General features: G+C 39.6%; 1 protein-coding gene across 1 annotated transcript; it reads right to left on the reverse strand.

Moving 5' to 3' along the window:
• Positions 1-12,640: 12,640 nt before the first annotated feature.
• nat16 (N-acetyltransferase 16) lies at positions 12,641-41,566 on the reverse strand. The gene is made up of 7 exons (XM_026298454.1): positions 41,504-41,566; positions 41,292-41,396; positions 38,879-39,067; positions 17,929-18,154; positions 17,218-17,442; positions 14,985-15,328; positions 12,641-13,242 (listed from the first exon to the last, which is right to left on the reverse strand). Exons 3-7 carry the CDS (start codon positions 38,935-38,937, stop codon positions 13,014-13,016), a joined length of 1,083 nt encoding a protein of 360 aa, XP_026154239.1. The 5' UTR covers positions 38,938-39,067; positions 41,292-41,396; positions 41,504-41,566; the 3' UTR covers positions 12,641-13,013.
• Between the last annotated feature and the right edge of the window lie 30,523 nt (positions 41,567-72,089).

Here is a 72,089-nt window from a genome sequence, read left to right on the forward strand (position 1 = left end):
ACTTGGCAACCTTGCTGACACCCCTTCATGAGTTGTTGAGACATAATGTTTCCTGGGAATGGGGGAAATGTCAGGAGGAAGCATTTCAGAAATCGAAGGCTCTGTTGCAGTCAGCAGAGTTATTGGTCCACTACTCTGCTGACAAAGAGTTACTTTTGTCGTGTGATGCATCCCAATATGGAGTGGGTGCTGTATTGGCGCACAAAATGGAAGATGGTAGTGAGAGACCACTGTGGTTCGTTTCACGGACAATGTCACCTGCGGAGCGGAGGTACTCTCAGCTAGACAAAGAAGGTTTGGCTGTTATGTTTGGAATCGAGCGATTTCATAAATATTTGTATGGGCGTTCATTCACCATACTGACGGATCATAAGCCTCTCATATCACTATTCCGCCCTCAGAAGCCCATTCCCCAGATGGGATCCCCCCGAGTTCAGAGGTGGGCTCTGCGTTTGAGTGCCTATGCATACAAAATAATCTATAAGCCGGGAAAGCAGCATGCAAATGCTGATGCTTTAAGCAGGTTACCGGTGCCAGAGACAGTTTTGGACCATGACAAAGAACTAGTATTGATGATGGAGGTCTTGGATGATTTGCCTGTGGATACCAAACAGATAAAACGCTGGACAGCAAGAGATGTCATTTTGTCACAAGTTCACGAATACAATCTCAGAGGATGGCCTCCTAAAACGGAACCCCAGTTTGCACCTTATTGGCAACGAAAGTGGGAACTGAGTGTGAAAGATGGATGTGTAGTGTGGGGATCACGAGTCGTGGTGCCTGAAAGAGGGAGGAACCATGTATTAAGGTTGCTGCATCAGGCCCACTCAGGCATGTCCAGGATGAAAGGTCTGGCTAGGTCTTATGTGTGGTGGCCTGGTATGGATCAAGATGTGGAGAGAGAGGTCAAATTATGTGAGGAGTGTAACAAATACAGCAAAGCTCCACCAGCAGCTCCACTGCACCCCTGGGAATGGCCTGAAATTCCTTGGTCTAGGATTCATGTGGACTATGCAGGTCCTTTCTTAGGTTAAATGTTTTTGGTCATAGTGGATGCTCATTCGAAGTGGCTGGACATTTATCCTACAAAGTCTGCTACTACACATGCTACCATAGAGAGATTACGGCAGAGTTTCAGTGTATTTGGAATTCCAAAAATCCTGGTCTCTGATAATGGAACATGCTTCACCAGTTCGGAGTTCGAGGCATTCATGGCAAGGAATGGCATTAAACATGTAAAAACTGCGCTGTTCCACCCCTCTTCAAATGGACTGGCAGAGAGGGCAGTTCAAACATTTAAAGAAGGGATGAAGAAAATGAAAGGTGACAGTATTCAGACGAGGCTGTCACGTTTCCTGTTCAGTTATCGCATAACCCCCCATGCCACGACCGGAATCAGTCCGGCGGAAATGATGTTGTCAAGGAGACTGAGATCCACTTTGGACTTGCTGTTACCAGACATTAATGCTAAAGTTCAGCAGAAACAGCTGAAACAGAAAGAGGGTCATGATACCTCTATAACAGTGAGGAGTTTTGGTCTGGGTGATCTGGTATACGTTAGGAATTATTCCTATGGTCCGAAGTGGGTCCCAGCTGTGGTTAAGAATGTTTCAGGTCCACTGTCATATTCTGTCATTCTGGGAAATGGCCAAACCTGGAAACGGCATGTGGACCAAATAAAAGCTCAAGGGTTGGTTACCGCTCCTTAAGAAGGAGCCAGAGGAAAACTGCAGTCGATAGGAGGAGGTGGTGAGGTCGCCTGGGATACCACCTTTGGTATCTGTACAACCCAGTGACAAGGACAACAAGGTGATCACATCACAGGACTGTTCTAGCTCAGAGAGCTTTCCTGAGATCACACCTCCACCAGAGCCACCCGACATACCAGTGGTACGACGTTCAACTCGAGCGAGACATCCTCCCTTACATTTAAAGGACTATGTGAGATAGATTGGACTTGTTACAGTTGAGAAATTGTGATGGTTTAATCTACTTTTGTTGTTTTTGTAAGTGTTAAGTGAGACTTTAAGTTTTTTTATGAAGGCAAGTACTGGGGACAAATGCTGTTCAGGTTTTGTGATGTGTTTGTACTGCCTGTTTAAGTAGTACTGAATAAGGTGGTTATTCAGGCTTAGGGGGGAGGAGAAGATGTAGTATAGTTGTTAAACGTAGGTTGTGTGTTGTTTAACTGTAATGCCTGTTGTTACAGTGGTCAACCACTAGAGGGAGTTGATAGTCTTGACTTGAGTTATCCTTAACAAGAAGAAGAAGAGACGCAGATTCAAGATGGAGGTTGTTCCCTGCCAGTCTTAGATACTGTTAAGAGACATGGTATTAACTGGAGTTGACAAGTAAAATTATACAAGTGAATTGGGCTGTCAGAGTCTTTGTGGAGTTAAGATACTACAACGTGTAGGTTTGTTTAACAGTTGTGTCATTTGAAACGAGTCAGTTATTTCCTTCAGTTTCTTTCTTCTTGCATTGTCCAACCAATTTAAATTGTAGTCACCCATAAGTATTATTTCCTTTCCATCGAACTGTTTGAGGATTTTACACAGTGAAACATAAAAGTCATTTGGGGCATTAGGCGGTAAATTGCCAAAACAACAAAAGGCATTTGAGGGGACAGAGTAACAGTAATCCCCACACATTCAAGGCTGTCGTCTTCAAAGTCTATTTGTTTGCTTTGCAAGCTCTCCTTGATGTAAACCAAAACCCCACCCCCTTTCCCTTTTTGTCTGTCCCGTCTATAAACCTTATATCCAGGCACATTAACCATAGATACAGGTGTTGTAGGAGTCAGCCAGCTTTCCGTAAGGCACAGGTAGTCTAGATTTGAGTCTGTTAAAAGATGTTCAAGCTGCTCAGTCTTTGAAACAACGCTATGGGTGTTTAAATGTCCTCCGAAAATGCCTTTTGGCTTAGTTTTCGGTTTCCACAGGACAGCCGCGTGGTTCACAGTTTGAAGCAGTTTTGACTCATGTTGTTTGACAGACGCGGTCGTAGTACGAATCCCAGCTGCCAACATTTGTGTAAAGTTTAGCGGGTTACCCCGTAGTCCCACGCGGGAAGCCTCACAAAAGTAGGTCCGCGGCGTCTCCACTTGTCCAGAGGAAACAACCCCGTGATCCACAGGCCCGGGGTTAACGTGGATGTCCCCACACAACAATAACACAGTGCAGAGGAGGACCGTATATCCCCGGTAAGCTGATCCCGGTGTCATCTTTGAACCACGCCGCTCACGCAGCGTGTGTCCGACCAGTGCTCGCCCGTCATTCAAGACGTTTGAGTATATGATGTATTGGCACCATGAATCCAGTGGTAGGGCAACATTAGATGTAACTGCGAGCGGTGAAGAGCGTTCACAAGCGGCAGACCAATTTCCCCACAGTTGAGGTAGTGTGACAGCCAACACGTACAGAGATAAAATACCATCAAATGGAATAAAGTCTCTGTTTTGGTGTTTTTAAGATGTAGATGCCAGAATGTCGTTCCATGGGCTGTGTATATGTCAGGCGGTCTCCCAGTTTGTTTGAGGAGAGGTAAAGCAGCAGCACCTGCCGAGCTGCGACAACCCGCCGCCATTTTCCTCTGGAAATAGTCCTTGAACCACTTTGATAGGTAATGTCCACTGAATATTAGAAAAACCCCACAAGAACTCCTATTTCAGAGAGACTCTGGCCCAGTTGTTGAGCCATCCCACTTTAATTCAATTCAGTTTTATTTTTAGAGCACCAAATCACAATACAATCATCTCAAGGCACTTTACAAAAAAATGTAAAAGACCCAACAAATCCCTTATGAGGAAGCACTTCATAAGTGGAGAGGAAAAACTCCCTTTAATGAAAGAAACCTATATATATGTATATAAGAATATACATGTGAGGGCCAAGGAGAGGAGGGTAGGGGAGCTCAGTGCACCGACGGAGAGTCCTCGGGCAGTCTAGGCCTGTAGTGGCATAAGTAAGGGATGGTTCAGGGTTACCTGAACCAACCCTAACTATAAGCTTTGTCAAAAAGGAAGGTTTAAAGTCTAGCCTTAAAAGTACAGCGAGTGTCTGCCTCCTGAACCGAGACTGGGAGCTGGCTCCACAGGAGAGGAGCTTGATAGCTAAAGGCTCTGCCTCCCATTGTACTTTTGGAAACCTGTACTCTGAGAGCGAAGTGGTCTATTGGGATAATATGGTACTATGAAGTCTTTAAGGTATGAAGGAGCTTGATCATGAAGGGATTTGTATGTGAGAAGAAGGATTTTAAAGTCTATTCTGTATTTTACAGGGAGCCAATGAAGAGAAGCTAATATAGGAGAAATATGATCTCTTTTGCTAGTTCCTGTCAGGACTCTGGCTGCGGCATTCTGGATTAACTGGAGGCTTTTTATGGAGATATTGGGACATCCAGATAGTAATGAGTTACAGTAATCTAGCCTTGAGGTAACAAATGCATGAACTAGTTTTTCTGCATCATTTTGAGACAGGATGTTCCTAATTTTGGCAATGTTGCGCAGGTGAAAAAATGCAGTTCTAGAGATTTGTTTTATGTGTGAGTTAAAGGACATGTCCTGGTCAAAAATAACTCCAAGGTTTTTCACAGTAGTGCTGGAGGCTAGGGCTATGCCATCTAAAGTAGCTATAATTTTAGAAAATTATTTCTGAGATTTTTTGGCCCAAATACAATGACATCTGTTTTCTGAGTTTAAAAGTAAAAAGTTACTGGTCACCCAGGCCTTTGTGTCAGTTAGACAGGCTTGAAGTTTGGTTAACTAGTTTGTGTTAACAGGTTTAATAGATAGATACCACTAAGTGTCATCTGCATAGCAGTGGTAATTAATAGAGTGCTTCCTAATGACATAGCCTAAAGGAAGCATGTACAGGGTGAACAGAATCGGTCCTAGCACAGAACCTTGTGGAACTCCATAAATAACTTTTGTTCGTGTGGAAGGTTCATCATGGACATGAACAAACTGGAATCTGATCGATTAATAGAATTGGAACCAATGCTGTTCCTCTGATCGGGTCACATGCTTCAGTCTCTGTAATAAGATGTTGTGGTCAATAGTGTCAAATGCAGCACTAAGGTCTAGGAGGACAAGTATAGAAATGTGTCCATTATCTGAGGCTAAGAGAAGATCGTTGGTGAATTTTAACAGTGCTGTTTCTGTACTATGATGTGCTCTAAATCCTGATTGAAAATCTTCATATAGTTCATTTCTGTGTAAAGTGGTCTGATAGCTGCTTAACAACAGCTTTTTCAAGGATTTTAGAAATAAATGGCAGGTTGGATATTGGCCTATAATTAGCCAAGACTCCTGGATCAAGACTAGGATTTTTGAGTAAAGGTTTGATTATTGCAGTCTTAAAAACCTGTGGTACGTAGCCTGATACTAGAGATAAATTTACCAAGTCTAATAAAGATGAGTTCATTAATGGCAGGGTGTCTTTAAGCAGTCTAGTCGTGATGTGGTCTAATTGACACTTTGATAATTTAGATGCAGCAACTGCTGACGTGAATTCAGGGAGACCTATGGGAGAGAAGTAGTCTAAACATAACAATACTTGAATAAATTAAATTATGAAATGTGTAAATAACCAAACAAACCTCAACTCCAAAGTTTGTACTTCACTAATGTTATGTTATATTTACTATTAACTAACTCTCATGAACAATAGCAGTTCCCCTGCTACAAATAAAAAATACCATCTTATATACAGAACAATACAAGTACATGCAAAAAGCTTTGAGACATCTTCAGTCTTCAATTAGAAAAAAAGTTTGCGCTCTCAGACTAGCAAGCGAATAACGGTATGGTGTAGTTAACATTTGCCCTATACATGTAACTGCTGTGCTGAGTTTTCACACATTCAGAAGTCAACTTAACTACACATAAGGTCCATATAATCAATTCAACATGTGTGACTGAAATCTCTCGACTGCTGTAGCATGGCATGTGGTATCAAATTACCCTCAACTTCCTCACAGAGAAAAAAAATCTTTGCACCGCTCCACAGTTCTAATTGGTCAAAATTATGTTCAGGGAGAAGTTCTCATGGACACAGTTTAGTGTGACTGCAGTAGCTGGAAATGGCAAACTGATGCTGAATCAGTAGATCAGCATATGCCAGTATGGGTTGATGGACTTGACAAACTACAAATCAGAGCAGGGTCTACTCTAGTGGTGACAATAGGGTGGCCAATTAGATTTTGGGGGTGGCCATGGCCACCCTTGGCATGTAGACACGCCCCCTGTGCCTCACTCCTGTTCCCACGCCAGTCGACTCACCTCAAGCTCCATGTGTTCCTCTTGTGGAAAACATTTCATGCCATTCAGAAAGCCCAGCCTTCACGGAGTCCATGCAGAAAATCATTAAAGCATGAACTAACTTTCATGCGCATCTTGAGACTGCATTTTTGGGTCCTGCGCCTTTTCTTTATTCAGATGTGACCCATACACTAGTCAGAATACCAGAGGTAACAGAGATGTTTATGGTGTGTAAAAATAAAAAACACATTTTAGTGCAGACACTCTTTAATATGAATTTGCATCCAACATTTTAGAGAATCACAGGCTCATAGTATATACCACTCAAATTTAACTGTCTCCAACTCAACATTTCACATTAAATATGTTTCTCAGAAGTTTCTGGGCTCAGCAAGTGGCATAACCTGGCTCACGGGCCATGAGAAAATTGAATAGAGACACTAATGACCAACAAATTTTTATTAAACAAAACACTTGTATGACGTGTTAGACATCAATGGTGTTAGTGTGGGGGCTTGTAAATAATATGCATCGATGTTAAAATGTGCAAACAGAGGCTAAAAATGGAAAAAAAAAAAAGGAATGGAGGAGTAGAAAGAACAGTCTTCGAAGGCAAAGTGGCTAGGATATGCCAGAGTTTAGAACTTTTATCCATAGGACATTGGACCCATAGGCCCCATATCTTCCTCAACATCGGAATCAGGTTACTCTACTACCTGAAAAGACAGCACAGACAGACAGACACACCCACACCCACGGATGCAATCCCAGATGAGGATTTACAAGGTTTGATTTCAGGACACATACTAGTGTAGATACAATATGCCCACTACATTGAATGAAAAAGCTTCCAGAATTTACAGAAATAAATTTTTAAAAATGGAATCGTAACAACGTTTCACCTAGAACTATGAAAACTCAGCTTTACATTCTGCAGTACCCCAGTTTTCAGAACCAGGTTTCTCTAGAATTCAAATGTTTTCCTACTCTCATGGGAATATTTTGCTGTACAACAATCAAAGTCTTGTGCTACAGAATACTTTCATATCACAAATATTGTGATAAAACTAGTACAGTAAACAATAATGGGCAAAGGACTTAAAACCTTTATTTACGTAAAGCTATTAGTACCACAAGGGGATAATACTGCATACAGAAGTTTATGATAATAAAAGCATTCCCAATGTCCAGTGTAGTAAAATCTTAGATGTATATGTGAGTTCATATTTTTATCTCATTGTTACATTAGTATAGATGTTTTATACAGTAAATATATAATTTCTCTACATACTGCTGGTGTTAAACCATGGAATACTTTATGCTAAAATAGGCTAGCCTTGTCATGACTGCTCGTGTTTTGCGTAAAAGAATTCCATCCATCCATCCATTATCTATACCCGCTTATTCCTTAAACACGGTCATGGGGATCTGCTGGAGCCTATCCCAGCTCTCTTTTGGGTGGAAGGCAGAGGCACACCCTGGAAAGGTTGTAAAAGAATTATTATTGATCAAATACAGTAAACATAAATCTTGTTAAGTGTAAGTGTTAGTGCACATTTTAAGTGTAGAGCTGTCATTAAAACGCTAGCCTACCTTAACATAAAACAATGGGAAACAAGCTTGGCTCTATTCCAAGTTCAAAACTGCTTATTTTATAGATCATTTGTTTAATTTGTACATAAATAAAAATGTAAAAAAGACAATGTTTTTTAGGGAGAATAACCTCTTTTGTGCCAAGAAATAGTTCCAGCACTTAATGCTAAACAAAGTTATGGCAATGACTCGCGGGAGTGAGAATCCCGCACTCAAAAAACAAGCAATGTTTTTTAAAAATGCTGAACTATTTCTTTAGGCACAGAAAATGACATCAATTCTTAGTTAACTGCCAGAAAGAAAGCAAATAAGAGTGTTCACAAAAATTTTGACAAATTCTTTTTAGAGTAGTAAAAATACAACACAGACTCATTACTTGTCTTTAGCTAAACTACAGGAAATGCACCCAACACACACACCTCCCAATTGAGCCATGAAAAGTGTTCACTACAAATCAAGCATACATAAGATATAATGGTACAGATTAGAACATTTTAAAATAAAATTATTCTGAAGCCTACACATTGACATCATTACAGTGGTTATTTTAAATTCTATGAGTGCATCTTATTTATATTTTGCATATAACAATGTTAAGTCTTTAAAGTTACTACTGTTTCACAAAATGGACTACTTACTTACAAAGTACATAAAATCTCTTGGCTTAACTAACCAATACCCATATTAGTTTTTCACTGACATTTCAACCTTTTATTGTGTAACTGTTACTGTTGCTAGTCGACCCTAAAATAAAATATAATCTTACTTTCAGGGCCACTATAAACTAATGCAGATATATTTCTGCATGTGAAATGGTTCAGCTTTGAAGAAACACTGTCAAACTGACAGAAAGGCTTGTTTTATTTGATTGCGTCTGGTCATCAAGATATGCTACAAGAATATTTCTTTTTCACTAAAGTTGGTGCTAAACAGGAGGCAATTATATACTGTATTATTGCCAAAACAACTGAAGTGAATACATTTTACTGCAAGCTCAATGAATGTGTATAGTAAATCATAAAACATACATCAATATAAAGCTGAACCCTATAATACCCTCTGTGTTTGTATACAAAATCATCACATTTTTCAATCAAAGTGCTATATATAACCAAAACATTTTATTATTCAATTCAGTGTCACATGCAACCATGGGTGATATCAGCTGTAAACTGTGGGGGTTACTGTAAGGAAAAACAACTCATAGATAATTATTCAACTAAAGCTTGACTGACAATTTTTGTAAACTAATTGACAAACATGGAGTACAATCTATTTTATTTAAAGCAGACAAAAGACACAGTATTACTTTTTATTTTGTTGATTTCAGATGGGAAAAAGCCTAGATAAAAAGCCTGATGAATCATAAAGACTTTGCTGGAAATCATAAGACCTGAACCATTTACCAAAGTAGTGGATAAACAACAAGATTTCATTTTGTGAAACTGCTAATATTAGGACTCAAGCAAGCAGACAAGGTTGAAATGGTGCTAAAAGAGAAGTGGCACCACAGTGCATTGAGGGACCACTGAAAATAGAAAGCTATTTTTAAAAAACAAGGTCGTCTGTGAATTGGCACATTTTCTGATACATATTCGAAACTAGCCTCAGTTTCTTTCCTCACAATGAGTCTATCATAAGGTTTTTGGCCCCTTAAGTGTTAATATCAATTTTTCATTCTAGTATAACACAAGCCCCAGTAGCTTTCCAGCACAATACACAGGGAAAAACATACCCAGCTTATTGTACAGAACATGTTTCAAAGTACTGACATAACTTAGCAAATAGTCTTCTCATGATCAAATAACAGAATTCATATGTGGTGCTTCAGCTATAGTCAAAGTCAAAATAAAAACTGGTTGAAGCAAAAACATTTCTATATAAACTGAGATGTTTTTCCAATAAGATATTCATACCTAGCGCTGGCTGATGGACCTGAGTTACACAGTCTTTTGAGGCATTTAAATGCAGATTTAGTGAATGGTAAGAGTGTGTGTGGTGCTATGACATTTTAATGGCATAGCCCCATTTTAATGCCCCAGGGACAATTAATCACTGTAGTTTTAGGAAATGAAAGTGATGTCTCTAGTAGAAGCTAAATATGCAGGTGATAAAATATAGGTATCCACATAACAATGGACTACAGCTGGATTAAGTGATGGACTACAGTTCAGGCCATATAAAGTCTTGCTTTTATCTGGTTCATTGTGTTATATGGTGACACATCAGAGGTCAGTGACTCATAATGGTGTTGTGCTTGTACTATGGCCACTTACCAAAGGAAATGTCAGCATGCAAATATGCTCACAATGAGAGTTGATGTTTAGCAAGTGTATTGTTTACTGTATTTGTCATCTTAGTTTAGCATGCTGGCATTTGCTAATTAGCACTAAACAAACATCAATGCAGAGGATGATAGGAATGTCATTAATTTTACAGGTATTTGTCATAAGTTGACAAGGTGATGTATTGACGTTATTGAAATTATTATAACGTTATTATTTCTGATATTATAACGAGGGAAACATGAATGCACATACAAAGGTTTGTTATTTCACTAGAGCGTGTGTTACCTAAAACTTCAACCTTCTGGTGGCACTATAAAAAATAAGGGTATTGCCAGACTTTAATCCACTAAATTTCAATTAAAAATGCTATTAGTCTACTGATAACACCACCACCAACAACAACAACAACAACAACAACAATAACAATATAATATAATTCTTTAAAAAATAATACTTTTTAAATTTATAAACTAAATTCAATTCAACCCATCCAATTTAAATCAAGCTATTTCAGTTTAAACAAAACCATGTCTCTAAAACCATGCAGTCAGTGCATGTTAGGAGGTACTATTGTGTAAAGAACTATTACCACTATATTTATTTCCAGTTTCCTATGGAGAAATGTGAAAAATTAAGGAAATAATGTGAATGAATAAGTGTAAAAACTTTTCTATTCATGTCTAGACAATAGACGAGATTAGTTTGCTGAACCTAGTCTTCACACTGATATTGTACAGTCACAAATGGAATAACATTATTCAAAAGGATTTTCAAAATTATATTTTTGTTAATTCTAATGGAGTTATTTTGATCCTACTCCTCCCTTCATTAGCTAAAACCAGTAGTAAACTGCACAGTAGTTGATTGAATGTTTTCAAACCTTAGCCTATCTTAGCTTATCTTATCTGAGATCTATCCTTACTTTTGGAAGGATAGATCATTTTTTTAACATTAACAGCGATTAGGTAAAAATATTAAACTATTACCATATATACATCTGCAAGTATTCAAACCCATTCACCTTTTGCACACTTTATGTTGTAGATGTAATTGATAAAACTTCCAATTTTACAAGTCAGTCCACACTCAACTCATAGTGACAAAGTGAAAACATGCTTTTAAAATTTAAGGCACCTGTTTGCTTGACCTATCCTGGAGATGTGTCTAGAGGTGAACTGAACCGAGTGGACATGGTTGAGTAAAGCATACATCTGCGTATCGTCCCAAACAATCTGAAAGATGTTCAGAGGATATTCCAGACAGCATGGGGTAAACTGCCCAAATTCACTGGTAGAGACTTATACAGTTGACTTAAACATCTGAATGCTTTTATAAATTAGAGATATCAGATTGAGATTTTTAGCAAATTTGCAAGAAATTCTAGAAGAATGGATTCACTGTGTCAATTTGAATTATGGACTCTTGATTGGTGGCCCAAATGGCAATTACAGCACATTAAAGTGTATAAAAAATGGGCTCACACTCTGTGCATGCACACACGTGTAGTCAAAGATTTGAAAAAAAGCAAAAAAGGTAAAACATAAGCTTGACCATAAAAAAGAAAAACGTGTAAGCCATTTTATGACAGTGCTTGTTCATTTCACTAGCATGGCATATTTGTTGTTTCTGCAGAGACTTGTTGTCATTGTTCATGAAATAATACTAGTTATCAGATCCACCTATCAACATCAGGATCTGTAAATTACTCCTATTCGAGCCTAAACCATTTTCATTGTATCATAAACAAAACCTGTCTGTGTAGTTTCATTAAAGTGCCTTCAGAGTTGTGTAGATTTAGGAACCAAACTCAACTGGGTACATACTTAGAAGTTTCATACTTACAAAAGAGCAGAAATGAAAGGTTTGAGATGCCTTAAAGGTACATAATTGTTTTCTTCAATGAATATTACTTGCATATTTCCTGTTTTAGGGTTTTAGGTATCATCATTGCTACCAGTGTGAGTAAGCTTCCCCAAGCTCACGACCCTTATTTCTTGGTTCCATATCCTAAGATATACAGTGTGTGAACATAATATCAAAACACATGTGATCATTGCAATAAGGCCTTAATTTAGCATAAGCATACTTAGATGTTCAGTGGACATCTAAGTAGTCCGTTGTTCAAATACGCTGATTCAAATCTGTGGTCATTTTTTAGGCTGTAGTTTGTTCCAGGGCTTTGAATTGAATAATAACCCAGTCACATCTGCATTCACGACAATGATGGAATTATGTTTCTTTTAATGAGACACTAGAACCTTCACATTTAACTATGGTTAACTCCAAATTTACACAAGTGACCAATTGCAAACAATCTTTATAGATTGAACCAGGTTATTTTGAGTAATTTCAAATCGGTTTTGACTGCCCTTGGGTCCAGAATGGGTTGCTTCTTTTAAAAAACATTAAATTAAAAACACTGTATGTTTACTACAGGTCTGTTTGGATCAAAAATTTTGAACCATGAAGACCTATGCTATTAGGTGTTTAGGTTATTTAGCTCCCTCACCTTATATAGATTAATCGCATGAAATATCACATGGACTTTAACACTATAGCCTTACGAATGGTACTTACAATGATTTTATAGTTATTTTGACATGACTCTGACCAGCAGGATGGTAGAATCTGTACAAATGTAGTATTTGTCACACACATATTGTAGCTGATTATATGATTTCATGTTCATTATTATATGTCCACACCCTGTATTTGTGTACTGGTAAATCAAACTTACTGCAATGTTATAAGTTTTATTTTCTAGAAACTACAGTTTTACATTTGTCTTGTGTATAGTGGGTTCTTATGTAAATGAATTGAGTTCATTCATTGTGATCTAGAACATACACCCATCTTCCATCTACCTTATGTAACTACACAACATCTGACTCCACCACGCATTGCTCAGTGTACTCCTTCACCAGCTCCACATTCAAGGTGCTGTGGCAGAATTCAGCCATGGGCTTCCAGAGAGGTGGGTCCAGGAACATCTGGCACATCACATGACCCTTCAGGGTGGCTGTGTGGCGTTGCAGGTGGCACAAGAACTGTTGCCGAGCCAGATCCAGGTCTTTACCGAACATGTCAATGTTCAGGTAATACCTAGTTCAAAAAAAGTGCATCAGGTGATTGAGGAAAATTTATAATCTTAAAAAGCTATAAGTATTGCAACGTCACTATCCATCCATCCATCTATACCCGCTTATTCCTAATTATGGTTATAGGGATCTGCTGGAGCCTATCCCAGCTCTCTTAGGGTGAAAGGCTTGGATGACCAGTAACTTTTTACTTTTAAACTCGGAGAAAACAGAAGTCATTATATTTGGGCCTAAAAATCTCAGAAATAACTTTTCTAAAATTATAGCTACTCTAGATGGCATAGCCCTGGCCTCCAGCACTACTGTAAAAAACCTTGGAGTTATTTTTGACCAGGACATGTCCTTTAACTCACACATAAAACAAATTTCTAGGACTGCATTCTTTCACCTGCGCAACATTTCCAAAATTAGGAACATCCTGTCTCAAAATGATGCAGAAAAACTAGTCCATGCGTTTGTTTCCTCAAGGCTAGATTACTGTAACTCATTACTATCTGGATGTCCCAATATCTCCATAAAAAGCCTCCAATTAATCCAGAATGCCGCAGCCAGAGTCCTGACAGGAACTAGCAAGAGAGATCATATTTCTCCTATATTGGCTTCTCTTCATTGGCTCCCTGTAAAATATAGAATAGAATTTAAAATCCTTCTTCTCACATACAAATCCCTTCATAATCAAGCTCCTTCATACCTTAAAGACCTCATAGTACCATATTATCCCAATAGACCACTTCGCTCTCAGAGTGCAGGCCTACTTGTGGTTCCCAGAGTTCTCAAAAGCAGAATGGGAGGCAGAGCCTTTAGCTATCAAGCTCCTCTCCTGTGGAACCAGCTCTCAGCCTGGGTTCAGGAGGCAGACACTCTCTGTACTTTTAAGGCTAGACTTAAAACCTTCCTCTTTGACAAAGCATATAGTTAGGGCTGGCTTCAGGCAACTCTGAACCATCCCTTAGTTAGTTATGCTGCTATAGGCCTAGACTGCCCGAGGACCATCGGTGCACTGAGCTCCCCTACCCTACCCCCCCCCCCCCCCCCCCCCCCTTCTCTCCCACCTCATGTATATTCCACCATTGAATGTTACTAACCTTGTGCTCTCTCTCCCCTAGTTTGTGCTCTCTCCCTCCCTCTCTCTCTCTCTCTCTCTCTCTCTCTGTACCTTCTGCAGGTGTCCCCGGTCCTGGAGCTGTTTATCGCTGATGTGCAGTTACTGGCCCCACCAACTTGCAGTGTCTATTTGTTGTTTATTGTTGCTGTTCTTTTCTCTCTGCTCTATCCACTCACCCCAACCGGTCGAGGCAGATGGCCGCCCAAACTGAGCCCGGTTCTGCTGGAGGTTTTTTTTTCTTCCGTTAAAGGGAGTTTTTTCCTCTCCACTGTCGCCAAGTGCTTGCTCATAAGGGAATTGTTGGGTTTTTAGTTTTAGTTTTTGTAAAGTGCCTTGAGATGATTTGTATTGTGATTTGGCGCTATACAAATAAAATTGAATTGAATTGAATTGAATTGAAAGGCAGGGGTACACTCCGGAGAGGTCACCAGGGCCACATCACTAATAAATCTATCTAGCAAATTTACAATGCTGGCATTGCCCAGTGGTACTATGAAAAGAAGGTCGACTCCAGTGCATAAACTATATGGCAGGCACTATAAATTTTACACTGACCTATGGACAGTAGTTGCCCCTGACTTAACTATGAACATCTGTTTGGCTTCATCATTACTTAAAGAAAATACAGAAAGGATGGTTACCAGTTGTCTCCAATGGGCACCCTGAAAGGGAAGGTACAGAGGCTGGCCACAGTTGGATTGGACACATCATCCACCATCCAGTCAATGTCCTTCTTCAATAGGATGGCCATGTTACTGGGCAAAGGCTTGAATGGCTGCCAGTCTTGAATGATGGTGGCATTAGGAAGGACACCCTGCATCAGGTCAGTGGTTAGATACAGTCGGTGGATGGCTATTTGGTCAAGACGCACTGGAGGAGACTTGGAGGAAGAAGTGGACAAAGAGGATTGAATATCTTCACCCAGCCCAAGCTCTGACAGACGGAGTTTGACGACTTCTGCCCTGAAGCGCACCAGCAGAATACCCTGTAGAGAAGAAAGCTTATGTTTGAACTGACAAAGAACTACAATGGTATAAAAAGCCTAAGAGCATTTTGCCTGAAGCATGTTGGCCATTATCAACAGGCAATGTATTTCAAAGTGGTTTATGGAGGCAAGGAAAGACATTAGATGTCAGGTTGATACCTGTTCAAAAGTCCATTTACATTTAAAACAGGTTACTCAATACTTTTTACAATAAAAGTAAGATTAGACCTGGAATTATTTTATACTGAAGATTTCAGGCTGCCTGATGGTATTGCAGTTTTCTGTGATTTTGGAAAAATGCCTGACAGGAGCAATTTTTAGCACAACCATTTTTAAGCAACTGAAAACTTTTTTGCAGAGTCTAGTTGGCAGGGTTACCAAACACCTGGTGGATGAATTAAGAACTACGTCCTCCAGTGTTTTAGCACTGATAGCATTTAACCCTTATAGCCAAGTTCCTGTGGCTTTTGTAGAGGCTATCCATGTTTTGGGTATTAGGCAGCTTCTCTGTGAAGCTGTGAATTTCTGACATTCCTGTTGATGTTAGAGAAAAAACAGATTATGTAGCCTAATTTCAGTTTTATATGTAAAGCAAAGAAATGATAAAGATATAAAGATAAAGATGTCATACTGTGATGAATCTGACGATTGCTCTATATGTGCTTGGGTTTCCTGTTTCTCCATTATGCCGAAGGCCTGCGTTTGGGTCAGAGTGAAGGGGACAGAGTTTGTGATTCAGTAATTTGTTATAGAACTCAGATATATAATGTTTGCGAGAAGCATTTTTAGGGAAACAAAAGTTGGAGAATTGGACCATATCTGTCTGTAAATAAAGCTAGTGGAATAATAAAGTTTCATTTGAAATATGTTAGTATAAGGTTAGCTACCCTACTTACAAATTGATTTACTGCTTCTGAGTGAGTGCCAATTATTAAAGACAAGGCAGATGAGGTAGGCGGCCTAAAATTAGAGATCTGTTGCCTAAGCTCAAAAGTATTGGAAAATATTTTACTAGATGGGTTCATTTATACCACAGACAATTAGTTTGGCTTTAAGGCTAAACATGGCACTGATTTGTGTTGTTATGCTCTGAAAGTAACAGTTAGCAAATATTTGGGTAATAATTCTTCATTTTTTATGAAATTTATTGATGCTTCTATTTGACTAGGAAGGTAAATTAAATCAACTGGGTGGACCTAGATATTTGGGTTCTCCACTGAATGTCAGCTATTTGTGACTGCAGGATTTACTACTCTGCAAGCACTTGTCAGCTGAATGCCTCAGAAAATTAAATCATTTCGAGTTTATCCAAAATTGACTTTTGCTTATTTGCTTGGTTGCTTTCATCGTTCTTTCATCTTGCCAGAGGTGGGATTTTTACCTTGTCAGATGCAATGGTGTCAATAAAGTCCAGAGTTTTAGGATAAAACTATCAACAGTGAACTCACTACATCTTATGTTATGGGTAGTGAGACAGACATAGCTTCCATAAAAAAGAAATAATATGTTCTTTTGAATACCTTTTTTGGCTAAAGCTGATCTGGCAAAAGGTGAAACTGACAGAAATTACCAAAAAGGCCTATGTCCTTGGCAACAATACTTGAGATATTAGTGCCTTTTCTAATTAAATCCAGTGTGTTTCAAATTAAATCCAGTGTGTGTCCTTGGTTGTTTGCCATTTGGACTTTGGGATAATCAATATGGATGTTAAACTCACCATGTTATAATACAGTAAAAATCTGTTGATAGAAAGCAGCTCAGTGAATTAGCAAATGATCTTAATGGTCTATCAATTGTTAGTAGCAGTTTTTCAAGTGTTTTAAGCAGGTATGCTTGAACAGCCATTAACCATATGCACAGATCAAGACAAATTCTTTTATGGCTGGTACCTGCTTGGTTATGATGCGATACTTCTGGAAGTCCTTGGGTCCAAGTTGATCATCACGGGTCAGGCGACTTACTTTGACTTCTGGGTACTTTGATTTGACAAGCTCAGAGCAAAAGCGCAGCAGAACTCCCGCCACACCTTTACCCCTTTCCTGAGGGGCAACACGAAGACCTTCCACCAGCATAGTCTCCCCATCATCAATCACACACACTGACTCCAGGGCAATCTGTCAAGAACCAGGAGAAGAAAGAGCAAAAATAAAATCTATTCTATGCTTCACCCATCCAAATTCCATCTCTCTAGAGAGGAACCATGTTCACCAAAGATCTGCAAATCTCACATCTATTCCATGTAAACCTTTCAATTTCACTGAATATCTAAAGTACACACTTTGCATCATACTCCTATGGGCAATTTAGAGTCACAGATCAACCTGACATACATGTTTTTAGACTGCGGGAGGAAACCGTAGTACCTGGAGGAAACCCATGCAAGCACAGGGAGAACATGCAAACTCCATGCAGAGAAGACCCTGCTGTGTTTCAAACCAGAAACTTGTTGTAAGGCAACAGTGCTAACCACTCATCCACTGTGCTGCCCTAGCCTTTCAAACTAAAAATCAATAAAGTCTATTACAAGGGCTATCTTACTCATACATTAGACTTATCTAAACCCCTAACTTTACAAATAGTAAACTCTTCACTGAACTTACCACCTTTCCCTGTTTGCGGGCCAGTATGACTGTGCGGTTAGTCTCCTGAAGCCAGCTGGTGTACCTGGTTGGCAGGTAGTCAAGGCCTCCATAGATATCCTGGCTCATAGCCATGATCTCATCAAAGTCCTCCTCAGTGGCCACAGTGAACTGAAGGCCAGCTTGGGACAAGGCCTCTGTCAGCTGGGGCATAGTCAGGCTGGTATCAATCTTCATCTTGAAACAACTGATAAGATATGAAATGGAGATTAATATTGACACAAAATATTTTACCATTTTCTTTAACCAGGATATAGGAGCGCTCAAGAGTTGTCCTCACCTGAGGGTGTCTGACAGGTGGTGTAGAAATAAATAATCATTGACTAAGGTGACTAATTCAAAACAACCTTCAAAGACATGTCCTCCAGGATAACAGCTATTTGTGTCCAATTTGTATGTATTCAGTCAAGCAACAGTGAATAACTGCATCCAGTTCACACAAAATGGACATCTAACCCAAATATAATATAATCATATCTTTAACACTTAAAGTGATCGAAATAGTAATCAAATTAGTGGCTAGAGGCACAAGATTGGATTGTTGTCAAGTGCATGCTGTGGCTCTCTCCATAAATTTTAAAGGCAAACACAAAACACTCCCAACAGACTCTCCCAACTGTGATGCTGGGAGGAGATGGTAGAGCGAAAACCCACACAGAAATGGGATTAAAACCTGGAACCTTTTTGGTGAGAGGTGGCCCATAATTTCTTACAGTAAATCCGTGCAGCATATGATGCATGCTACAGGGAATAAAACATCATCACCCATTTAAATATTACAACTAGTAACTATCACCCCCCGAATTAACAGAAACACAATCATGATTGTATGTGCCATGTAGCAGGTAGAAATAAATGTAGGAATGGGATAAAGGGAAGGGAACAGTGGATAAATGGATTATAGGGACCAAAAAACAAGAGAGACCACAACAATGAAAAACAATAAGACTTGGGGTGAATCTGCAAACAGCAAAAACTTTTTTTGCAACCCATAAAAAGACAACATGAAAATATATTTTGAAATATCTGAAATCTCTCATATATACAAGCATTCAGACTCTCTGCTGTGGAACTCCAAGCTGCAATCAGTTGTATCTTGTTTGCTTTAAGTTTGAGATGTCTACAACCTGATTGATAAATAGAACTGATAGGACATAGTCTAGAAAAACAAATACATGATGGGTCCCACAAAGCCATAAAGTCCAAGGAACTCTCTGTAGACCGCCACAATAACATGATATAAAGACATAGATCTGGGCAAGGGACTATAGTGGAATCAATCATTTTAAAATGCCACTAGGTTTAGAACCACCATGACTCTTCCTGGAGTTGGCTGGAGCAATTTGAGTAACAGGGCAAGAAGGGCCTCAGTAATAGAGATGATGAAGAACTGTAACAGAGCTTCAGAAGTCCCCTGCAGAGATGAGAAAGATGACCATCTCAACAGCTCTGCATCAATCTGGCCTTTAAGACATCTTCTGTAGATAAAGGTCACCTTGAATAGAATGCCCTATATGAAAGCCCTCTTGTAGTTTGCCAAACAGCTTTTTAATAACTCCCTGGTCTGAGAAAAAAACTGTACTCAGTCGGCAGAACAAACTGCCTCTTCACACTGAAGCATGGTGATGGCAGCATCACACTACTTGAGAGATGTGGGGTGGTCGTCTCTGTGACAGGGTCAAGGGGATTGGTCAGAACCGTTAGCTGGTGTGGAGACACCGAGCTCAGGCTCAGGGTCTGTTAGAGGTCTAAGGGCAGCTCTGGAGCAGCCCAGAGAATTAGCCTGGGTGATGGTCCGACGGAAACATACTCCTAAGCAGAAGCTCACGGCTAATCACCTGCCTGTTCACATTTCTAAAAGATTTTAGGTCATAGGGAACGTATCTTAAAGCAGAAAAACTAGTCCATGCATTTATTACCTAGATTACTGTAACTCATTACTATCTGGATGTCCCAGTATCTCCATAAAAAGCCTCCAGTTAATCCAGAACGCTGCAGCCAGAGTCCTGACAGGAACTAGCAAGAGAGATCATATTTCTCCTATATTAGCTTCTCTTCATTGGCTCCCTGTAAAATACAGAATAGACTTTAAAATCCTTCTTCTCACATACAAATCTCTTCATGATCAAGTTCCTTCATACCTTAAAGACCTCATAGTACCATATTATCCCAATAGACCACTTCGCTCTCAGAGTGCAGGTCTACTTGTGGTTCCTAGAGTTTCCAAAAGCAGAATGGGAGGCAGAGGCTTTAGCTATCAAGCTCCTCTCCTATGGAACCAGCTCCCAGCCTGGGTTCAGGAGGCAGACACTCTGTACTTTTAAGGCTAGACTTAAAACCTTCCTCTTTGACAAAGCATATAGTTAGGGCTGGCTTCAGGCAACCCTGAACCATCCCTTAGTTATGCTGCTATAGGCCTAGACTGCCCGAGGACCATTGGTGCACTGACCTCCCCTACCCTCCCCTAACACTCCCTTCCCTTCCCCTCTCCTCCTCTCCTCCCCCCTCACATGTATATTCCACCATTGAATGTTAATAACCTTGTGCTCTCTCTCTCCCCTAGTTTGTGCTCTCTCCCTCTCTCTCAGTACCTTCTGCAGGTGTCCCCGGTCCTGGAGCTGTATATCGCTGATGTGCAGTTACTGGCCCCACCAACCTGCAGTGTCTATTTGTTGTTTATTGTTGCTGTTTCTTTTCTCTCTCCTCTATCCACTCACCCCAATCGGTCGAGGCAGATGGCCGCCCAAACTGAGCCCGGTTCTGCTGAAGGTTTTTTTCTTCCGTTAAAAGGAGTTTTTCCTCTCCACTGTCGCCAAGTGCTTGCTCATAAGGGAATTGTTGGGTTTTTAGTTTTTGTAAAGTGCCTTGAGATGATTTGTGATTTGGCGCTATACAAATAAATTTAATTGAATTGAATTAGAACTGTGGGAGCAACAGCGGAGAGACCTGTCAAATCCAGTTCAGATATGCTTGCCATCTAATCTGATGAGGTTGAGAGGGTTTAAGAATTGGACAAGTTGCCAATTCTGTGAAGAATTATATATTATTTATATTATTTATTTATATTTCTATAACACACTGACTTAAGGGTATGTAAGGGATAAATTTGCAACATTTTCTGAAAACATCTTTGTCATTAGGGGTTATTGGGTGTATATTGATGAGGAAAAATGGTAACTCTCTCCATTTAAAATTCAATGTACAAAAAGTGAAGGGTTCCAAATACTTTCTGAAACCATGATATTTGTCCATAGCTTTACTAGAGATTTCAAAAAAATAAATATACACAATATAATGGAAAAGGTTTTGAACCTTAACGGCTCACCATATTGCCCATTTTTCTAACACATCATTCAGTTAAGATACATGTTACCTAAGATATGAGTTGTGTGTAATGTGATAGTTGGCCATATAAGTGGATATACAAAATACCATCCAAAAGTGTTCCGTAGTGTAAGTGCTCTGGCAGCAAAGTGTGTGTGTGAACTAGCAAGATCGAATTATTTTTGAATATTCAGAATGATTTTTAACAATATCAACTTCAACCCTCTGAGTGTACAGGTGCCAAGTGCTAAGGAAAACAGGATACGCACTCTTATGAAACTGCATTTAATTAGGTTAGGATATAATGCATTAACACAAGATAGAATGCAATGTGTAATAAATTAAAGCAAGCTTGTGCAAAAGGAAAACATGCAAAATAACAAGCCCAAAATAGAGAAGTAATATGATATAAAAGGATACAAAAAATATAATAATTATATCACAACTTATATGACAAATAACTTATAGATACTATAGATAGAGCTAGGTATTTACTGTAAATTGTGTGGATAGTACCTAGAGTTGAGCTTATTGGTCAAACATTTTTAATAATAATGTTCTCTGAATTGTGACTATACATTTTATGTATTTAAAAACAGTAATACTAACATAATAAAACAAATGCAATTTTCTGTTTTTCCAGTTTTGATTGGTGTGTATTGCCTGTGCACTGCAGTCTTTGTCCTTTAGACATGAGCTGCCTCCATAGAAAATGATTTCTCTCCAACAGGTTCTTTACACCTGCCAAAAATTGATTTTATTGTGAAAGAATAATGTACAGAAGATTCATAATATCCCTCCTTGTTTTGAGACCCACTCTGAAGATGCCTCACCAGCTTAGTTTAAGAACTTAAGACCAAAAGTTGAAGTTACTGCTCCTGAAAAGTGAACAATCATCTGCACAAACATTTTGCTACTGGCTGCTACTGCTGCACTGGGACTGATAATAAATCATATCCAGCCCTACCTGTGAGTGGCATGTATGATGTACTGGTCCAAGTCCAAATAAGTCCACCACAGGGCTTACAAAGTTAGCTCAAAGACAGGTCCTGCCTACTGAGCTGATACAATAAAACAACATCTAGTGGCTTTGAGTGCTGCTACCCAAACATAAACAGCACACCCTAGAAGTAGAGGCTAAAAAAGTCACAAACGGCAATACAAGGAAAGCCCTCAATCCAAGTGCTGAGATATAATATCCCTCTTTTACAGCATGGAATTTTGTAGCAACAGTGCCACAGAGATGAATATACTGTATGTGTCAGAAAAACATGAACCAATACCTAAGACTCAATGCAACAGAAAACAACAGACACAACAGTCTGTAAAACCAGACTGTGGCCTTCTTTTCCCAGGAAAAGCTACAATAAAATATATTAATTATATGACAACATACAATTACATATAGATGAAAAGCTTCATCTGTATGTCATTCTGCCCATGTAGATGGACATACATGACATTTAAATGGAGAAAGGCACAGTTTGTTACAGCAGCTCTGAGCACAATCCCCCACTAAATATACACTAGGCATATACTGGAAACAAATTCAACAAAAAAATCTCATTCAATCTGTTACAAATGCAGCGTCAGTCACTGAACGTTGCAGTTTTTAACCTCTAATATGGCATGAAGGAAGGCTGATTATAACGTATAGTATGAGTTCACAGTGTACAAGAATAATACAAACTGCACAACTGCCCATCTTAAGACTTTCCAGCCAGTTCTTATTCCCCATGTTGTTAAATACTGATGCTTTGTGAAATACATTGTGCATTGTATACACAGACAAAAGTTAGTTTTTTTTTTTCAGTGTTGTAATGCATTACAAAACTACTACGTTATAGTAATATGTTGTCTTTTCCCTGTAAGAGTAATATAATGCATTACTAATAAAATGTTTGTTACAATCTCAGTAACACACATTAAAACAATAATTTACCAACACCGCAAGATATTTCAGCACCAGAGAAAAAAATGGTAAAATAGTATGTCTTCCTCCTGTTGATGTTCAGTGGTGGAGATGACTGTAGAGACGGACTCTACATTTGTGAGAGGTGGACTGGCCATCTGGAGAGTCTGCACAATCACAGAATGGCCAGTAGTATTGCAGTGAGGCTGATGGCAGCAACGCATGTAGTCTTTAATATTCTCTAGAATTATAATTTACCATCGTCTTTTAAGATAGTTACACACTCCAAGTAGACAGAACAGCACAAACTGTGACAACACAACTGTGTTTGGTCCATACTCATCTAAATCATCAACGTGTCTTTTAGACCCCATCCCGACTAGACTGCTTAAAGACACCCTGCCATTAATTAACTCATTTTTATTAGACTTAGTAAATTTATCTCTAGTATCAGGCTACGTACCACAGGCCTTTAAGACTGCAGTAATCAAATCCTTACTCAAAAAGCCTAGTCTTGATCCAGGAGTCTTGGCTAATTATAGACCAATATCCAACCTACCATTATTTCTAAAATCCTAGAAAAAGCTGTTGCTAAGCAGCTATCAGACCACTTACACTTACACTGGAGCATGTGACTGATATCAGAGGAACAGCATTAAAATGGTTCCAATCATATTTATCGGACAGATTCAAGTTTGTTCATGTCCATGATGAACCTTCCACATGCACAAAAGTTAGTTATGGAGTTCCACAAGGCTCTGTGCTAGGACCAATTTTGTTCACCCCTGTAAATGCTTCCTTTAGGCTATGTCATTAGGAAGCACTCTATTAATTACCACTGCTATGCAGATGACACTCAGCTGTATCTATCTATGAAACCTGTTAACACAAACCAGTTAACCAGACTTCAAGTGTGTTTAACTGACATAAAGGCCTGGATGACCAGTAACTATCTACTTTTAAATTCAGAGAAAACAGAAGTTATTATATTTGGGCCTAAAAACCTCAGAAATAACTTTTCTAAAATTATAGCTACTTTAAATGGCATAGCCCTGGCCTCCTGCACTACTGTGAAAAACCTTGGAGTTATTTATGTCCAGGACATGTCCTTTAATTCACACATAAAACAAATCTCTAGAACCGCCTTCTTTCACCTGCACAACATTGCCAAAATTAGGAACATCCTGTCTCAAAATGATGCAGAAAAACTAGTTCATGCATTTGTTACCTCAAGGCTAGATTACTGTAACTCTATCTATATTACTATCTGGATGTCCCAGTATCTCCATAAAAAGCCTCCAGTTAATCCAGAATGCTGCAGCCAGAGTCCTGACAGGAACTAGCAAGAGAGATCATATTTCTCCTATATTAGCTTCTCTTCATTGGCTCCCTGTAAAATATAGAATGGAATTTAAAATCCTTCTTCTCATATACAAACCCCTTCATGATCAAGCTCCTTCATACCTTAAAGCCCTCATAGTACCATATTATCCCAATAGACCACTTCGCTCTCAGAGTGCAGGTCAACTTCTTGTTCCTAGAGTTTCCAGAAGCAGAATGGGAGGCAGAGCCTTTAGCTATCAAGCTCCTCTCCTGTGGAACCAGCTCCCAGTCTGGGTTCAGGAGGCAGACACTCTGTACTTTTAAGGCTAGACTTAAAACCTTCCTCTTTGACAAAGCATATAGTTAGGGCTGGCTTCAGGTAACCCTGAACCATCCCTTAGTTATGCTGCTATATGCCTAGACTGCCCGAGGACCATTGGTGCACTGAGCTCCCCTACCCTCCCCTAACACTCCCTTCCCTTCCCCTCTCTTCCTCTCCTCCCACCTCATGTATATTCCACCATTGAATGTCAATAACCTTGTGCTCTCTCTCTCCCCTAGTTTGTGCTGTCCCCCTCTCTCTCTGTTCTCTCTCTGTACCTTTTGCAGGTGTCCTCGGTCCTGGAGCTGTGTATCGTTGATGTGCAGTTACTGGCCCCACCAACCTGCAGTGTCTATTTGTTGTTTATTGTTGCTGTTTCTTTTCTCTCTCCTCTATCCACTCACCCCAACCGGTCGAGGCAGATGGCCGCCCAAACTGAGCCCGGTTCTGCTGAAGGTTTTTTTCTTCCGTTAAAAGGAGTTTTTCCTCTCCACTGTCACCAAGTGCTTGCTCATAAGGGATTTGTTGGGTTTTTTAGTTTTTTTTTTGTTTTGTATTTGTAAAGTGCCTTGAGATGATTTGTATTGTGATTTGGCGCAATACAAATAAATTGAATTGAATTGAACTGAATTGAATACTCTTCAGGTAAACACTCATGCCTCGTTCAGGCCTTGGCTCCCTATTTATGACACCTGTGTGACAGCTGACATAAAACAAAGGGCTCAATAAACCTGATACCAATCGAGTAAAAAAAATGCCTCAATTGACCTATATATCAATGTTTGAGATTTGATTGGGACGTCTCTAGTTTGTCATGACCCGCAACTTGTTTTCCGGTCTCACACTTTTCTTTTGAAGGATCATACTGGATCTGATCACCACACTCACTCTTGACAGATTAAGCAATTGTTTTCACCTGTCTTTCTGTCTGTTTTCCTTAGTCCAAAGATATATACCACTGCTCAACTACAGACCAACTGCCAGGTTGTGTGATGTTCCTCCAATGTCTTGACCTACGCCTCGTTAGAACCTGCCTGCTTCAGATTATCCCAACCATTTGGATTTCTCCATGAGACTGTTTGGTCACGGACCTCCTTCCTCTCCAAGATTAAGCTAAGTAACTCGTCCCAGCGTTCTGAAAAGGATTTTGTGTTTGTTTTTTGCGCAAGAGGAAATTGCTGTTTTTTCGGCAGTCTAGGGGAATCACACTCACATTACACAATATTGTTATCCTTCTGCCTTTATTAGTGTTAATGCTACTTCAGCATTCACACTATTGTTATCCTGTGTCTTTATTGTTTGGGCAATCCGCCGTTTTTATGGTCGCTATCTAGTCCTACACCGTTCGTTTTCCTCAAGCTTTTTGGGACGGTCAGCAATCCCAACGCAATTTCTTCAGAAACTGCATCGTCTGCTTGTTATTATTCTGCTGTTTTTCGGTCGCTATCTAGTCCTACACTGTTCGACGTAGAAACGTCATTCAAACACCGTCGCGTTCAGCTCAATGAGGAGAGGGTTTTTTTCGGCGATATGTTTTATATTTTCCGAGATATTCCAGGTTTTGTCGGAATTTTTTCCCATAGAAATGAATGGAGAGAATGTTAAAATCCCCTTCAACTTTGTCCTCTTTCAGCTTTAACTGTGTCAGCATTCTTTCAGCTAGAAACACCATTCGACCTTTAAACGAGTCAGAAGGCATTAATCTATGTCTTATATTCAGCTTTTTGATATCTTTTACAGTTTTTCTTTAATTGCAGTTTACATTTTATGTTTTTTTAGGCTCTCTCTGAATTTTACATTGGTGTGTATGGGAGAGAGCTTTTGCTCTTCAGCTTTTTTCAAATTTTTTGTCTCTTTTCTTCTCTTCTTGTGTCAACTTTCAGCTATATACAGTGGGGCATACAAGTATTTAGTCAGCCACCAATTGTGCAAGTTCTCCCACTTAAAAAGATGAGAGAGGCCTGTAATTTTCATCGTAGGTATACCTCAACTATGAGAGTCAAAATGAGAAAAAAAATCCAGAAAATCACATTGTCTGATTTTTAAAGAATTTATTTGCAAATTATGGTGGAAAACAAGTATTTGGTCACCTACAAACAAGCAAGATTTCTGGCTCTCACAAACCTGTAACTTCTTCTGTAAGAGGCTCCTCTGTCCTCCACTCGTTACCTGTATTAATGGCACCTGTTTGAACTCGTTATCAGTACCTGTCCACAACCTCAAACAGTCACACTCCAAACTCCACTATGGCCAAAACCAGAGAGCTATCAAAGGACACCAGAAACAAAATTGTAGACCTGCACCAGGCTGGGAAGACTGAATCTGCAATAGGTAAGCAGCTTGGTGTGAAGAAATCAACTGTGGGAGCAATGTAAATGGAAGACATACAAGACCACTGATAATCTCCCTCGATCTGGGGCTCCACGCAAGATCTCACCCCGTGGGGTCAAAATGATCACAAGAACGGTGAGCAAAAATCCCAGAACCACATGGGGGGACCTAGTGAATGACCTGCAGAGAGCTCGGGACAAAGTAACAAAGGCTACCATCAGTAACACACTATGCCGCCAGGGACTCAAATCCTGCAGTGCCAGACGTGTCCCCCTGCTTAAGCCAATACATGTCCAGGCCTGTCTGAAGTTTGCTAGAGAGCATTTGGATGATCCAGAAGAGGATTGGGAGAAAGTCATATGGTCAGATGAAACCAAAATAGAACTTTTTGGTAAAAACTCTACTCGTCGTGTTTGGAGGAGAAAAAATGCTGAGTTGCATCCAAAGAACACCATACCTACTGTGAAGCATGGGGGTGGAAACATCATGCTTTGGGGCTGTTTTTCTGCAAAGGGACCAGGATGACTGATCCATGTAAAGGAAAGAATGAATGGGGCCATGTACCGTCAGATTTTGAGTGAAAACCTCCTTCCATCAGCCAGGGCATTGAAGATGAAAAGTGGCTGGGTCTTTCAGCATGACAATGATCCCAAACATGCTGCCCGGGTAACGAAGGAGTGGCTTCGTAAGAAGCATTTCAAGGTCCTAGCCAGTCTCCAGATCCGTATTGAAAGTCTGTGTTGCCCAACGACAGCCCAAAAACATCACTGCTCTAGAGGAGATCTGCATGGAGGAATGGGCCAAAATACCAGCAACAGTGTGTGAAAACCTTGTGAAGACTTACAGAAAACGTTTATAACGTTTACGTATATAACAAAGTATTGAGATGAACTTTTGTTATTGACCAAATACTTATTTTCCACCATAATTTGCAAATAAATTCTTTACAAATCAGAGAATGTGATTTTCTGGATTTTTTTTCTCATTTTGTCTCTCATAGTTGAGCAGGGTGTCCGCGGATCCTTAAAAAGTCTTAAAATCCATATTATAAAACTAAGGCCTTAATTAGCATTAAAATGTCTTAAATTCGCGTTTCAAAGGTCTTAAAATGAAATCTAACCGACCCCGTATTTGTTACGCAGAACGAAATAGGCGGAACCAACTAAAATACGCATTTGAGGGGAGTATATTTAACACATACTTTCCAGCAGCTGCGTGAACTGCGGGGAAGTTTCAGCATTAGTCTTTTGCCATGGGTAAATGTAAATTTAATGACAATTGGTTACAAAACCCTAATTTTGCGCCGTGGTTAAGTCCAGTTAGTGGCAACGTGTTCGAGGTCCGGTGCAGGCTGTGCAAAAAAATTTAAAACTCGGAACAATGGGTATGAAAGCTTTGGAGACCCACATGCGGTGTGAATAAGACAAAGCAGCTGCGGAAACCTGTCGGAAAACACCTGGCATTTTATTTTTGTTTTACTCAATAAATCAGTGTGTAAACAGTTTATATCAATAAACAGTGTGTTATGGTAATTGGTTGTATTGTGGGATGTTTTATTTTATTTCTACAAAATTGGTCTTAAATTTCATTCAGCGTGGTATTAAAAAGGTCTTAAAAAGTCTTAAATCTAGTTCTTAGAAACCTGCAGATACCCTGTTGAGGTATACCTACAATGAAAATTATAGGCCTCTCTCATCTTATTAAGTGGGAGAACTTGCACAATTGGTGGCAGACTAAATACTTTTTTGCCCCACTGTAAACAATTTATATATCAAAGTAGTAGAGATTTTTGTCTTCTTCCAGGTAATGCTGTTCTCATTTTGATAGGACCTACGGTTTTTCCACCAGGTGGCCAAACCCACAGAGAGTGACTGCTCAATCTCTCATTCACTCTGGAATATCTTCACAAAAAGTGGATTAGTCTCTTTGCTGAAGCCTCCTGGCACTGTTAGTGAAAGAATTATCTTGATAGGTCTTATAGTTTTTCTGTAGTCCTCCATTTTGTGAGGTGACGTTTTCTAGGCTTCTCTATTCTGCGTGTGTAAAGTGGTGTGTCACTGTCACTCCACCTTCCACTCTGGGCTTAGGTCACCATAGCAACAGCTCATAAAGCAATAGCAGAGATCAAACCTGTCTGTGGTTGGTAATTAGGAATGACTGGCTGCCTAATGTCCACTGCTGTTACACATTTATAGGAAGATATTACATTTTTTTAAAGTACAAGGAATATTCAACATAAACTCCAGATTCTAGTATAAGGTCCCACGAGTCTCCTGCAGCATTTTGTCCTCTCAAAATAAAAGCCCTGAAATAGTATTTTCTCAAAATAAAAGCCCTGAAACAGCAACATGATCTTAAAATGGTCGTATACAGCTTCAGGCACCAGTTGAGGTCATTTTTAATGTCAGCCATTGTGTCTGCTCCCACGACATGGTGACATTTTCACAATAAAAGTCTACAGTTATTTATAGGACAATATTACATTTTTGTAAAGTATAAGGAATATTCTAAATAAAGTCCAGATTCTTGTATAAGGTCCCATGAGTCTCATGCAGCTCTTTGTCCTTTCAAATTAAAAGCCTTTTATGTCATTTTCTCAAAATAAAAGCACCCTCACTACAGTTCATAGTTCTCGATTATTTCAACTGCGTCAGGCGATATTAAACGTGCTTCGGCTGTTTAGCGGCCGACGACACGGTTTGCCTCGAGCTTACAGAGAAGTCAGCAATTCCAACGCAATTTCTTCAGAAATTGCATCGTCTAGTTTGTTTATTCCTCCGTTTTTTTGGTCGTTAACTCCTTCCGCATACTTTATGCTAGAAAGACTGTTCAAATATGAAAATGTTCAGTTGTTTAAAGACATTTCTGCTTGTATTCAACTTTTTTATACCTTTTATACTTGGACAGACTAATCTGATATCTCCTCTATTATTTCGAAATCCCGCCCATTGCTTCACTTTTTCCGACGTGCTCGCTTCACATCCAGCTGCCCCGCCTCTTTCTCTCACTCTCTGTATCTGGCCTGTACCACTACGCCTACTACAGTTCATACGAGTGTCTGCCCCCTTCCTTCTTTCACAAAGTATGATCATAGTCTGTCCTCGCATGTGATTGGCCGCTTGTTGTGTCCATCAAAATAAAGTCCCGCCCCTGACTACATGGCTCTACAGCAGACTGAGCAGGAGCGGCTGAAGATTCGGCTCTTCTCGACAGGAATCCGCTCTTCTCGTTTGCTACAGACTCATTCCTACCACATTTTCTCTCCGGGTAAGCAAATCACTTTTGTCTTGCAAGCGTGTCGTGTTGTGTGTGTTGTATAGTTCATCTACAGACTAGCAACAGACTAGCTATAGTCTAACACACCTAAAAACCAACTAAACTCTAAACAATTCATTAACTACTACATTCCGGTACTAGTCAAGTACCTTTTTATTTTGACCGGTATTTATTGCTATTTCCTGACTTAGTGCTCGTTAACCTACCAGTTAGCTTAGCTAGCTAGTTAGCTTAGCTAACATGGCCTCTCCCTCTCTGTCTCTTTCTTGCTCGGTGTGCCACATGTTTAGTTATTCCCCTGCCTCCTTTAGCGATAATGATACCTGTAATAAGTGTAAGGTTCTGTTAGCCTTGGAAGCGAGGATCACTGATTTGGAAGCGCGGCTCCGCACCTTCGAACCAGCGACACACCCGCTGAGAAACCAACTGTGATAATTGCCGATTCCATAGTCAGAAATGTGAAAATAGAGACACCAGCGACCATAGTCAAATGTATTCCTGGGGCCAGAGCGGGCGACATCGAGTCAAATCTGAAGCTGCTGGCTAAGGCTAATCGTAAATATGGAAAAGTTGTTATTCACGTCGGCAGCCATGACTACCGATTACGCCAATCAGAGGTCACTAAAATTAATGTTGAGTCGGTGTGTAACTTTGCTAAATTAATGTCGGACTCCGTAGTTTTCTCTGGACCCCTCCCCAATCTGACCAGTGATGACATGTTTAGCCGCATGTCGTCGTTCCGTCGCTGGCTGTCTAGGTGATGTCCAGCAAACGATGTGGGCTTCGTAGACAATTGGGCCACTTTCTGGGGAAAACCCGGTCTGGTAGCGAGAGATGGCATCCATCCCACTTTGAATGGTGTAGCTCTCATCTCTAGAAATTTGGCCAAGTTTATTAGCCGACCTAAAGCCTGACAATCCAGGGTGGGGACCGGGATGCAGAGACTCAGTCTAAAACGCCTCTCTGCAGTTTCCTTAGAGCCGCCGCCCCCCTCAAACCACATAGAGACTGTGTCTGCCCCTAAAACATATAAATCAGAAGTTAACAGAAGAGGAGTTATTCATAAAAACTTAATAAAAATTAAGACCACTCCTCTTATTGAACAGAAAAACAGAAGGTGGAGGAGTAGCTGCAATCTTCCACTCAAACTTATTATTAAACTTTCATCCTCAGAACAGTTATAACTCATTTGAGAGCCTCTCTCGCATCCAAACTGGAAAACACAAAAACCAGTTCGACTTGTCACTGTGTACCGTCCACCTGTCCCTTACTCAGAGTTTTTAACTGAATTCCCTGACTTCCTGTCTGATTTAGTGCTTAGATCAGATAAAGTCATTATAGTGGGAGATTTTAACATTCATGTAGATGTTGAAAATAACAGCCTCAGCATTGCATTTAATTCTATATTAGATTCAATTGGTTTCATTCAAAATGTTAATAAACCCACCCACTGTTTCAATCACACCCTTGATCTTGTTCTGACCTATGGCATCGAAATTGAACATCTAATAGTTTTTCCCCCAAATCCTGTTTTGTCAGATCATTCCTTAATAACTTTTGAATTTAAAATGATGGATCATGCAGCATTTGGAAGAAAATTCCACTAGAGCAGATGTTTATCCGACAACGCTGTTAATAAATTAAAGAAAATGATTCCATCTTTATTTACATCTATGCCAAGTATAAACATAGCTGCTTCAATCCCACTCCCTACCAAATTGATCATGTTGTTGACAGTGCTGTAACCTCACTGCGTGAAACGCTTGATACTGTGGCCCCTCTGAAAAAGAAGTTAGTGAATCAGAGAGAACTGGCCCCATGGTATAATTTACATATTCGTACCTGCGTTAAAGCAGGCATCGCGAAGGCTGGAAAGGAAGTGGCGTTCCACAAACTTAGAGGAAATTTTTCTAGCCTGGAAAAACAGTCTACTAACATATAAAAAAGCTCTCTGTAAAGCCAGAACTGCATACTATTCATCACTAATAGAGGAAAATAAGAACAATCCCAGGTTTCTTTTCAGCACTGTAGCCAGGCTGACAAAAAGTCACAGCTCTGTTGAGCCCAGTGTTCCCTTAGCTCTCAGCAGTGATGAATTTATGAGTTTCTTTACAAATAAAATCACAACAATTAGAGATAAAATTCAGAAGATGGTTCCTATACCTGCAATAAATGAATCTTCTACTACAGTAGCTCTTGAGTCATCTGTAGGACCTCAGTTATGTTTAGACTGCTTCTCTCCCATAGATCTCTCTGAATTTACATCAGTAGTTGCTTCATCGAAATCATCAACGTGTCTCTTAGACCCCATCCCGACTAGACTGCTTAAAGACACCCTGCCATTAATGAACTCATCTTTATTAGACTTGGTAAATTTATCTCTGGTATCAGGCTACGTACCACAGACCTTTAAGACTGCAGTAATCAAACCTTTACTCAAAAAGCCTAGTCTTGATCCAGGAGTCTTGGCTAATTATAGACCAATATCCAACCTGCCATTTATTTCTAAAATCCTAGAAAAAGCTGTTGCTAAGCAGCTATCAGACCACTTACACAGGAATGAACTATTTGAAGATTTTCAATCAGGATTTTTGAGCACATCATAGTACAGAAACAGCACTGTTAAAAGTTACCAACAATCTTCTCTTAGCCTCAGATAATGGACTTGTTTCTATACTTGTCCTCCTAGACATTAGTGCTGCATTCGACACCACTGACCACAACATCTTATTACAGAGACTGGAGCATGTGATTGCTATCAGAGGAACAGCGTTAAAATGGTTCCAATCCTATTTATCAGACAGATTCCAGTTTGTTCAGGTCCATGATGAACCTTCCACACGAACAAAAGTTAGTTATGGAGTTCCACAAGGCTCTGTGCTAGGACCGATTCTGTTCACCCTGTACATGCTTCCTTTAGGATATGTCATTAGGAAGCACTCTATTAATTACCACTGCTATGCAGATGACACTCAGTTATATCTGTCTATTAAACCTGTTAACACAAACCAGTTAACCAGACTTCAAGCCTGTCTAACTGACATAAAGGCTTGGATGACCAGTAACCTTTTACTTTTAAACTCAGAGAAAACAAAAGTCATTATATTTGGGCCAAAAAATCTCAGAAATAACTTTTCTAAAATTATTGCTACTCTAGATGGCATAACCCTGGCCTCCAGCACTACTACTCCAGTAACTCATTACTATCTGGATGTCCCAATATCTCCATAAAAAGCCTCCAATTAATCCAGAATGCCGCAGCCAGAGTCCTGACAGGAACTAGCAAGAGAGATCATATTTCTCCTATATTGGCTTCTCTTCATTGGCTCCCTGTAAAATATAGAATAGAATTTAAAAATCCTTCTTCTCACTTACAAATCCCTTCATAATCAAGCTCCTTCATACCTTAAAGACCTCATAGTACCATATTATCCCAATAGACCACTTTGCTCTCAGAGTGCAGGTCTACTTGTGGTTCCCAGAGTTTCCAAAAGCAGGCTGGGAGGCAGAGCCTTTAGTTATCATGCCCCTCTCCTGTGGAACCAGCTCCCAGCCTGGTTTCAGGAGGCAGACACTCTCTGTACTTTTAAGGCTAGACTTAAAACCTTCCTCTTTGACAAAGCATATAGTTAGGGCTGGCTTCAGGCAACCCTGAACCATTAGTTATGCTGCTATAGGCCTAGACTGCCCGAGGACCATTGGTGCACTGAGCTCCCCTACTGTAACCCCCCTCCCCTTCCCTTCCCCTCCCCTCTCTTCCTCTCCTCCCACCTCATGTATATTCCACCATTGAATGTCACTAACCTCGTGCTCTCTCTCTCCCCTAGTTTGTGCTCTCTCCCTCTCTCTCTGTTCTCTCTGTACCTTCTGCAGGTGTCCCCGGTCCTGGAGCTGTGTATCGCTGATGTGCAGTTACTGGCCCCACCAACCTGCAGTGTCTGTTTGTTTATTGTTGCTGTTCTTTTCTCTCTGCTCTATCCACTCACCCCAACCGGTCGAGGCAGATGGCCGCCCAAACTGAGCCCGGTTCTGCTGGAGGTTTTTTTCTTCCGTTAAAGGGAGTTTTTCCTCTCCACTGTCGCCAAGTGCTTGCTCATAAGGGAATTGTTGGGTTTTTAGTTTTAGTTTTTGTAAAGTTCCTTGAGATGATTTGTATTGTGATTTGGCGCTATACAAATAAAATTGAATTGAAATTAATTTTCTTCGGAGACTGAGAACCATTAAAAGTCTGATACTGTGCAAACACAGGGGCAGCAGGACTACATTTGCTTTTCTTAACCCTTGGTTGGTTCTGCTGTCTAAAGTTACATTTATTGAGGAATCACTCCCAAAATGGAATTTACAGTGTTACACAACTTTCTCCAACTTATTACAAATACTTACAAAACACTGACAGTTGACTCACAACCCAGTTAATGTTAGAAAAACGAGTTTGTCTTACCTGTAGAAAATAAGGAGAGAGGAGCAAAGTACCGGTGTGCCCTGGGCAGAGGTTCTTTGTTCTGAACCTGGTGTGGGTGGATCAATCCTTATATTTATACCAAGATTGATATCTCGGGCTTGATCTTTTACTTTCACTTTTATGTTCAGTATGTTGCTCACTGAGTTGTCATGACAAGTATTGTTATCCTGTGTCTTCATTAGTAGTGTAAATGATAACTATTGTTATCCAAATCTTGATTACCCCCCCCCCCCCAGAAAATGTGTCCACCAAAACCGCCAGACTTATACATTTCTTGTCCTGAGCATCAATAGGACAGGAGTTCCATCCAACTCTGCTCCATTCACTCCCATGTTAAATGAGAAAAGGATGTTGAGCTGGAAAGCGGAGATGGGGGATTTTGTACATCGCTCCAGAGGCCACATGTCTGACCCTACAGCCAGAGTTGTGGTCAGCCAGAGTTCAAGGGAGTTATTTTAGATTAATCTGTGTAATCTGTGTACACCCATGGACAGACACATTGACACATACAGACGCACACAGACATTCATTGATGCAGAACACAAAAACAAATACATAAACATACCTGTGGAAAAACGTATTCCCACGGTAACACACATGTCCAGATGTACTCAGACACACAAACACACATATACATTCATTGATACAGACACATGCAACTACACACACAGACAAACAAAAACACGCATAGTTACACACAGATGAACACAAACACAAACGTTCATACACATAAACATACATACACACTCATACACTTTTCATTGCATTCTACCAGTACCATGAGCTTAAAATTGGCTATTGACAAACAGCTTCAGACACCAACTGAGGACATTTTTAATGTCAGGCATGGTGTCTTCTTCAAAAGGACATGGTTGGACTTCCACAATAAACATCTACAGTTATTTACAGGGAGTAACTGCAGTGTTCCAAAGAATAACAAATGCAAGAAATGCTAATATTTGCTCTTTTCCAGCACATTTTTCCCTTTCAGCCTTTTTATAACTGCACATCTATTTATTCTTTATTCATACTGCTTCATTGCATCATGTCTTCCCTTCCTTCTTCTCTTCTTTCTCTTAAGAAAACCTTCCTTCAAATATTCCTGGTTTTGCTACACAGCATTTACCTTCTGTATTTTTTAGCAATATTTATCGGTTTTTAAACTATACATTCTTTCTGCCTATACAGTCTTTCTACAATTTCACTTTTTTGCTTTCATTCTTCCCTTTTTCTTTATCTCGTATATTTAATTCCTTTAGTTCTTCCTTCTCTTCAATCCTACTACAAAATTCCAACACTATACTTCTTTTATATTAGTTTAACACTTTATTCTTTAGCAATTGAAAGCCAATTTATTTCTACTTCATCATATCATTCTCTTTCCACCCTTTCCAGCAATGTTGAATAGTTTTTTAGCTAAACAAGTTAAGCTTTCAACTCCAGTTTTACATTTCAGCTTCCAGGATTCTTCAGCATTGTATTTCAGCCTTCAGCTTATTCAGCAATGCATTTCAGCCATTTTCAGAATTGTTGGGAAGCTTTATTCAGCTTTCAGCATTCACACGTATTTTCCGCAGGAAATGCAATTTTGTAGTTGGTCAAGTCACCTGTCAGTCAGAGCAACAAGTCACATGATTTAGTAACTGTGCAACAAAGATTAAAGCAATAAATTGTTAAAGGGCCATGGACACTAACAAGTGATTTTCTGGTAGTGTATTTTGAGTCTATTGGACTGCTTACATTATAAACATGCAGCATTTTCTGTGGCTAATTAGAGTGCAAGCCATTACATGCAGATAGCAAAATATTTTTAAATGGCAACAAATATCTGCTACATCACAAATCAGGAAGGCAGTTGAAAACTTTGGCTGAAAGGTTTCTGGTATAGTCAGGGTGTAGCGATTGCATGTACGCCTTCAAAGCGAGACTTTTTAGTCTTTTTTAATAGCATAAAGATCTATCAGTATCTGGAAAAAATGGTATTTAAGGAAAACAAATACGCTTTTTTCTTTTCATTTTTAAAAATATTACAAAAGGGTATTTTTTGTATATTAAATGTATATTTGTAAAACAAACTTCCCTTAAGGAAGTTATTAGCTTGTAGGGGCTAACACAGAAATGTTTTTACATATTCCAATACTCAATCAGTGAACCGTGTGAGCTGTGAGGGTGTTTGTAGTGGAAGCACGCTCTGGTCACAGCAGACACACACACATACACATCATGAACACTGGTATTTTTCCATTAGGCTTTGATGTTTTGAGATGTGCTGTCAGGCTTGGCTGGGTAGTCTGGCTCTGCCAATGACAGCAAGGCTGTTTTGTGTTTCTGTCTCCCGCTCTGTCTCACACAGACTCGTTCATTCATTTTTCTCTTATACACTCTCTCATGCTCTTGCTTCCTTCCTCTCTTAATCTGGCAGTATACTCCAAACAAAATGAAATTTGGCATGCTTGCAAAGACTGCTGAGCTGCCACCAAATACAAAGCAAATGCCAGTGCGTTCTCTACTTGGGGTCTGGTCATTTTATCATGCCCATGCCAGATGGGGAGCTTGGAGAAGTGGTGTAAAAAGACATAGTGGTTTTACAAAATTTGTTTAACCAAAGGATGAAAAAAAAAAGAAATCAAGTCATAAAGAACTGCATTATTTTTACATAGCAGCAGAAAGAATTTTCATCAGGTAATCCTTGCTACAATTTACTACATGCTATGTTTTACCCGAAGTAAAATAAGATTTGTTACATAACTAAAAAATAACGTATCATCATGGGCTTTTTTTTTCGTTTGGTTTTGCATTTTATGTTTTCCTTAGAACAGTCAAAATTACCTTAGTGACTGGATTTTCTAACATTTGTTTGGATAGCTAACATTTGACAGTGCTACATTGGATCAGTGTTGAACCATTCAACATACACTTAGGTCATTGTTGCTATTGTGCTATTCTGAAATTGTAGCTAAAAAAGCACCTAATGGCAGCAAATAAATAAATAAATACAAAATTTTAAAATCCTTGCTAGTTCTAGCAATACCTTCATTTTGCCACCAAATTGTGAGAAAATTATACACAGCATCACCTTATATAAGATTCATTTGATAGATTATATTATTATTAGCAGAACTCAGTAAATGAAGAGATGATTGGGCAACCGATTGGTATACTAGCTGCTACTAGTGATGGGCAAGTGAAGCCTCATGAAGCACTGAGGCTTTCCTGACAATTGTGCCAAAAAAGATTCAAAGCTTCGAGACTTCAGTGACGGTGACATCTGGTGGACAACTGAAGCCATAGCAACCTCTAAAGAGTACGACTGATGGCACTGTTTCAGTCCCACGACAGCAATAAAAATTCAGACCTCTTGAGGTCAAAATGATTCCAAACTTTAGAACGTCGCTTATTGGCTCACCGTGAAACTTGCCAAAATACTCTTACTCTCACTCTCCAAATCCTGAAGCAGGATGATGCATCTTATATAGCTGGTATGGCACCAAACCACTCAAATCTGTCAAACCTGTCAAGCTGTCATTGCCTCAGAATGCATTGAAACGCCATGAGCCAATGAAAAGCTTTGAAACATTTTGAAGCAATGAAGCGCGAAGCGAAACAGTGATGACGTTAGCTTCGAACGTGACACTGGTGTTTTGATACAAGCCTCAACACAGTGTTTCGAATCACTCCGCTTCAGGAAGAGTGACACAAGCTCCGAAGCCTCGGTATCATTTGCCCATCACTAGCTGCTACCCACTATCTCCCCACTCAAGGGATATCAAAGCCAAATGTGGCACAGGTTCTCATGAACACACCATTTTGACTTTAATACACCAACACTGATTTATTGGGAGTATACTGCCAGCTTTCCACATTGTGATACCCATACACACAACAGATACAGTAATACCATCATAGTGAAATTCACAGATTTCCTGAATACCTGAATAACACAAAACTCAAAGGAACACACCATGTCTTTAGTAGATTATCCTGTTGGTCAAGTGATGAGAACACGGACACCAAAATCATTCATGTCTCCTGGGTAGATCCTTGGCTCCAGTGCTTCATGCCAGTAGGCTCCATGAGGATGCAAACACATTAGCATACCACTCTGTTGCACAATAGCAGGGTCCATGTCATTTTTCCCACGCAGCCCAGCCTATACATGAAACAAACCATTGACACAGAGGCACCAGAAAATGATTAGTTGATAAATATGTCAATCATCAAATTCTCTTATATTGTGGCCATAAAAGACAAGTGTGAGAGATATTTCCACTTTGTCACCTACCATGTTTACATCTTTGAAGGACTAGTTATGGACCTACAGGATCACACTCGGTTATGTCTCAGTATATGACTACAAAGAACCCTGGACTCAAGCTGTAACTTCTGAAATACCCTTGTGGAATAATGTACAAAGAAATCTAAAGAGCACACTGCCGAGCATAATGTGGCCGTTGTATAAGGCAATATGGATTCCATCACGAGACATTATTAACTGAAGAAACCTAGTGATAATATTACATTGCAGTGATTATATATCCAACATAAATTCCTACCAAAATGACCTTAATCAATATCTTTTATAGTAAGAGACATGCCAACCAATACATTGTCTCATTCCGCTACTTGCCATTTAATATTCCATGGTGCTAAAGGTCTAATAAACCTACCCAATTAGTAAAAATCTAATCACTAAATAATAATAAACTATCTTTTAAAGTCAAATCCATTTAAACACCACAGTAATTTTTAACCAAAATAAATCAGTGTCACACAGCCATAAATAATTATGTGAAATTTCAAGCCTCTGTTTCCATTAACCAACACCAAACTATCACTTAAACATCTTGTCGTAGAATATAGTTCCCTTGTTGATGAGACATACACATAACTGTGTTTACATTTAAAAGAAACCTATGTTTGTATTATGCATTTGTGAAAATGGAAGGAAAATTTGGGGCTCGACTTAAGACTCAAATAATCTTTCAACTTTATTTCTGCACTTAGTAAATAGAAGCTTTTTGGCACTACCTGATTTTTCTCAAGCTGCTACCCACTATCTCCCCATAACAATCACCACCCACCACATAAACATGCACAAAAACCTGTTCAAGAGAGTTCCAGCTTTTATAGGAGTGTTTAGTAATCTGTTTGTGTCTTTTGCTGGAGACAGCCTACAAAAATGATGGTATCTGACAGACATGGCTCAGAGTGGGAGAGAATATTTTTCAAAATTTATGACATCACAAAAAGCAAACATCAGATATTTTTATCTTGTCTACTTTCAAGTTCATGTGCTCCATGTTGCAAGGTAACTGACATTCCAGATCCCTAAAGTCTCTCTATAGCTTCTCTACTTTGCATGTCATGTTGGCTGTAAAAGGCTGTAAGCTAGTGTTGGTCTGTCTCAGCATATTCATGGTAATGATCACAGGGAAAACATTGTCCTGTGTTGTCCTAGCATAGATAACTGCAGAAGGGAGTGTTTTTGAGATTGATGAGCAGTTAGTAAGGCATCACAATTTGGATAGGTTTGGAAGACTTGTTATGTAAGATAAGATTTGTTATGTAACTTTGTTTGAGACATCATCTACATCTACATCTACAGGTACACTATAGAGTAATGTTTGTAGAATTGCTCCATTGATTTTATAAGGGCAGAAAAACTCCTATTAGTTTCTCCAGGTGGAGGGTTTAATAAAACATTTGGAATCTCTGGCTGTTTCCTCATATGGCAGAATATCAGAACGGTGTGCTAATGGTTAATGAAGCAAAGAGATGGATCAATTTGACGAACTCAGGATGAAAATTTCATGCATATTTACTCCATAAACAAATCTGCTGATGGTTCCACTAGAATCTATTGTTTTTACAAAATTCAGTCATTTTAAATGTTGGACTAACCAGACATTAATACAACTGAGGAAGGTGTAACCCAAGGTGTAATCTCGTTGGTAACAGAAGTTATGGCTTCTTATATCATTCCCAGTTAGAAGTCTAGTTATATACACTAGGCCAAATCATTTATAAAGAACACATTCCAATGTCCCTGGTGGTACTTAGTAATCCAGAGTATTGTAGAAGCAAATGTTCTCTATGGAGAAATTTAACAAGCACCCCCAGATCAAAACCATCAAGATAATTAATGGTTGTGTAGTACAGTATATAATACATACAACGCCCAAACCCTGGAGTAAAATAAAAAAGAAAAAATCTTTACACAATAATTGGTTGAACCAAATAAACAAATATATAGAGATTTATTTTTTTTAGAAAGCTAGTTTTTATTTTCACTGCACACTACCTCTCTTATAGGCACTAGGTTTAAATGTTCATTCAATTTCCTTTCCACAATGTTGCCATGTCATTCATGTCACCTGGGTCCATTTTTGAAGAGTAAGGTACAGCCTGTGCCTTTGGCTAGTGTCAGACCTGCCAGGGAAAGAACAGATGGCCAAGTAGATGGGGAAGGGGTGATGTTCCTGGAAATAAAAAAGCATGCATTATGCTAGCAACACTGACATTTGTGTGTAATTGAGAGATGAGATTTAAAGTACAAAATAAAACAATTTATTCATGGTCCCCTCACCTTGGCAAGAACTAAAGGGTCTGTCAACTGCACACAGAACATGCGTTTCTCTGCCAGTTCAAGTGTTATATTCTCCAAGCACTGAGCCACTTTACCAAGTGGATTTGGGGGTTTAAGACCTCCACCTGTATAATGTGACACTGGTCATGAATAATACAATGGCTCAGACAGTATGCATAATTCAGAATAGGGTAGTATAGGCTTACCAGTTGCTGCAGTTGCTTTCTTGTAAGCTGCAATTTCTTGATGAGCTTTTGACATGGTGTTGTATTCCTTTTTAGCATTCCACATCACAAACCACATTAAAGCTGGCAATAATTGCCATTTATTACCTGGTCTCTGTACAGTGTGTATATTGAGTAATCCTTTTTCTTTTATATCTGCTCAAACTGATCATGAAATGTTCTCTGATCTTCAACAAAGTCACAAAAAACACAATATTTAAGCTGGTTAAACATCTTTCATATCTTTAGTCAATACACCCGTTAAGCATTCACAGTTATGGTGAATTAGAGTTTTAATAGCTGGTTCAACTGCCATTGGCAGCAGCAACCTCAACCTCAGGTCATTTCACAGCATCTGTATCGGGTTGAGGTCTGAGCTCTAACTGGGCCACTCCAAAAGGTGGATTTTATGTCTCTGAAGCCATTCTGTACTATATTTACTTCAGTGTTTAGGGTAATTATCCTGCTGCATCACACAGGTTCTTCTGAGCCTCAGCTTGTGGGCTATCACCCTGATATTATCCTGTAGGATTACTGTAGCAGTCCAGGTCCAGAAGTGTCAAAGCAGCCCTAAATCATGATGCTCCCTCCACCGTACTTCATTGTTGGATGAGGTTTTCATGTTGGTATGCAGTTCTTTTTACAACATAGATAATGCTGTGTGTTGTACCTTCATTTTCAATAGTGTTGTAGATTGTCAAGGTGGTCTTTGGCAAACTTCAGACATGATGCAACGTTTTGGGTTTTTTTTTTTTTTTGGCACACCAATGAATTCATCTCTGGTGTCCTTCCATGAATACCATGCCTGTTCAATGTTTAGTGTATAGTTGACACATGAATAGAAATATTTACCAGCTCCAATAAAATTTTCAAATCTTCAGCTGTTACTCTGGTTCATTGAGCCTTCCACACGTGCCTCTGGATTTTCACAGTAATAGTCGCTATTAGCAAAAACAGCCTTGTTGAACAGAAAAAAGTTGCTTTGGTGTATAAGTCACAGTTCTAATTATACTAATTATAGTCTAAATTAGCCTATGAAGAACATGGGCTAGGCATAAAAACAAGCAGAAGTGCATTATGACATTCATTCACCTGTGTCAAGTAACGTTTAACAACTCCGCCACCGTCACGGTTGCAGGGATAAAGCAGTGAGTCCTCCTCCTCTCGGTTTGACTGAATGCTGACACTATCTTTCAGCTGCATACTTGATTACCTGCACTTTGAAGTCTGCAGTATAGCTCTTTTGGGCAGCATTTTCACTTGTACTAGGAGTTGTAGTTTAGCATGAACATAAACATTTTTACTTTTTCAGCCATACACTATTATCATCAATTAAAGTGCCATCTAACACTAGTGATTACTCACAAAATTACTGTAAATATACACATATAAGTCGCTTCGCTATATAAGTCACACTACAAGCAAGAGAAGTAAAAAAAGTGCTTAAAAAATTCATACATGGAATACAGTACATGGAAATCAACAACTCTTGATCATAGGTCTTTTGAGTTCTCTTTTTTTTTTTGTCTTGGCCATCTTCCCCCATTCTGCTTCTTTGCTGCATTCATCTGCTGTAAATCAATCAGGAACTTTAATGAAATCCATGTAATGTCTGTCTGATTTTATGGATATACTGTTTTATTTTGACAGTCATGTTCCTTGTTTACATTCTGTCAAGTAGTTTGCTGTTCATCAGTCATCCATGTACAACTAGTTAATCAATTCCACCTGTAACCTATTTTCTGTGTATTTATACCCTGCCAGATTGTCTGATGTGTGTTCCGAGTTACCCACCTTATCAGGTAGGTGGGCAGTTGTGGCCTAATGGATAGGGAGTTGGATTTGTAACCTGAAAATTGCAGGTTTGAGTCTCAAGTCTGGCAAGAATTGTTGGTGGCACAGAGTGAATAGCCAGCTTCACCTTCAGTACCATGACTGAGGTGAGACCCTTGAACAAGGCACTGGACCCCCAACTGCTCTGGCTGCACTTTGGAATTGCGTTAGAATGCAGAGTACAACTTCTGACATATAAGTAGTTTTCTTTTTTTTTTTTTTAGGTCATGTTTGTATGACCATTATCGCGTTTTTGGATTCTGATTCTGCCTCTCGTTTTGGATCTGACTGATTATTAGTTTTGGAACAACTGCCTCTCTTTGATCATGCTTTGCTTCACCCTTGTTGGCTACTTTTACTAAAAACGTCAGTTCTGTCTGTGGCCGTGCATTTGGATCCAGCAGTCTGCTTTGTTAAACAAACGTCCCAAGCATCACTTTCCCCAACAATAACAGTCCTCCTGTGACAGACACACCAATCTATCAGACTGGGAGAATCCCAGTGCGTCCCAGACATCTCTCTAAACATTAAAAATGACATAAACATCTCTCCGAAGCAAGGTTCCAGGAAAGAACCGTCCAATCCATCCCAAACCACACCTAAGAAAGTGCTGTGGATTCAGGGTGACACCACTTGATTAGCAAAAGGCCTTCTTACACAAAAATAGGATATGCTACAGGTGTTGTGCATCAATCTGTCATTTAGCCAAAGACTCTAAGGTCTCTTAAAGGCAGAGAATCTGAGCCATATCACAGCTAAGCATCCTGGTCCAGCACCTCGACACCTAAGGTTCCGACACAGACGTTTGTGATGAAGGGCAGCCAACAATGTCCTGCTCAAAATTATGCCTGTGTTTTACCCAGCAGCAGCGTGACAATGCAATTGATATGTGTGCCATACTCGATGACCAGAGCAACCATTCACTCGAAAGGCCAGAATTCTTTGAGCTGTTTGATACCACTTCTCCCCTTACTCATTAAGAATGTTTGCTGAAGAGTGCAAAAAGTGAGATAGCAGGTAACGAAACAACACAATACCCCCCTGCTCAAAGACTAGATTTGACCTGGGTTGTTGTTGGAGAAGCATGCCTTGGGAATGCCCATAAGTTTGGCGTGAGCTCTCTCAAGACTCACATGGTAAAGAATCAATGCCCTTCCTGCTTCACACCCTGCAAGAGCCTCATGGACCTGAAAGAGAGAATGTGTCACGGAAGGGAGCAATGGAATGGTCTCATCAACACACACAAATTCAACCTGGAGATAGTTACAGAGCATAATCTCGGTTACCGTATGTTCCAAAAAACTGCAAACAACAAGAAGCTTGCTCTATCCATTGAAGACACAGTCTTTTTAACAATTATGGACTCAGAGGTGTACAGGGATAAGAATAACAACCGGGTTGGTCCGTTCCATTTAAGGTGCCATGAAGACTTGACTCCCAAACAACCACAAGCAAGCACTCACCTGTTTTACCATATTGTCGAACCCTCAACAAGAAACCTGTGATAAAACAACAATTCATAGCTTTTATGAGAAAGATTTGGGAGGACAATCACACTGAGCCAGCCACTTTGATGGAAGAGGAGGATTGTTGGTACCTCTCAAAATTTGGTGTCTACCACCATCAAAAACCTCACCAAATCAGGGTGGTGTTTGACGTGCAGGAAGGTGGCATCTCCCTCATCAATGTGCTGGTGATAGGCCCAGACCTCAGCAACAGCCTGTTGGGAGTCCTTATGCATTTCCATAAGGAGCAAGGGACAATCATGGCAGACACACAAAACATGTTTCACTAATTTCACTAATTTCTTTCTATGGCACAGACACACAAACGTTTATACAAAGTCACTTTTATGTGGACATCTCTCTCATCTCCCCACATGTGCTCATGTCCCTACCCACTGATGCAGAGACTATCAGTCATCTCCAAAGGACCAAAGCCTCACATCTAACCTCTGCCTCCACAAAATTGTTTCCAACAGCCCAGCTGTAATGAAGGCTTCCCCCCCAAAGGATCATGCTCAAAGCATAAAAGATTTGGACCACACCTATACAGCGGAGATTTGGGGTGTGCTGGGAGGTAGCTAGTGATGCATTCACATTTGAAGTGTCAGTGGATGACAACCATTCACGCAGCTTGAAGTCCTGTACACCGTAAACAATGTCTTCAATCAAGGAAGAGCTCTACTTCTGGAACTCACCAGTGACACATTGAGTTGGGATACTCCACTCCCAGAGGAGAAACGGTGTGAATGGGTCCTTTGGTGAGACACACTTCAGGTGTTGAAGCAGCTGCATAGCTCACACATCTACTCACCAGATTCTCTCTCCAAGGCAAAATGCAAGGAACTGGGTGCAGTGCCTTATCTCAGGGCATATGTCACAGCAATGTCAGCTTCATCCTAAGTAAAATCAAGTTAGCTCCTCAGTCCAAACCTACCATCCCTAGGCTTGAACTCTGTGCTGCAGTCCTAGCAGTAGAAATGGCAGAGCTCATCCTTGACAAGATTGACCTCACAATGGATACAGTAAAGTTTTACAGCAATAGCAAGTTAGTCCTCAGATACATATACAGTGGTGTGAAAAAGTGTTGGCCCTCTTCCTGATTTCTTATTTTTTTGCATGTTTGTCACACTTCAATGTTGCAGATCAAACAAATTTAAATATTAGTCAAAGATAACACAAGTAACCACATCATGCAGTTTTCAAATGAAGGTTTTTATTATTAAGGGAAAATGGATGTTATAGATGTCATCATACATAGAGTCCAAAAGGAAGTCTTCAAGTGGAATTCTCTGCTCTCAATGATGGCAAAACTGCCTACGAGCAGCCCACTATTTAGACTCAGTCCTGTGCTTAAAAAATGTCTCAATAGGCAGACTCAAATATGCACCATTGAAACATGCTGAGAAGAACCTCCTGATTGTATCTAAACACAACCATGTTTCTTCCCTGCTTGTATTCCACCAATACAAGCAGGTGATCTAGCCTGTGGATCACTGGATGCAAAAGGGTCATCAGTTCAGTCATACACACTTGCATCACCTGTTGGAGGATCTATGGCAAGATGGAGGTGCAAACCATGGCAGACTTGCCTCAGCACATCTCCCCCACTCACCTAGGTGGGACTGGATGTCTTTGGGCATTTAGAAGTCACTGCAAGATGCACGAGAGGTGGGCATTCTGAGAGCAAGCGTTGGGTAATATTTGGTTCCTGGGAGAGAATGATTAGAGTGGCTCACAGCATACTTGACTCCATGCTGCTTCAAAAATGTATTCACCCCTGCCGTGAAGTCCTGTGCACACTAATGGTCGAAGTTTCGTCCATCATCAATGCCAGACCACTTATTGCAGTCTCTACTGATCAAGACACCCCCTACATACTGACACCTGTGATGCTGCTTACTCAAACCCTGGGTGCTAACCCTCCATCTGGAGATTTCTATGAGAAGGTCCTCCAGTGGAGCCAATGGCGACAGGTGCAAGCCGTCACCAACACCTTTTGGACCCAATGGAGACTTGAGTATCTCTCAATGCTGCAGAGTATGAAAGTGTGTCGAGGATCATTGCAACCTACAGGAAGTTGATGTATTGTTGTTGAAAGACAATCAAGCTCCCACGAATGAATGGCCCATGGTACTGATAACATCCACTTTTACAAGACAGGATAGAAAGGTGCGCAAGGTCAAAGTAAGGGCCGTATCCCAGGGATGTCAAATGAGACTCTTGAGACCTGTCTCTTCTTTTGGGTAAAGAGGACTGAAGGTTAAATTATTGTGTAAGATAGTGTAAATATTTAATAGTGGCATCACAGATGCCAGGCAGGTAGTATTATGCTCTTCAGGCAGTTGTAAATTTTTGATTACTTTAGCATTGCCCTCTGGAGAAATATGGTATTGCAATTACGAACAGGAAACAGGAAATAAGAACACGTTTTAGTTACAAGGGAGATTTCAGCATGCCAACATTGTCTTCAAACATCTGTTGCAATCCTTTGATTTGCTCCTTTGTAAGCATTACCTGTGAGTAAAATTTATTGTTTACAGGTTATCTGTCAGAGTAATCTGGGGCTTGTTTCAGAAAGTGGGTTGAATAAACTCTGAACTTAACCCTGAACTATGGGTAGCTGACCCTGACATGAGGAAATTCTGAGTTTCAGAAAACCACATGAGAATTAGTTCAATCAACCCGGAGTTAATGTACCCTGAGTAAAGCGTGTGCCTGACAACATATAAAAGCCCACATCAGTGGAACACAGATACAATGATTAAACATGGCAATGCGTTCCACATATTTTTCCCCAGTGGAACTGGAAGTTTTAATCACCTTGTATGCAGCTTATATTTAAAGCGTTAGCTGGCGTGGCAGAAAATCACTGACTGCATCAATGCATTTTTTTCTTTCTGTATTAAAACACTTTTATTAAAACTTTTTAAAACACTGTTTAAATTCTTTTAAGCCTCTTGTGATTCATTTCAGTTCTGGCCCATGTCCTGCTGTGGGCTGAACTGAAATTGTGCTGTGGGCCAGGTGCAGGATCAGGATAAGGTATTAAAAGATGTGGCTGGCAGGGGTATTCTCTGTCACCAGGGAGGTAAGCATCTCCTATAAAAAGGAGAGCATGCAGCTTAGTGTTTTAACATACGTATAGAAATACATGGATAATGGAACATAGAGAGGTGTATGTTAGTAGGCTACTCACCACGGGCAAATCTGTGGCTTATTGCACACACAAAAAATTTGTGAGTGTGCACAGATCCAGGCCACTTTGCTTCCACGTTCATTATCACATGTGATGCATCACATATGACCTTAAGCAAACAGAACAAACAATCTGCATTAGCTGTGATGGAATTATCTTTCATAATGAATGCTAAAGGCCACTATCTACCTGTACATTAATGCTGTGGAAGGACTTCCTATTGACATAATCACCTTCATTTACAGAGGGAGCCACGACAGAGATATGAGTCCCATCTATGCAGCCAATCACACCTGGAAACCCTAAAATATACAAATTGATTTGTGCATAAAGTGTCAAAGCCACAGGCTGAATGTGCCAATTGTTGCTTGCATTGCTTGCAGTGATGCCTGCAATTTTGGAGAATTCCTCTTTGATAAGATGCATGGGTCTGTGATTGGGGAGGACCACAAAGATGTACGGCAGATATTTAAGCACAAGGGCCACATTTCTGACTGCGCGACACACAATTGTGTTTGAAATGTGTTCTGCACCACTGATCTTATAAAGGAAATGCTAACGGTTAACAAACTTTTCACTGAACCCGCCCTCTGAAACAGGCCCCAGCTCTCTATGTGGGGTTTAGCAACATATGTCATTAACATATGTCTGTACATTGATTATTTATAACTTGGTGTATGTTTCTGTTTTTTCAGTTTTACTCCTGACCATAACGATATGTTCCACAAAATTTGTTCCATATTAAAAATTAGAATTATAAGCTCCATCCTGGCTCTCATGTTGGCAATTTAGGGAGTTTGGCTGGCTATCTAATTCTGGTTAAGAAACACCATTCACAGCACTGATACTGTTGACCATTCAATTTTTATTGACTGCCGTTGGATTTATAGAGCTGTTCTGTCCTGGTTTTGATCTTATTTCTCTACTGTGCAGTTCGGTAGCTGTGTCTTCTCTCAGTGTAGCTACAAATCCCATTTACTCTTCAACTGGTACTCTTTTCTATTTATCTCTCACCATATTATTGAGAAATTTAAACAGAGTTTTTTATAACAGATGATATACATCTGCCTACCAATTTTTACTTCAAATACTTGGATAAATTCATGATGATGATGATGACGATGTATGGCTGAAAGCAAATGTTTTGAATTTAAATGAATCAAAAACAGAATCTATTATTGGTGGTGCTCCTGTTGATTGGAATCTTGATGTATGTTTCTTGACCTTCTTTTTGAAACCAACAGTTAGGAATTTGGATGTCATCTTGGCTTCAAGTTCTCATTTTGGACTACTATAACACTCTACTTTGGGATCACCCACAGATGGGGGGTTTAAGATGCAGCTAAAACCAGTCATTTTCAGCATATTACCCCGGCTTTGCACTCACTATATTGGCTTCTGATCCATTTTAACGTTAGTTTTTAACCCTTAAATCGGTTCTGTATCCTGGGGGATACAGGCATTTGGCAAGCTGTGTGGGGAGGGGTATTAAGTCCCTGCACTTCATATCATGAGAAACACTTAAGGAGGGATGGGTCAAGTACCCAAGTCATGTGACTTCATGCCAGCATTCAAAAACATATTGATACATTTATATCCAAGTCCAAAATGGCAGCCTATGTGGACAAAGACACTGGTCAGGAAGTAAGTCTTGATGTTTTTCGTGTATATTATATTTTGGGGGGATTTGGTTTAGTAAAATATTGTTCTTTAAGGATAATTTGATGTGTTCTTCTTTAAAAATAATTAATTACATTTACACATTTTTGATAATCATGCACTGAATGTCTGTATCCTGGGGGATACATTGTCCAGATAGGGCTATAAAACAGGGATACTCACTCTCAGGTATACTTGTGTTTTGAGGTCTATACTCTATCAATGATCAATTATATAAAGCTGTGAAATATTGATCTCTCTTTATTTTACTCTTAAATGTGCATTACTGATTAATTCACCAGTAGTTCACATGTCTTCAGGGAATTTCTGTCGGTATTACGCTGCAAGAAAAAAAAGTGGCGGCATCTGTAGTTCTGTCACCTGTTGCAATAACACATGATGTACTGTGTAGTGATAGTGTATAGTGTAGTGATGCATAGTAGTCTGAGATATGACAGGCTTGCCCACTTCCCTATCCTGTCAGTGAAAGGCAAATGCAGGATGTGCCAGTATGGACAGACATATATCATGTGTCAAAAGTGCAGAGTGAGACCTCCATTGCCCATAGGATATGGCTAGTGTAAGAGCCCCACAGGTGAGATGTTAGAATTAAAACAGAAGATATTTTGTAAATATATGTTAGGTTATTTGTGTATACATGTTAGTTCATTGTTTATTCAAAGCATAAATCCATTTCAAGCGATCAACACATATGTGAATCGTTGTTCAGTTTTTTCCAACTTTTTAAAAAAATTGTGTGCAAGATATAAAAGAGAGTAGCTAATTTACTGTCTGTATTATGCTTTACAAGCTGAAAAATAAAATATCTGAAAAATTGGAAAATGTTAAATTTATACCCTAAGTGGACAATGTATCTCCGGGGATACAGAGTGTAAAATTGAAAATAAATATTATATTTTGAAAAAAATCATGGAAGTGTGTTATTATAGCCTAGATACATAAGAAAATAGCAATTAATTAATTTTCCAAAATATGTATAGGTGCTTGCCCATTTAAAGGTACTGCATTGTCCTGCTCCATTGTATTTGTCAGAATTGGTGACTTTACAAAGAACCTCAAGATCACTCTGCAGTTCTTCTTAATTAACCCTTGTGGTTCCAAAAACGAACTATGCTTTTTGGTTTACCGTGCTTTAGGAGTTGCAGCCCCCAGGCTGTGGAAAGCCGTGCCAAATGATATTCATGGTATTAATGATTTTGCTCTTTTTAGCAGCAAACTCAAAACTATCTTGCTTGATTGAGCATTTGGTGATCTCTTCCAGTAAATAGTAAATATGATGTAAATATGTAAATATGATGCATGCTCTAAGTATGTTTTAAGTGGCAAATGGTCTTACTGTTTCATTTGGGTATTGATTTTGTTGTAAAGCATTTGCACAATTGTTTTGTCTAAAAGCACTTATTTATACATTTTGATTTGATTTGACACTAAAATTCAAAAAGTACGCCTTGCTGCATTTATAGTATATTAGATGTAGCTAATAGTTTAGTGCCCCTGTCTGGCCACCTTAAGGTGAGGTGGCAGCACTCCCCATCCCCAGCTGTTACCAGTGCAAGTGTTTTATATTGATCTAGTGGCACATTAATAATGGGAGTTATTTATGTTTCATTTGAAACATTGCCACTGTTTTTGTTTTTATCTTGTTTTGTTTATGTTTTACCTTTCTTTGCTTTGGTGGCTGCTTTTTCCCAAGAGTTAAATATTTAGTTGATCTAAATGTATCTGTGTATGTGTTTTGTGAGTGTTTGGGGTGTGGGTGTGTTTGGTGAGTGATTCGCCTTGCAGCTGTTGCCCTCAGGCTGTGGTCACCTGTGCCATTTTTAGTCCCACAGTACATGCTTTGTTCTTTAGTGTTTTAAAAAAGTGGCACTGTAGTATTCAAGTTAGCTATTTTGTGAAAGAAGGTGCCTTTTAATATATTGTGTCAGTGTGATTTTAGACCAATATTAAAAGAGCACATTTTGTGTTTTTAATGACTCAATTTTCTTTTTCTGTAATAACTTATGTAAACTTTGTAAAGGCTAGATGTCAAAATCTGACTGCACAGTAACATGATAGACCAAACAATTATTTGCTTAAAAAGTTGAATTATTTTTGATCACTGTCAAAGAAAATTAGAAAGATAAAAATAATATTTTCAGGCACTCAAAGTTTTCATTTTTGACAAATTATTCTAGCACATTATGTAAAAGTTAGTGGGTCATTTTGGGTGCTCTGTTGACCCAGGGCCTGGGACAAGTGACCAGGTACTCCCCCATGTCGGTGGCCCTGGTCTCTGCCTATTTCTGACTGCCTTGTGTGTCTGAGTTTATGGCTGGGGAACTATATTGTTACTTTTTAATATAAGTTGAGTTCACACCACTGTACTTAGGGCTAGCTTCAAGTAACCCTGAACCCTGAACCAACCCTGAACCATAGTTATGCTGCTATAGGCCTAGACTGCCCGAGGACCATTGGTGCACTGAGCTCCCCTACCCTAACCCTCCCCTCCCTTCCCTTCCCCTCTCCTCCTCTCCTCCCTCCTCACATGTATATTCCACCATTGAATGTCACTAACCTTGTGCTCTCTCTCCCCTAGTTTGTGCTCTCCCTCTCGCTCTCCCTCTCGCTCTCTCTCTGTACCTTCTGCAGGTGTCCCCGGTCCTGGAGCTGTATATTGCTGATGTGCAGTTACTGGCCCCACCAACCCTCTATCCACTCACCCCAACCGATCGAGGCAGATGGCCACCCAAACTGAGTTCGATTCTGCTGGAGGTTTTTTTTTTCCGTTGAAGGGAGTTTTTCTCCACTGTCGCTGTGTGCTTGCTCATACGGGATTTGTTGGGGTTTTTTTTTGTTTTTTTGTAAAGTGCCTTGTGAAGATTTGCCTTCCTAAAGACCGATGTAGGTGGTCAAGCTCAGTTCACAGGTAGGAACATCAGCCAGTTGAAGCACAGAAAATTTCCATAGTTGTTCTGGGTGGAAATTAACCCAAATATTGGATGCTTTCTTTTGTTGTTTCATGCTTGTTCTTCTGTCATGGCGCTCTGAAGAACACACTACAAAAGAAATGAAGACAACAGTGCAGTCTTGCTAAACTTGGAATGTCTGCTTTTCTGTACTTATACGTTTCAGGCCTGACAAGTCATGCTGCAGCTTTTTTTCTTGTTTCATACAAAAAGAAAATTTGCACAGGTCTTAATTTCCCTACCCAATCTACCACAGAAGTGTATCTCATGTAAGATAATTTACTCCAATTCTTGGATACAATCAACCCTCTGTGGTCTGAGGGGGTTTTTGGGGCCTGGACAAATTTTGACATGTCCTGACATTTGTGCTTTTTTCAGTGTTTTTTAAACATATTAATGTCTAAAGTCTAATAACACTGTAATCAGCACAAAATTGGCTACAATAATATGTGAGCTTCAAGTTTATACATTATTGTGTTTTTGAGAAAAAAGTGTTTATGCATGGTTAGTGAAAAACTACAATTTTTTACTCACTGAAATAAGACCATAAAACACAAACAGAACATTGGTTCACAAGACTTTGGAGACCAGCATGTTGTAGGCTAAAGTGTTTACTTCAGAGTGCTGTGAATGTCATCTTCTTCACACATTCACAGTAAACAATACACTGATTTAAATTTTCTAAGACACTTTTTGTCCAGAAAGGCCATATGCAAGAGGGTGTGTCTGAGGATGAATAGTCATGTGATTTACCTGAGAACACAAAAGACGCACTGAACGACCAGACAAAGGCGCGCATAATGAGCCTTTCAGTCAATGTAGATGGGACGGATTAGTGCTGTACAATACAACACAATGAGGAGCCAAACGATCCTCATTTGAGTTAAAAATCAGTGTTTTTACTCTGAGGACAAGCTAAACTATTTCTCTGTGTGGAATGTAAGGAGCGCCGCTTCACGTGCGTAACGCGCCATCATCCAAACGCGCTGAAAAAGTGAGTAAATTCTATGATGAAGTTTGATATTTTGTGTCATTTCTCGGGGGCGTGCACATATTTACCTGGTTCACCTGAGATTATTTACATGTCAACAGTGGACAGTGTACAAGGCGGGACCGCATTACCTGTAATGAGGTGAGACAGGAAAAAACGGACTTCTCCTTACGTTCATACGGATTAAATAAAAAGTGATGATTTGTTTTTGACTTGAATTGTTTCACTCAAAAGAAAACATTTCAAGCTTTCTAGCCATATAATTCTTATTTTTATGAGCCAAGTATTCGCTGAGATTCTGGTTGTTTTATTTACGCGTCTGTGAAGAGAAATGACATAGACAGAAAAGTCCGAGAGCGCACCCTGTCGGCTTTCTTTATTTAAAAAAAGCACAACGTTTTGTTGTTATTATGATGGTATACCACTAAAACTAGACCCTTTACAGATTTGAATGATATACTTCTTTTATCTGTACGATCAGAATTGACGGAGTAATTTAAGTTTGTTTCGGCCTTATCAGAAAAAGATGAGTCAAAACGCGCCGGCGCGTGCGTCGACCCCAAAAAGCCCAAGCATACCTGCCCCTGCTAGTCATTGACCACAATCTAAAAATGACTGGGAAACAGAAAAAAATAACCAAAAACAATGATTTTACAAAAAAGAATGTAATTATTTCAGAAAATATTACAGAAATGGTGATGATGACCAAAAACAGATATTTTGGCCCAGTTTCACATTTTATCTTTATGTTTTACTGTGAAGCACATACAGTAGGTTTTATTAGCATACTATAGACCGGACTGTTTGAGTAAATGTGTTGATGAAAGTGGAAAGAGCAGGATCTTTGTTGTGCTTTCTTGATTTTTCTCACCCTTTCGTGATCAATACAATAATGCCTCTATGCTTTTTTTCCAAATACCAAACTGTCAAAAGACATCAGATCACATTCAACCCTCTCTCTCTCTCTGTCTTTCTGCCTCACTCTCACTCTGTCTCCCTCCAGCATGCATGACAACAGAAAGCAGGATCAATGAAAACTTTCCACTCACAAGTCACCCTGTAAAACAGGAGTATAATGATGACGTTAACAGGGAAGGATGGCTGTCACTTTGTAGAACATCCACCTGTCCTGTCACTACTTTAAACTGCATTAATGATGTTGCAATGTCTGTTGAATGTGTAAATAAACAAATGCTAACACATTTTTATGTGAACTTCATAATATATTAGATGATGCTTTCCAGTTCTTCGCTGACCCAAATGGCCAAAAATCATTAGAACACTTTAGAATTGCTGCCATTGCAGCTACAAACACTGTGCCTCCTATAATACTGCTACAACCTAAAGAAAACTAAAATCACACACTCATGCAACAACAGTCCTGTACTACATATGCAATAGTGTCTGATCATTTTCATATTAACACCATCATTTTCTAGCTAAAAGTCCTGGAGTCCCCCCAAGATTCTGTTTTCTATAAATGTAATGAGTTGATTTAATTAGTTTATTCCCAATTCACCAATACCACATGTTTTTTTCTGCCAAAATAGCCTATAGTACAATACAGTACAATATCCATTTGTAGTGACTACAGCATTATTAAAGTTATTTATAGTTTTACACACTCACAATAATTGGTTAACAGTTTGGTAGTTTTCTAGGTGGGTTGCCTTATCCCGCCATTTTGTGCATACTGTAGAGCAGTGTGGCCATTTCTATTTGAAATAAAATTATGAAATGGAAGTTATATAACCTCAAGATGGTCCATAAAATGTAGCAAAAAATGAAATAAAAGAAGACATTTCCCAGACTAGGAAAAGACAAAGTGAATTGATCCACTCAACATCTGTGGTGTGGACATTGAAGTAGTGTCAGCCTGCAAATATTGAGGCATGCAGCTGGACGATAAGTTGGAGTGGTCACTGAACACAGATGTACAATATAAAAAATGGCAGAGATGACGTTTCTTCATTAGGTCCTTAGATGTCTGTAGGAAGATGCTTCACATTTTTAGCAAACTATGGCAACAATTTTGCTGTTTTATGCTGCAGTCTGCTGGGGAAGAGAGAAGCAGAAGAGGCTGGACTGGAGGCTGTGGTGGAGAGATGCATACAGAAAAAGGTAGAGGCCATCCTGGAACACACTTCACAACATCCTTAATGGAACAGAGAAGAAGCTGCAGTGGACGACTCACCTCACTGGGCTGCAGGATTGAATGATATTGCGGTCTTTCAAAATTTAGTCTAGTGGTTCGTTTAATACCAGGTCTTGCTACCCATCCCTAGATACAACTGACTACTGACTTACCATATTTTCCGGACTATAAGTTATACGTTTTTTACTCATCTGGCTTGCAATGTGACTTCTACAGTGAAGCGACTTACATGTGTATATTTACAGTAATTTTGTCCAGTAGTCACTAGTGTTAGATGGCACTCTTGACTCAATGGAAGATAATATTACACCGCTGAAAAAGTAAAAAGATTCATGTTCACGGTAAACTATAACTCCTAGTGTAACACAAGTGAAAATAGCACTCAAAAGAAAGAGCTATACTGCAGACTTCAAAGTGCAGGTAATAAAGTATGTTGACATTCAGGCAACCCAAGAGAGGACACACCATTTCACTTTCTCACTGACGTTGGCGGAGTTGTTTAACGTTCCTTGACATGAATGAATGAACATTGTAATGCACTTCTGCTTGTTGTTATTGCCTATTCTCTCTCTCTCCTAGTTTGTGCTCTCTCCCTCTCTCTCTGTTCTCTCTCTGTACCTTCTGCAGGTGTCCCTGGTCCTGGAGCTGTATATCGCTGATGTGCAGTTACTGGTCCCACCAACCTGCAGTGTCTATTTGTTTGTGTCGAGGCAGATGGCGGCTCAAACTGAGCCTGGTTCTGCTGGAGGTTTTTTCTTCCGTTAAAGGGAGTTTTTCCTCTCCACTGTCGCCAAGTGCTTGCTCATAGGAGATTTGTTGGGTTTTTAGTTTTTGTAAAGTGCCTTGAGATGATTTGTATTGTGATTTGGTGCTATACAAATAAAACTGAATTGAATGCCTACTTACACTATAATTAGTATAATTATATATAATTATAGTTTTTTATTCATTTAAGTCTAAAATGAGGATTATCACAGCATTTTTCTGAGTTTAAAAACAGCCTGTTTTTCCAAGGAGAAAAAAGTCTCTCAACTGCTCTCACGGCTTCAGTTTGAACTCTACAATCACTACACTAACATCAGAAGTTGCCACATGCCTCTTGTCTCACCTCATGAAGACATATAAGCCACAAGAGTTGTAGTTTTTGCCATGGAAGCCTTAATTGACAGGCAAGTCGCGTCTGTGTCTCTATTGACTCCAAACGAGGATATCAGTCTAACCAGTCTCACGGCGTCATTTTAACTTCAGTCTGGACAAACTGCGGATGGTGTCATTGTACAAGATGCTAGGAATCTAGAAGTGAAAGAATTTCTCCCGGAGAATGAATAAAATGATTTTTTGCAGACAAAGTTGTTGCTATGTAGAGTGTCTTTCTTTATATTGGTATAAACGGCTTAGGTCTCAGCTTACCTGGTATAACACATTGGTAGAGTGTGTGCCTCTGATACAGCAGACCTGAGTTCCAACCCAAATGAGCTGATAAAAGCCTTTCATTTCAGCGCACATCAACATTTTGTCTGGTGAAAAAATAAGTGCATTTTGAGCTTGGTGAAGGCATGCATTAAAATTTTGCACCATGCAACAACTATTTCATTTCTCTGATCTTTAGTTCATAGTCTGGTTGCATTTTCTTTTGAGATGACATTGTTAAACATAGAAATTAGTAGTAGTAGTTACAATTATACAGAATTATTTCTATATAGTCCGTTATGTATGTTCAGTTTACCAAAAAGTGTCTATGAGATATGAAACAATAGCCCTTTATATACATGCTGGCACATTACTAGAAAAATTATTGGCTTCTCAGTAACATGCAGCTAAATTAGAACACTGCTTTGTTGGAAATTATGTCCCCATGTGGGTATTTATGGAACTACTACTGTTGAGCCTCACTAATAGAAACATGAATATTCAGTGTAAACATTGTTGCCACTTATACTCTAAGTGAGTGCGTGTAAACAATACTGAAGCCTGATACTATAGTGCCACCGGCTAGAGAGTTGGAATGAATTATTTGACAGTCTTTAAAACAGTGATTTCACTAGTGATTTACTAAATGTAAAGACATGAAACTTGGTATACAGCTATATCATACAGCTATCCATCCATCCATCCATCCATCTTCTATACCCGCTTTGTCCTGAACCAGGGTCACGGGGATCTGCTGGAGCCTATCCCAGCTCTCTCTCGGGTGGAAGGCAGGGGTACACCCTGGACAGGTCACCACTCCATCGCAGGGCCACATATAGACAGACAACCTCACACACTCACACTCACTCCTATGGGCAATTTTGATTCACCAATCAACCTGACATACATGTGTTTGGACTGTGGGAGGAAACCGGAGTATCATACAGCTATAAGTGCTTGAAATACTATAACATGATCACTACAGTGCCATCATGTGGGCAAGTAAAACACTACAGTTCCTTGAAGTTCGGACATATTTAGTGTCTGACAATCCAAAATCTGAAGTGATCAATATGTAAAACCTTCCAACTGTATGAGCTGCCACAACTGCAACATGTATTTTCTTCAGGAATTGCCCATTCTGGTTAGTAATACAACTTATACACTGAAGTGACTTATATATGTTTTTTTCCCTTCAGCAAGGCTGTTTTTGCTAAAAGTGACTTACATTCCGATGTGACTAATACTCTGGCACTTATTAACGAAAAGACTACCTGAAATTCCCTTTGGGGATGAATAAAGTCTTCCCCGACATCTTTAGAACAGACAAATGCAACAAGAAAGCCCTCAGTTACATACATTTTATGATTAAATACTATTGAGGATGCAAAAAAAGACTAGCATTTTATCAAAGATAGCATAATGTTCTACAAAAAAAAAAAAGAATTAGCAAATGAGTTCCTTGACCACCCTGTCGTTACACTGTTCAATCTGTTTGATGACACTGTTTCTTCATTAGAAAAGTTCTTTATATCACACCTACCTTTAAAGAGATCAGATCAGATCAGAGATCAACCCACTTCCAAACAAAAGGCCATTGCAGTGCAGGACGTTGTGAGCGCAGCTAGCTAGATAGTACGGACAGCAAACTTGAAATTGACAGAAGTTCTGTGACTACATACAGTAACCTAGCAAATTACACACACACAATTACCGTACATAGTCACAGAATTTAGAGCAGTTCTTTTGCTTTCCATAGCGGTAGCATATGCTAAGCTACATATGAAATGTATATTTATGTTGGGAATCTCAGCATGAGAAAGAGGTATGACGTGAGAGCGCGTGAACTGGCTAAATTGCAAGGCTGTACTGACCTGAGTATCTGCAGCCTATACATAATTATGATACTTACAATTGTTTTTGTCAACAACTGCAGCTGGCATCCCAATTCATTGTTACACATCAACCCAACAGGCCATGGAAGCACTGTTCCAAAGGGCCATTACCGAGTCAAAAGCACTTTGAGAGAAGTGATGAAATTACATTATAAGTAATGGGATAGGGCCCATGTCTCTTATTTTGATGTGTCTCACATATCTACTTACATCTTACTATGAGGTATAAGGTATTTCCAGGTCTAATTGCTTAAAGTGGACATTTTCCTCTTTTTATAAACCTCTGTATAAGGCCCATAAACTGTTAAAAAATTCTACTGCTAATGTGATGGTATTGCTTTAAGATGACACTGGTGGTCTGGTTATACTCAGTCCAGAGTGAATTAATGTATCTCTGAAACTAATGGGCGGACTGGCATTGGTAAATGAGATAATGATAAAATCTGGAAGTTGAATCCTGGTGTCTTCATGAATCCCTGACTGATCTATTGCCACAGTTTTGCCTCTTGAGGCAAATGAGTGATATTGGGTTATACAAATTTAAAATTTGTATAACCCAATATCACTTCAGTACAATTTAGTTTGGCCAGGGGGGATCAATAGTTCCACTTGTTCATGATATATGTTACCTGTGGGGTCTATCTGCCATAAGCATAATATTTCATTTAATTGTTTTGCTGATGACATTCAAATGTACCTTCCTCTAATAGTTAAGTTATTACCCTTATTAGTCCCACAATGGGTAAATTCCATTACCACCCAAAGTGCACACACAGCAGTGGGCAGCCAGTGCTGCGGCGCCCGGGGAGCAGTTGGGGGTCCGGTGCCTTGCTCAAGGGTATCCCTCAATCGTGGTATTGAAGGTAGACAGGGCGCTGGTTATTCACTCCATCCCACCAACAATTCCTGAGACCTGAGACTCGAACCTGCAATTCTCAGGTTACAAGTCCGACTCCCTATCCATTAGGACATGACTGCCCCAAAACCAGATCTCAAACTGTACGCTATCGGACTGTCTTAAAGATATTAAAGAATGGATGACCAGATATTTTCTTGCCTTCAATGACAAGAAAACTGAAATTTCTTTCTGAAAAAACTTTTGGAAGTACTTCTGCTCTAGACGGTGTTGACAGCACCTTAGGGCCTGTACTATCCTACTGTCACCCTTATGTAACAAATCTTTGAGTCTATCTAGATGGCTCCTTTAAGCTAGACCAACAGGTGAGTGCAGTAGTCCAATCAGTTTCCTTCCATCTAAGATTCCTGGCGAAGGTAAAACCATGCCTTATACTTGCTGTCTTTGAACGGGTTATACACACATGTTTATCACTTGGCGTTTGGACTACTGCAATTCCATCTATTATGGTCTGGATCAGTCATTTTGACAGCACCTTCAACTAGTTCAAAATGCAGCTGCTCACCTGTTGACTGGCACTAAGCGGCGTGATCATTTAAGTCCGGTATTGGCGATGTTACACTGGCTTCGTGTTAGTTTCAAGATCCAGTTTAAGATCTTGCTCTTTGTTTATACATGCCTTAATTGTCTCACTCCCTCTTATCTTTCGGAGCTGCTAACTGAATATGCCCCAGCCAGAACAATGAGGTCGTCTATACTACTTCTTCTATCTATCCCAAGAACCAAGCTCAAAACCAGAGGTGATAGAGCTTTCTCTGTGGCAGGTCCCAGGCTTTGGAATAGTCTGCTCAACTATCCGATCTGCACAGACAATTGATCTTTTTAAATCCAGGTTGAAGACATACCTTTTCACACTGGTTTTCAATGCAAGCTATACTTGACTATTAGCTGAATGAAGTAGGTCTTAGTATTTCATATGCTCTTTTATGTTTTATTGTATTTATGTATGCTTGTGTATGTGTATGTATATAAGTGTGTATATGTGTATATACATCCATATCCTTTTTTCCTGTTTGTCCAGCACTTTGGGCAGCAAGAGCTGTTGTAAATGTGCTATATAAATAAAATTGACATTGCCATTGACCTGATGCCACTAAAGTTAATACATTCCTATTAACTCTAGCTGTACCTCTGATATTTAAACTAACATGTTAATGCTATAGTCAGCATGTGAGCAAACTAGACACATAAAACATTATTGTGGAACCATATTCTCAGTAACAACTCTGAAACTCTGCAATTCTCTTCCAACTGATATTAAAAAATTCTCCTTCTACAAGCCTGTTCTAAGTGTAATTAGAAATGCAGTCATTTTTAATTGCTTATGGGTGTCTTTAAATGTAACACTTCGTTGCCTTTAGTTTATTCTTTGGCTTTTTATATTTTTTATTTATTCATTTTAAAATTTTGATCTATTGTGGGTTGCAACCACAAGGGGGCACAATCCAGTGTCTTCATATAGGAATTAGACAGGAAAAGTGAGAAAAAGACAGGAGGCAGAGCTGGAGGTAGCAGAGCTGAAGATGTTGAGGTTCTCTCTGGGAGTGACGAGGATGGATAGGATCAGGTATGAGTACATCAGAGGGACAGCTCATGTTAGATGTTTTGGAGAAAAAGCCAGGGAAGCCAGACTGAGATGGTTTGGACATGTTCAGAGGAGGGACAGTGAATACATTGGTAAAAGGATGCTGAGGTTAGAGATGCCAGGAAGGAGGCCTAGAGGAAGACCAAAAAGGAGGTTCTTGGATGTAGTGAAGGAGGACATGAGAATAGTTCGTGTGGGTGAGGAGGATACAGAGGATAGGGTTGAATGGAGGCGGATGATTCGATGTGGCGGTCTCTGAAGGGAGCAGCCGAAAGGAAAAGAAAAAGAAGAAGAAGTTGCCTTTAGTTTAGTCTTTGGTTTTTTATATTTTTTATTTATTCATTTTAAAATTTTGATCTATTGTGGGTTTCTTCTTTTTTTTTTCTTATCATTGTTAAGCACTCTGGTCGACTTGGTTGTTTTCAAATGTGCTTTATAAATAAATTTGACTGATTGAAACATTGAGTCTAACGATACATTCATCTTTACAATCCAACCTTAGAATTAACCATACTGCTACTTCTCACATTGTATAAATGAAAAAGCACCATAAATCTGTTGCTTTTGATAGGATATTAGAATTATAGGAAGTGATAAGACTTATATTGTTATAAATTGCATTCATGTCATGTCATAACTAAAGACCTTGCATCATATGAATCCCAATCTATTAAGCCTAATGGATCTAATTAAGTCATGCTGTGTAGCTGACTGGTTGGAAAAACATGAGTTGATCCTAAAAAGTAAAGAAGTGTAGATTCAGCCCTCCCAGTCCAACCCTGCAAATGGTACAGATCAAAGAATTGAAAAGTTGTCTTTCTTTTTCAATTTTTCCAGCAATTTTTACTTATGGTGTGTAGTAAGTGTTGCACACTAAGTGAGTCATAAATTTTTCATCTTGGTTTAGGATGTCAATGGTTTGGACATGTCAATGGTACACCGTTACCAGTAGAGATACAGTCCAATCTTGATCTTGTTTTTGGTCATGTTTGCAAGGTGTAGTGGCTAAAAATTATTATTATTATTGATATTGGCACTGTTATTGTTATTACAAATTACACCTGGCAGCAGTGTGTATAATGAGCAGTTTGTGAAATCTGTTATAGCCAGAGCTCACATGGGCCAACAACCTCTAGTCTTCTGAATAAAAAAATACTGCTGCCCATGCTTACAGGCTATTACGCCAATTTAAGCAAGTACATATTGTGTATAATAAATGAATGATGGAACAGATAACCTAAAGGTTTTATAGTGGCAAAAGAAAGTACAGAATCGAACAAGATAAGTAACAGTCTGGGAGATGCGTTATGTTCAAAAGTAATACAGGGCATACGTTCTATCAACTATACAACAAAAAAACTGCAGTATATATAAATTACTTTATTGATTAGTAACTCAATTACTCTGTCCATGAAATGTAATAAAACTGAGAGAAACTGATTCCTAGGTCAGTCCAGTCCAGATATTTCTTCTTTTCCTTTCAACTGCTACCTTCAGGGGTCACCACAGCAAATCATCCACCTTCATTCAACTTTATCCCTTGTCTCCTCCTCACCCACACCAACTATCCTCATGTCCTCCTTCACTACATCCAAGAACCTCCTCTTTGGTCTTCCTCTAGGCCTCCTTCCTGGCAGCTCTAACCTCAGCATCCTTTTACCAATGTATTCACTGTCCCTCCTCTGAACATGTCCAAACCAGCTCAATCTGGCTTCTCTGGCTTTTTCTCCAAAACATCTAACATGAGTTGTTCCTCTGATGTACTCATTCCTGATCCTATCCATCCTCGTCACTCCCAGAGAGAACCTCAACATCTTCAGCTGTGCTACCTCCAGCTCTGCCTCCTGTCTTTTTCTCAGTGTCACTCTCTCTAAACCATACAACATTGCTGGTCTCACCACTGTCTTGTACACCTTTCCTTTCATTCTTGCTGACACTCTTTTATCACACGTCACACCTGACACTTTCCTCCACTCGTTTCAACCTGCTTGCACACTTCTCTTCATTTCTTTTCTACACTCTCCGTTGCTCTGGACTGTTGACCCTAGGTACTTAAAATCCTCCACCTTCTTCACCTCTACTCCTTGTCACCTCATCGTTCTACTTGAGTCCCTCTCATTTACACACGTACTCTGTTTTACTGTGGCTAACCTTCATTCCTCTCCTTTCCAGAGCAAACCTCCAACTCTCTAGATTTTCCTCCACCTGCTCCCTGCTCTAACTACAGATGACAATGTAATCTGCAAACATCATGGTCCACAGAGATTCCTGTCTAACCTCATCTGTCAGCCTGTCCATCACCACAGCAGACAAGAAGGGGCTCAAAGCCGATCCTTGGTGCAGTCCCACCTCCACCTTGAACTCCTCTATCACCCCTACAGCACACCTCACCACTGTCTTACAGATCTCATACGTGTCCTGCACCACTTGAACATACTTCTCTGCCACTCCAGACTTCCTCATACAAAACCACAGCACCTCTCTCGTCACCCTGTCATACGCTTTTTCCAAATCTACAAAAACACAATGCAGCTCCTTCTGGCCTTCTCTGTACTTCTCAATCAACATTCTCAAAGCAAATATTGCATCTGTGGTACTCTTTCTTGGCATGAAACCATACTGCTGCTCACAAATGCTCACTTCTGACCTCAGCCTCCACTAATCTTTCCCATAACTTCATTGTGTGATTCATCAACTTTATTTCTCTGTAGTTTCCACTACTCTGCACATCTCCCTTGTTCTTAAAGATGGGCACCAGTACACTTCTCCATTCCTCAGGCATCCTCTCACTGTCCAAGATCTTGTTAAGTAGCTCAGTCAAAAACTCTACTGCCACCTCTCCTAAACACTTCCATACCTCCACAGGTACAGTCAAGCCCAAAATTATTCATACCCCTGGCAAATTCTGACTTAAAGTTACTTTTATTCAACCAGCAAGTTTTTTCTTGATTAGAAATGACACAGGCGTTTCCCAGAAGAAAATAAGACGATGTACAAGAGACATTGTGGAATAAATTATTACTCATTTTTTATTTACATTTGAACAAAAGTGGCATGTGAATAAAAGTAACTTTAAGTCAGAATTTGCCAGGGGTATGAATAATTTCGGGCTCAGGACCAACTGCCTTTCCACTCTTCATCCTCTTCATCCTCTTCAGTGCCTTCCTCACGTCATCCTTACTGATCTTTGCTACTTCCTGCTCAGTCACCTCTTCTACTCTGTGCTCTCTGACATTTTCCTCATTCATCAACTCTTCAAAGTATTCCTTCCATCTTTCCATCACACTTGTGGCACCTGTGAACACATTTCCATCCCTATCCTTAATCACCCTAACCTGCTGCACACCCTTCCCATCTGTCTCTCTGCCTCGCCAACCTGTACAAATCCACCTCTCCCTCCTTAGTGTCCAACCTATCATACAAATCCTCATACGCCCTTTGTTTTTGGCCTTTGCCACCTCTACCTTCACTTTACGCTGCATCTCCCTGTACTCCTGTCTGTTCTCTTCTGTCCTCTCAGTGTCCCACTTCTTCTTAGCTAACCTTTTCCTCATAACACACTCCTGAACTTCCTCATTCCACCACCAAGTCTCCTTATCTGCTTTCCTCTTTACAGATGACACACCAAGTACCCTCCTACCTGTCTCCCTGATCACTTTAGCTGTAGCTGTCCAGTCATCTGGAAGAACCTCCTGACCTCGGGAGCCTGTTTCAGCTCCTCCCTGAAAGCCACACAACACTATTCCTTTTTCAACTTCCACCACTTGGTCCTCTGCTCTGCCCTTGTCCTCTTCATCTTCCTTACCACCAGAGTCATCCTACACACCACCATCCTATGCCTATGTCTGGCTGCCACTACTTTGCAGTCACTGATCTCGTTCAGGTTGATATTTCCAGTCCAGATATTTACAATGAGAAAATACAATACAAAATTGGTTCTAAAAATTGGTTCTATCTAGTGGCTGCCATTTGTGTTTAAAAAGTGACTAAAATGATTGTCTGCCTCATATTCATAATCATAATTATGGTCCATAATAATTATTTTCATAATTAGTTTATTGATTAGCAGATTAATCAATTGATAATTTGAGCTCCACGTTTATCATTAATAAAAATAACGTTTTAGTTGCAGGTCTAAATTGATAGTGGAACTGGATAAGCTTTTGTGACTGGTTGGGAAATATTCCCAGTTAGTTCCCAGTCTGATTCTTCATCATCATGAGCCAGGTGTTTCTGTTATTTTGTCCAACTTTTGCCTACAGAAACATAACAGTCTATAGGCCTATAATTGCTACACAATACAGCACAAACAGACGCCACAATAAATATTAGAAATGCAGTATCAAAAACTGCAATTCAAATTCTCGAATCATGAAACAATTTTCAGGGACCACTTATAAAGCTAAGAGAAATAATTAAAGTATAAGCTACATAATAGGCTGCGGTTTGTCATCCTCATAATCCAAATGTGATAACCGAGAAAAGAAAATGAAAAAGAAGCAAAAAAAAAATTCCGCAAGGTCACTATCCCATCATTACCGAGAAGAACATCATATTTTAATAACTCTATATTATACGGCTGCCACTGGAAAGTACAATCAGACAGTGCCATAAAACCCGATACGTCACAATGAGCCCAGCGGGCCTATCACCACAGCCTTACAGGGATGTTAAGGCCCGGTAATTGTCCTTCAGACAGAGCTATCGGGCAGCACAGAAACATCCGTTATCTAACCAGCAGCCGTGCGCTCTGCGGGGCTTACCGCTGATGATGGCTGATGCTGGTGTCCTTGCTATCGAGGATCTGGAGGAGACTGGATACAGAACTCTGTCACAGTTCTGGTGATGAATGAAAAGACAGACGGACTGGAGACTCAAAATGAAACACAAGCTCCACCCACCGGTTCTCTACGTCAAGCCGCCGTTCTGGGCTGAGCATCACAGCCCCCACCCCTCCGTTATCTGTGTCAGTACCAAAAGGGCGTGCAGAGACTTCCAATTAGAATATCTTAATATTACAATACACAATTACAATCTTAATATTGCTGACGTTTTAGGAGATAACGATTCCTTTTTCCTCCGAGTAAAGGTAGGCATTTGCTCATCTATCCATCCATTATCTGTACTCCCTCATTCCTAACCAGGGTCATGGGGATCTGCTGGAGCCTATCCCAGCTCTCTTTCGGGTGAAAGGCAGGGGTACACCCTGGACAGGTCACCAGTCCATCACAGGGCCACATAGAGACAAACAACCTCACACACTCACACTCACTCCTATGGGCAATTTAGAGTCACCAATCAACCCGACATACATGTTTTTGGACTGTGGGAGGAAACCAGAGTACCTGGAGAAAACCCACGCAAGCACAGGGAGAACATGCAAACTCCACACCAAAAGGCCCTTGATGGGTTTCAAACCAGGAACCTTATTGCTGTGAGGCACCAGTGCTAACCACTTAAGCACTGTGTTGTCTGCTGCTTGAAATCCACTCAACTTTAAAAATAATGATAGCCTATCTGATGGAAACAAAATAAACATTAAAGAATGTAGAGGTCACATTCTTGTACAGGTACAAAACTTGTACAGTATGGCATTATTTCTCAGACGCTCTTCTGTCCTGATATTTAGTGAGATAACCTTAACTAAGCTAAAATAGAATAGGCCCTATTAATGAAATTGCTGCATATTGGAGCTGCGTAATTATAGAGGATCCAAAAATAAGTGGTTTGAGTTAAAACATAATATTATAAAGAAAACAATTTGTTCAGATAAAGTATGTTACTTTGATGACAGAATTTGTCTGGATTGAAAGAAAAGAATGAAAAGAAAAATGATGTAAGGCATAACACAAAAAAATTAAAGGCACTATTCTATTACAATCAGTTAAGTTATAGAAGTGATCATTTAAAAATAATGTTTTAGATAAAGGAAAGTACCACATTAAGATTTAAAGCAGGTTACAAGTGAAAGCCCTATGCAGTAAAAATATTACAATTAGCAATTATGTTTTTCTCCGATTTTTTTTCCTGTCCTACTTTCCACTTATGAAAAAAATGATCAGCTGTTGACCTCTGACCCTGTGAACCATACTACCTGTTCCTGCTTACCACTGGCCAAGGTCTTGTTGCTGATGGGATTGGGAGGTGGAGGCGGAGATAACATAGATAACATGGATGAAATGGAGCAGGGGACAAATTAACTTTATGATAGAAAATGATAGGCAGACAAATGAACTGCAATTAAAAAAAAGAGTATTACTTTTAATTTGAAGACAAGAATATAATGACATGTCATTTGTCTTTGTTACTTAGCATTTATGGGGCATTGTACTGACATTGTCTGACTACTTTTTTGGCCACAAGTAGTGGCTTCCTGGAATCTGTTTTCAGTTTCAATGCTAAGCAGACGTTACCCTGCTCCAGTCTCCTAATAACAAAAAACTTACATGAGAGTAGTACTAATCCTCTCATCTAACACTCATAAAATTTTACTCTGTTCTACTATTACATGTCTGGACTGAAATAAATGTCAGTTAATATATTCTTATCAGATTTGTTGAGCTTTAGGATATTGATTAGCAGGCTTTGATACACAAAGTATTTGTTGGTGGGATCATTCCATTGGGATTGCTCAGCAGGTGGGACTGACAGTTGACAAAGAAAATATTGAAGTAACTAGTGACATTCAGTTTACATTGAATTGACTTTAGGGTACAACAAAGCACCACTTAGAGTGCTAGATTTTTCAGCCTGTTCTAAATCTGTCTTGGGTGATTGTTATGCACATGGTAAAAGCACCTTCTAAAAATCGTCTAATCAAATGTCACATTTGGCCATAAAGATGCAAGACAGACTAACTTAAAGATCTTGCATGATAACACACTATATTGAATTTAGTAAAAGTACAGAACTGCATTCCCAACTGGTCTGTGTTGACATCCACTGTCTGATCATGCCTGAGTTTGCATGTGGACACAGATACAGACAAACTGGACCGTGTGAGTAATGGTGTTGATGAAAGTGGAAAGAGCAGGATCTCAGTGCTGTGTTTTCATGATTTTTCTCACCCTTTTGTGATCTATACAATAATGCCTCCATACTTTTCCTCAAATTCCAAACTATCAAAAGACATCAGATCACATTCAACCCTCTCTCTCTCTCTGTGTCTTTCTGTTTCACTCTCACTCTGTCTCCCTCCAGCATGCATGACAACAGAAAGGAGGATCAATGAAAATTTTCCAGTCACAAGTCACCCTGTAAAACAAAGGCACATATGGTAAAAGTATGATGATGATGATGATGATGATGATAAGAACAGGATTGCAGGGATGGCTGTCACTTTGTAGCTTTTCAGTTCCTTTTCAGTTCCCTTTTTCGTTTTACAGCTCACAACTATTGATGTCATTTGGCTCATTTCCAACAAAGTTTTATGTTAAACTGATTTTTATTTGGAAAAGTTTATGAGGTTGCCACCAAGCCATTTCTGAGGTTTTTAGGCCCAAATATAATAACTTCTGTTTTCTCTGAATTGAACAGTAGAAAGTACTAGTCATCCAGGCCTTTATGTCCTTTAGACATGCTTGAAGTCTGACTAACTGGTTTGTGTTATTAGGTTTCATAGATAGATACAGCTGAGTGTCACCTTCACAGCAATAGTAATTAATACACTGTTTTTTTAATAACATTGCCTAAGGGAAGTATGTTTAAACTAAATGACCTGAAAGTGATATATCAATACTTTATACTCTGGCATTTCATGTATAGATAGATTTACTCTTGCCAGATGAAAAAAAAAGATTACATTTCCAGTTCCACCGAAAGCAAAGAAAACTTTAAAAGCTTTTAGACTTTTAGGAGTTTATCTCCCTGAAAAACTCAGAATGTGCTTTGTTCTAAACTGTAGACTACTACTGCCTTTTTTTACACTAAAGCCTTTTGGAATGAAGGTTATTCCCAAATATAGCAAAGGAGTCACTTGGAGAAGATGCTATTGTTGGAGTTGAAGGTTCTTGAAATGGCAATGAGTGCTATTACTATATTTTTAAATTTTAAATTTTAAAATTACATTTTTGGGCATCAGGGCAGCATGGTGGCTGAGTGGTTAGCACTGTTGCCTCACAGCAAGAAGGTCGTGGGTTCGCATCCCGGCTTTTCTGTGTGGAGTTTGCATGCTCTCCCTGTGCTTGCGTGGGTTTACTCCGGGTACTCCGGTTTCCTCCCACAGTCCAAAAAACATGCATGTTAGGTTGATTGGTGACGCTAAAATTGCCCGTAGGAGTGAGTGTGAGTGTGTGAGGTTGTCTGTCTTTGTGTGTCTATATGTGGCCCTGCGACAGACTGGTGACCTGTCCAGGGTGTACCCCTGCCTTCCACCCGAGAGAGAGCTGGGATAGGCTCCAGCAGATCCCCGTGACCCTGAACCAGGAAAAAGCGGGTATAGAAGATGGATGGATGGATGGATTTTTGGGCATATGTCAGGATTAAGGAAAATCACCCCTTACTTTTTGCATTTTGTAGTGAACTACTTCCTTTAGAAGAGAGGCAAGACTTTGTTTACACTGCTGTCCATAATCTGTCAGAAAAACTCTGCTGTGGTTTTCTTGTACCCCCCCCCCCCCCCCCCCCCTTGTTTCTGTTTGCCGTGTATACCCTAATCATGCACTAAGTTCATCTCTTAGTTTTAATTGATGAGCAATGTTTTTTGTATTCACTCCCATTAAGGAAGTTAATAAAGTTTAATCTAAAAAAGGCTACGGCTTTTTCCGTAGAAGATAGTTGTAGTTCCGGTAATGACCTCAGTCTTTCGCAATAAAAGCAAAAGTTTAAAACGCTTTTAGCCTATTGCACAGTAATTCATTATTACAGCTACATACATAGCAACTAGCAGAACAGGTGATTTGTTTTTGTCATAAAAACTATAACAATCATCAGTTGCTGCTATAGGGGCTAATAACCGAGTTAGGTTATTGATTCAGGTGACGTATGTGGAGAAAGCGCTCTTATTCTGAAGGTTTCGTGCAGTTTGTTCATCTTAGTGGGACAACAGCGTCGGGAGGCGTCCCATTTCTGTGTGCCACACACAGGTATAGGTAGCCTTGTACACAGGACGTAAACAACTAAAGGAGATAGCGACTTTAATCAGCGTTATAAGGTAAGACATAACTACACAATTACTAGTTAGTTATGTGCTGCTGACAAATACGCTAGTTCTGCTGTGAGTACAGACAGTTAACTTATTGTAAATGGAATAACTGAGGAACATCACTAAATTTAGATTGTGACAATGGGACAAGAAAGGGTTTATTAGAAAGTTGGTCACCTTTGGACTGCGCTGGACTGTGTAATTAATAAATAACCACAAGCGCAATAGTTAACGTCCGTAAATCACCAGATTCAAAATGGCCCATGAACTTTGCTCTGTACTGACATTAGGTTCAATAAAAAGATTACTTCAGGTGACTTTGAATAAAAGGTAAAATAAGATGTTATCCATGCCCTTATTTTCTCTTGCCTGGATTATATGCCGTAATTCCCTCTACTCAGGGCCAAATCTAAAACTATCATTTTCCTTCAGCTCGTTAAAAATGCAGCTGTCAGGTTTAACAGTCTCCCATAAAAGAGACCATATTTCTCCTGTTATGGTGAAAGGTGGGGGTACACCCTGGTAGTGGTGGACAAAGTACTCAACTTCATTAGTTGAGTCAAAGTATAGATCCTCCTGGTCAAATATTGGTCAATACTGTGCAATATTAAGTAAAAGTTGCTCAGTTAAAATATTACTTGAGTTAAAGTACTGGAGTATGTGCTTTCAAAAATACTTAAGTACTTAAAAAAAATAAATCTGAAAATATTTTTTCACAGTGCATTTTCCAATGAGTGCAGTCAAGAATCTAACACTAGTTATTTGCAGTATTTGTACTAGTTTATTGGATTGAATATAACATGTAGTTTAGATTAGAATAACTAGAGACGTGTTTGTACAGAATCAGTAAATGGGAAACAGAAGAAACTTTCTTTAGTGTAAATCTTTCTTTAGTGTAAATGGACCAAACAGGGACTAAAAGTCTAAAACAGTAACTGGTACTAATCCAGGTCTAACCCAAATCTAAACTGAGATGAAACCATGTTAAAATCAGGATTATCCCAACAAAGACTGGAGGTGGCAACACTATATCAGGTTTAATCCAGCCATCCATTTTCTTCCACTTGTCCGAGTGTTAGGGAAATTCTTAACAACATAGACTCAGA

The sequence above is a fragment of the Mastacembelus armatus genome, chromosome 18, assembly GCF_900324485.2.
Source record: "Mastacembelus armatus chromosome 18, fMasArm1.2, whole genome shotgun sequence".
Lineage (NCBI taxonomy): Eukaryota > Metazoa > Chordata > Actinopteri > Synbranchiformes > Mastacembelidae > Mastacembelus > Mastacembelus armatus.

Coding starts and splice junctions, on each gene's coding strand:
- nat16 (XM_026298454.1), bottom strand. CDS start 38,937: ATGATTTTGGTGTCCGTGTTCTCATCACTTGACCAACAGGATAATCTA. Junction 17,443..17,928: donor CCCGCAAACAGGGAAAGGTG/GTAAGTTCAGTG, acceptor GGTTCTTGACAG/ATTGCCCTGGAGTCAGTGTG. Junction 13,243..14,984: donor GTGCCCATTGGAGACAACTG/GTAACCATCCTT, acceptor TTTTTGAACTAG/GTATTACCTGAACATTGACA.